At 42.7% G+C, this 72,089-nt stretch overlaps 1 protein-coding gene across 1 annotated transcript; it reads left to right on the plus strand.

Moving 5' to 3' along the window:
• The first annotated feature begins 8,599 nt into the window (after positions 1–8,599).
• LOC110087849 (uncharacterized) lies at positions 8,600–34,418 on the plus strand. The gene is made up of 6 exons (XM_078393391.1): positions 8,600–9,367; positions 18,324–18,518; positions 19,430–19,489; positions 22,142–22,480; positions 25,008–25,083; positions 32,146–34,418. The coding sequence occupies exons 2-6, from the start codon at positions 18,344–18,346 to the stop codon at positions 32,594–32,596; spliced, it is 1,101 nt and encodes a 366-aa protein (XP_078249517.1). The 5' UTR covers positions 8,600–9,367; positions 18,324–18,343; the 3' UTR covers positions 32,597–34,418.
• Positions 34,419–72,089: the final 37,671 nt, after the last annotated feature.

Here is a 72,089-nt window from a genome sequence, read left to right on the forward strand (position 1 = left end):
CTTGTCCCAGCTCCTGCCAACCTAGCAGTTTGAAAGCATGTAAAATGCAAGCAGATAAATAGGTACCACCTCGGTGGGAAGGTAACAGCATTCCGTGTCTAGTCACACTGGCCACGTGACCACGGAAATGATCTTTGGACAAATGATGGGTTTATGGCTTGGAAATGGGAATGAACACTACGCCCTAGAGTCGGACACGACTGGACTAAATGTCAAGTGGAACCTTTACCTTAGGTCTCACTTGGCCTCCTTACCAAGAGTTGGACTCGATGATCCATAGAGTCTCTTCCAGCTCTGCAATTATATTTCTACTACTACAACTGTTGTTGTTGTTGGTGATGGTGGTGGTGGGGTGGCGCTTAACGGCTCTATGAGGCTCTGCATTCATTTTTTATGTCTGCAATGGGGCAGGGCACTAGAGCTCAGTGCTATATCATCTCTTCAGCATGTACAAGGCCCCAGATTCGATTCCTGCCACCTCCACATCTGAGTGGGAGAGAACCCAACTTGCAGCCCTGCAGGTCCATTGCCAGTAAGAGTTGACAATATTGAAATAAATGCAAGGCCCCTGTCCTCCTTTAAAACCTAGACATATTTTTGCTCTTAAGGGCCATCAAGTCACTTCCAAACCGTGATGAACCTATGAAATAGTGGCTTCCTAAAGGTCCTCTCATTAACAGCCCTGCTGTTATGATGTCCCTGTGACAGTTATGAGCAGCCTGGATAGCTCTGTGTTTTAGGCCTCTGGCTGCAGAGCCAGCAGCTGGGAGGATCTTAGGAGAGAAGAAACTGGATAGAAATTACAGTGGTAGGCGGTGGCCCAAACCCAAGCACAATACTCATCGTCTAGTCGTTTAGTCGTGTCCGACTCTTCGTGACCCCATGGACCAGAGCACACCAGACCCTCCTATCTTCCACTGCCTCCCGGAGTTGGGTCAATTTCATGTTGGTTGCTTCGCAGATACTGTCCAGCCATCTCATCCTCTGTCGTCCCCTTCTCCTCTTGCCGTCACACTTTCCAAACATCAAGGTATTTTCTAAGGAGTCTTCTCTTCTCATGAGATGGCCAAAGTACTGGAGCCTCAGCTTCAGGATCTGTCCTTCCAGAGAGCACTCAGGGTTGATTTCCTTTAGAATTGATAGGTTTGTTCTCCTTGCAGTCCAGGGGACTCTCAAGAGCCTCCACCAGCACCACAATTCAAAGGCATCAATTCTTTGGCAGTCTGCTTTCTTTATGGTCCAGCTCTCACATCCATACATCACGACAGGAAAAACCATAGCTTTGACTATTCGGACTTTTGTTGGCAAGGTGATGTCTCTGCTTTTTAAGGTGCTGTCAAGGTTTGTCATCGCTTTCCTCCCGAGAAGCCTTTGGTGGCTTCTGTCTCCATCTGCAGTGATCATGGAGCCCAGGAAAATAAAATCTGTCACTGCCTCCATATCTTCCCTTTCTATTTGCCAGGAGGTGATGAGACCAAAGGCCATGATCTTAGTTTTTTTGATGTTGAGTTTTAGACCATTTTTTGCACTCTCCTATTTCACCCTCATTACCAGGTTCTTTAATTCCTCCTCACTTTCTGCCATCAGAGTGGTATCATCTGCATATCGGAGGTTGTTGATATTTCTTCCAGCAATCTTAATTCCAGTTTGGGATTCCTCCAGTCCAGCCTTCCGCATGATATATTCTGCATATAAGTTAAATAAGCTGGGGGACAATATACAGCCTTGTCGTACTCCTTTCCCAATTTTGAACCAATCAGTTGTTCCATATCCAGTTCTAACTGTTGCTTCCTGTCCCACATATAGGTTTCTCAGTAGATAGACAAGGTGGTCAGGCACTCCCATTTCTTTAAGGACTTGCCATAGTTTGCTGTGGTCCACACAATCAAAGGCTTTTGCATAATTAATGAAGCAGAAGTAGATGTTTTTCTGGAACTCTCTGGCTTTCTCCACAATCCAGCGCATGTTAGCAATTTGGTCTCGAGTCCTGTCCATCTTGGGTGTCCCTGCACGGCGTAGCCCATAGCTTCTCTGAGTTACTCAAGCCCCTTCGCCATGACAAGGGAGCAATCCATGAAGGGGAGCACAATACTAGGCTGCATCAAAGATTAAGGGAAATAATAGCACCACTTTATTCTGCTTTTTGTCAGACCTGATCCGAAAATTACTGTATTTAGTTCTCGCCATCCCAGCTTTAAGAAGGTCAACAAGCTGGAACATCTCCAGGGGAGGGCGACAAAGATGGGAAAGGGTCTAATTCAACAAAGGGAACCCGAACACGTTGATTGAGGATCATTTCATTTTGTTTAGCCTGGATATTGAGACGACTGAGAGATGATGTGATAGCCACTTTCAGGGCTTTAGGCAGCTGGCTGCAGAGCCAGAGGTTGGGAGTTCAATTCCCCACTGGGCCTACTTGACAGGTAGACTTGATGACCTATAGGGACCCTTCTGCAAATTCTATTATTATTATTATTATTATTATTATTATTATTATTATTATTATTATTATTATTATTATTATTATTATTATTATTATTATTATTATTATTATTATTATTATTATTATTATTATTATTATTATTATTATTATTGTTGTTATTGTTGTTGTTGTTGTTGTTGTTGTTGTTGTTGTTGTTGTTGTTGTTGTTGTTGTTGTTGTTGTTGTTACTACTACTACTACTACTACTACTACTACTACTACTACTACAATATTGGAAGGGCTGTCACATAGATGATGAATCATTCTTGTTTTCTGCCACTCCAAAGGGAAGAATACAAATTAATGCGCTCAAGTCACAAGAAGAATCACATGGCTGCAAGCCGCCCAGAGACCTTTCAGTAGTGCAACTGGCATATAAATTAAATAAATAATAAATAAGAAGGAAGATTGCAGCTTAAAATAAACCTCCTGGTGCTAAGAGGCATTTAACAATGGAATGAGCCATCTCGGGAAATGGTGACAGTTTTAAAATAAAAGTAAGATGTCTGTCTGTTGGGGATGCTTTAGCTTTGCTCCGGACAGAGGAGATTGGGTTAATGATCCTGGCGGCCACTTCCAGTTCTACAGTTCTGTGATTCAACAGTTTTATGAGTTTCCTTTGGTCTTCTGCCCTTCCTTTCCCCCTTTCCCTGATTTTTAACAGTTAGTAGGCTGCGGACATCAACTTTTTTAAAAAAAAGCTGTTTGGTTCTAAAACCCTCTAACTGCTCTCTGGTACTAACACGTTAATGGAAGAGAAAATATTAAGTAACAGCTAGACATTATTTTTCTTAAAAGTAAAACTGAGACAGGTGCCATCCTGGAGGAAGCTGCCTTTAACATTTCAGAGTCAATCTTACATGTGAAGGATCACCTCAGGCAGAAAATTTTGGAAGTCATAAAAGGTCGGCAAATGGCCAATTATGTAGGCTTTTTTTGGGTATTGTATTTAATCCACCAGGAATTTGGATAGTTGCTTGCGGGATTTTTTCTCTAAAAGAACTTGACTAGCTTCGGGTGTTATGCATCCTCACAGTGAGAGCGGAGTAACATTTGCTCTTTTGCCTCAGCAGCAAAATATCTTGGGGGGCAGCGGGCTGTAGTTAGGAATGCACTCCTCACATCACAGAACCCTAACCATGCTGGCCTTCAATCAGTGGAATGTCAAGCTTGGTTTTACGCATTCCGATTCTGGTTGAAGGTGGCATATGCACAACCAGTGGGTATTTACACTATTTACAAAAAAAATGTCTTTGCCAGCTCATAGCATAAGGGATTTACTGAAAAATTACATATTTTAGGCTTCTCTACAGACTTCTTTCTGAGTCAGCCTTATGACAGTATCCAGTCAATGCTTGTACAACGCATTAAAGACGTAGATCTCCGGTATCCACTAGCTTGTGCAGACAGGATCTGCTCACCAACGTACTTTGGTCTAAATTTTTACTTCCCCAAGTCAGCAAATTATTTGTATCAAATCACAGTACCAAGATATCATTTTGTCTTCTCAAGGGCTAGGTTTAATGGCTTTCCCTCAGCCTTGTTAAAAGGGCATTTTAATAACATTCCTTATGGAGAAAGGATATGCCCCTGTGGGGAAGAAACAGCTGAGCCCTTGGCACACACCATTCTAGAATGTAGCTTATATAGTTTTCAACCTATCTGCTACCTCTACCAAATAATGTGTAAATGTACTAGTATACCTCCCACAGACTACCTGAAGTTTCTGCTGTCTGGAGAGAACCAATTAATAACACAGTCAGTGGCTAAGTTTTTATTATCAGTTTTAAGAATTTGTAAAATGTTATATTAAGACAACCACATGACTCAAGTTTTATACTGCTGCTATGTTGTAACAACTTATTTATTCTGTATATCTTATATAATGTTTTTATCTTTGAATATTCGGGTCTAGGACTGTATAATAATAAAACTCAAACTCAAACAATAGTGGTTCCCAACTTGGGTGGCACCCCCCCCATTTCCAAAGGAGTATGAAGAAATGCCAAGGAAGGAAATGCGGTTACATCCTTCACATTAAATTTGTTTTGTTTCTTCTATTTCTTAAATTAAATTTCATGTCTATCCGAATAAGGTTTTGTTTTTATTTTAACGTAATTTTGTTTGCTTGTTTGCTCTCTTCCTTTTTTTGGTCATCCGTTCATTCATTTACTAAAAAGGAGTTGGGTGATAGTAAGGAGATAAGGGGAAGCATGATTTCTTCTGAAAAGTCAAATAAAAGGTGAATAATGCCAAAAGGATGGCAACCATTGACACCGGAGGCCAGCCTGATACAAACCTTGAAATCAGTCAATCAGTCCATCGATTGATGATTGCTCTACACTTCAGCACAACACAACTTGTTGAGTAACTCCTGAACTCCATCTTAAAACTATTAATGTACTGCAGATTGTGGCCTCCTGCCTCCTGCCAAATTTTCTCCAGTCTCCTAAATCCCATTTGCTCTGTGTTTTGCTAAATATCAAGATCTAGAGGAAAGTTATTCAGAACACTAGAGTTTGCTCTGGACTTTGTGATATCCAGAACTTGCAGCTAGAGCTTCCCAAGTTCACAGAACTGTAGAATAATTTGAGTTGGAAGGGGCCTCTAAGGCCATCGAGTCCAACCCCCTTGCTCAGGGCAGGAATCAGACGAAAGCAGATCTGACATATGGCTGTCCAATTTTCTCTCGAATGCCTCCAGCTTAAGAGGACTCAGTGCCTCCTGTGGTTATTGGTTCCATTGTTTTCCTCATGCTGGATGGGTGATTATGGGAATGATTGACCAAAAAAAAAAAAAAAAAAAAAAAGTAGTTAACTATGGGGAGTGCCGTTGTTTGGAATTTACCTAATTACTTTCCAAAACTAATGAAGGGACCATGACACTACATGAAACACGCAAGAAGAACACACCTCTAATCAGATCACACAGAATACAGTTTGGAAAGATAAAACACCACCAGATTTATACATATATGTACATGGGTTTTTTTGTTCCCTCAAAGAGTTTCTGTAAAGGAATAAGGCTGGCCAGGTTTTCCTTCATCAGAGCAGGTTATCTCACCTTCCAATCTAGATTTGAGAAGCAAACAGACACCGCTGGGTTTTGTTACTCCTCCCCCAGGCAAATGCCAGGACCAATCTTATGTTAATTGAACTCAGGCACCTGGACAGTCATTGCACAATACCTTTTTCTATACAAATATTATTTCCTATCACCTTGGAAGTCCCCTTTATTCATCCAACCTTATAACCTCTTTGCAAGATAATAAATTGTTTCCCCGTCAATACAATACAGCAATGTAACCATATATTTCTATAATTGCTGTCTGTTGATGCACCCTGTTGTAAAATTCCATCCTTCCTGTTATTCCCACTCAGATAAAGTTTTGGATTCCTTTGTAACCCCATCCCTTCCTCCAATAGGTCATGAACCACCTATTTCTCTATTTCTCCTTCCACTTCTTTGGACCATGAACCACCCATTCCTCCCTCCCTTCCCTTGTGTAACCAATGTTATAAAAGTCCTAGTATTCCTGTACAATACACGGTTGTTTCTGCCTACACTTGGAGGCATGACTTCTGTCATGCTTTTTATCTAGCTAAATAAAACAGCAACTATTTGAAATCTCTCTCGAGTCAAGATTTATTGGCAATTAATTTTGACTTGGAAGGTCTAGGGGCTTGCCCGGACTCAACCCTAACTCCCATGCTCTTTTTTCTGATGTCTCCCAATAGTTTTCACAAAATGGTTGGATTGTTGTTGAGAGATTTGCAATGTCCAGGAGGATATAAACACTGAGATTACTTGCAGTGCCCTGTTGTGTTCCAGTTTTATGAAAAATTCATGATCTCAACAACGTTATCTGGAGCAGATGCCTCTGCTTGCTTGGGGAATCTGAAATGGCCGACCCACGATCCAAATTAATAGGAATACGGTTGCTCTCCCAGAAAAAAAAACCCTTTGTCTTCAATGTGGCCAGTCTGTCTCCCTAAACACATTTTCTATGTGCTAATGTCACAGAATGGTAGCTTTGGACAACTTCCAGAACAGTGTTTATGCTGTATTCTTGAAGGCTTTCATAGCCGGGATCCGATGGCTGTTGTGGGTTTTTCGGGCTCTTTGGCCATGTTCTGAATGTTGTTCTTCCTAACATTTCACCAGTCTCTGTGGCCGGCATCTTCAGAGGACAAGAGTCAAAAGTCTGTCTGTGCTGTGGTGCAGTTTGTTTGGACAGTTGAGTATTTATAGCTGTTTATGCTGTCGTCTAATATTTGTGTGACCTTTAACATTTCTGGATTTTTTTCCCTGAGCATTTCCAATAATTAACCAAGCTCTGGGTTTCACTTATAGGATTGTTTCATGCGTTTGTTGTATTTCTGTAAAGATAGTGGAAAAATTGTTTTAGAGACAAGGATTGCATAAAGAGATGGTTTCCAAAGTCCTCACAATTGCATTCTGCTGCCAGGTTGTAAATTTCAGTTGTCCTTCTAATGCATCCCTAGGACCTAGGCATGAAGTTGGCCTCAACTCAATAAATCAGACACCCTCCAGAGAAAGATTTGCATGTAACTATTAAGGATATTTAATTAAAGTAGAGATTGTCAATTATTACATCTTCACCATCACGGTAGAGGCCTCGGTCTCCAGCAGCAATTGCTTTTTGTTCCACTGATGCCCCGAATTCTCTTGCATTCTGGTTGGTTGGCTTCCTTACCTTCACCCCTAAAATTTGGTTTGGTGTTGGTTGATGGGAAGCTAACAAAGTGCATTGCATCACCTTTCTTTAGTCCCAGAAAGTAAATCATCCCTTTGTCCTACAGCACAAGATGTGACCATAGCATCTGGGCCTGGAGCCACCGAGAATATCCAACCTTTCAACCTGTCCACACTGTTCCATTGTCCACCCAATCACTGTTCTGTGATTATTGTGAAAACAAGGTCCTGGACTGAGCTGTCCACACTGTTCCATTGTGGAACAGTGTGGACAACTCTGAGAACAAAAGATGGCAAAGAAAATAATTTCTCAGGGAGTGCTAAGAGGGAGAGGAGATTGTGGGAGATTGTTGTTATTGTTACCACTGCCAAAAATCAGGGATGTTGGCAAGTCTTTGGGTCCAAGTCCCAAGTCTTTGGGTCCAAGTCCCAAGTCCCAAGTCTTCAGGTCCAAGTCCCAAGTCTTCAGGCCCAAGTCCCAAGTATTTGTGTCCAAGTCCCAAGTCTTCAGGCCCAAGTCCCAAGTATTTGTGTCCAAGTCCCAAGTCTTTGGGTTCAAGTCCCAAGTCCCCGGGCCCAAGTCCCAAGTCTTCAGGCCCAAGTCCCAAGTCTTCAGGCCCAAGTCCCAAGTCTTCAGGCCCAAGTCCCAAGTATTTGTGTCCAAGTCCCAAGTATTTGTGTCCAAGTCCCAAGTCTTTGGGTCCAAGTCCCAAGTCTTGAGTCTGAATCATTTGTCCTACCTCTGAGGCTTGGAACTTGGACCCAAAAACTTGCACGGTGCATGTGCCGTCCAGATGATAGGCTGGCACATGTGCAGAGACAGTGGGCCTGGCAGGGAAGCTGGGTGATCACATGCACATGTGCAGAGACATCCAGCCGACTTCTCTTCCTGGAGCTGGCCCCTGCCTCTGCACATGTGCTGGCCTATCAGCTGGAGACTTGGGCGGAGACAGGAGCCGGCTGCTGGAAGAGAAGTCACGCCTGTTGTGTCTGATCTGAGGATGAGGGTGGTGATGGTGGCAGGAGCAGGTAAGGAGGCCCATCCTGAATAGGGACTTGACAATGTGACTTGGACAAATGGGTCCAAGTCGTGATTCAAGTCCAAGTCTTTAAAACCAAGCTGATTCAACTTAGGTGAGACTCAACCGCGAGCCATGACTCGTAAGTCCCCACCCCTGCCCCAAAATGTTTCCAGATCTCTCTCCCTCACCCCCACAAAACTCACTCCACACATACATTTGCATGCAATATATATGGACTTCGCTTTGATTGGGGGGATATTCGAATCCCAAACTCTCACAGTCTCCCTGTTTTCCTAAAACCTCTCCATCCCCTCCCCTCTCCCTCCCTCCCTCTTTCTCCCTCCTCCTGCCTCATGCAGTGCAATTGTCTCTCTACCTTGGGATCCAGGAGGGTGAAAAGAACTGAGAAACGGTCCCCCTTTCCTAATCCCCCAACACACCTTCCCTTCCCTGCCTCTTTCCTGGGAATCAAGAGCCGGGCCTCTGGCCTCCCTTGCCACCCTTCCTCTTCCTCCCCCCCTCCCCGCAAACATGAATTAACCACGAATGTTCGAGAATTATCCCTGAATAATTCATGGCCCTGAATTAATCATGTATTTCCTCTTTCCCCCCCACTCCCCCCTCCACCATGAATTATTCATGAATTCTTCATGGAAATGCAAGGTTTATTCATGCTCCACAGAAAGAGGGGGTGGAGGATGGGAGAGGAAGGGACCCCTTTTCTCAGACAAGATCGCTCTCTTCCCCCCCCCTTCACACACACACATACACCTCGTTCTTTCTTCCCCACCTCCCTTTATTTATTTTTTGGCTTGCCTCTATTAATTTATTTATTTATTCCTGCTTACCCCCTCCTATAAGGAAGTAGTTTTTGACACGGGGCTGTTGTTCTTAATAACCTGGGTGTTTGTTTGATTTGGGGGACGGGAGGGCCATTTTCAAAGAAGAAGCACTAAGGGCATATGTGTTTGGGGATTTTTTTGGGGGGGGATGTTGGTTCCCACCAACAACAACAACAAAAGGAAATCCAGCAAGGTTCTGGATTGATGGAGGAAAACAGCCCAAGAAATACAGGGACATCTTCAGGCATCACAGGACCGCTGAGCAGACAGAAGACATTTTCCAAGGCGACTCCAAACTGAAGCAGGCAAGAATTATATATATATACACATATGCTCCCTACTTTTCTGCCAGACTTCTGTCTTTTGCCTTCCTCTCTTGCTTTCCCGCATCCCTTTTCCTGTTCTAAGTGCATGCCTTGGTTGATTCTTTGTTACTCTCAAACTCAGTGGGATGAGAAGCCAGAAGGGTTCCTCATCAGGAGGTGACTTTTTCATCAGTTGCCCCTGGCTAATGGGGAAACAGGAATGCTGTCCTGAAATGAGGGGTTCCCCAGCTGAAGAAACCCATAGGCTATTCATCCCCTTTTCTTTTCTCTCCCTATAGGTTTTCTACCCAATCCCAAAGGTTGGGAAATGTTCTGAAATTGTGGTGTGTGGGGGGATGAGTCCAGTGGTAGGTGGTTCCAAAGGCAAAAGCGGCAGGAGGGGGGGACAGGACAAACATATCAGCATCTTTTAACTCATATTGTCGGTGATTAAGAGAGTATTATTATTTCAGCCTTCCAGAATGGGGAAGGGAAAGCCAGACTTAGCCTCCAGGCCTAAGGCTGCCGACTTGGCCCTAAAGTCAACTTAAAAGGCACTGTTGGAGAATGTAGTGCAATAGCCACATGATGGGTGCTGTTGTTCTTAATAAACTGGGGGTTTAGCAGACTGCAGCTAAAGGGCAAGTTTTTTTCTCCAAAGGAGCTGGCTCAAAGCTTCTGGGAAGCCCCAAAGCTGTTCTGTGTCTTCCCCTTTAAAAAGGTGGTTTTTTTCTTGTATTCTGTCGAGTTGCTTATTACTTAGGGCAGCCTTATGAATTAATGAATATCTTTTCATTATCAGCCCTGTTCTTATCTTGCAGTGGGAGACCATTACTGAGTCAATCCATGTCTTCTTAAGTCTTCCTCTTTCCCTGCTTTTCATCCTGCTGCTCATTTTTTCTCCTAGCTTTGCTATCTTGTCCACTGAATCTTTGCTGTTCTTTTTGTCTCCAAAGTATAATCTCAGTATAATCATTTTAGTTTCTAACCAGAGTTCAGGCTTGATTTGATGTGGAACCCACTTATCTAGCCAAGGAATGTTATTATTTTCTCATCAATTTCTCAGTATCTTCCGCTTGTTGCTTCCCCAGACCAAGGATCCTTTCCTTTTTGAGCAAGAAAGGAGTCATGCCCCCATGTACAGCAAGCACAAAATGAATGGCTGGTTGTTAAAAGAGATACAACTTTCCCATCTGATACTTCTCATATATAAAACTCCCTGCAACAAATCAATCACGATTGTCATTTGGTGCAAGTTGTATCATTTGCCTTAATTTTGTGCAAATTTGCTCAACATGCACAGACCTCTTTCATGTTCTTCTTCTCATCTCTCATCAAGAGCAAAACAAAATGCTTTGTCTTCTCAAGGCACCAAAACAAAATATATTGCAGCTTATTAGTCTTCACCCTGTGAGCATGGCAAAAGCGAGCATTGAGGTGTCTGGTGTAGCCACACCCAGGAGCCTTTGGAAATAACTACTAAGATCCTGTTTCTGTGTGTGGCTTGAAAAAATGGCCCTGTTTGCTGGGGGACCTGGGAGTAGTTCAAAAAGCAACTTTTTCAAGCTCTGAGGCTCACCCACATCCGGTTAACAGGGGCAGGTAGCTCCAAACCTCTTGCCCTTCACCAGTTCAGTGAAAACTCTAGCTCATGTGATTTATGGGTTGGAATATTGACATGGAGTCTGCAGCACCCACTGATCTAAGAAGCACATCAGGTGACCCTGAGGCAGTCCCAATATTTCACCTTGGCCTACCTCACAGGGTGGTTGTAAGGATAAAGGGTTGGGGTGGGGAGGAAGGCCATGTATACTGCCTTGAGTCCATTGGAGAAAGGGTAGAAAATATACATTATAAAGAGACAAACAGAAGATCCAAAGGGGCAGCCTATACAGTAGTGGCTGGACAGCTCAGTGAGTTAGGCTGTGAAGCCAGAGGTGGGGAGATCGATGACCCACGGGACCTCCTTGGAGAAAAGTGAGTCTGGGTAGCCTTGGGCAAGCTGCACTGTCCCAGGGCACCCCCAGAAGGGTAACTAACTTCTAAGGGTTGTCTACCAGGAAAATCCTGCAAAGGGTCACCATAAGCCAGAACTGGTTTGATGACAGACAATTATTATTATATATGTTACAACGAGAATAAATATTTACTACTGAATAGGTCTGAATTTCAGTGATGCTCTGAAAGTTTCTCCAGGGTATTCCAGATAAATTACTCCAATAATTCTGAGATGCTTTGCTGATTGATCCCCAAGGATCAAAATCCTGTTTCCATCATAATGATGGAAGATACATTCATTAATATTAGTAAATATATGGCATAAGAACATCAGAAGGAGAGCCCTGCTGGATCAGGCCAAGGGCCCCTCTAGTCCAGCTTCCTGTATCTCACTGTGGCCCCAGCAGATGCCTCTGGGAACCCACGAGAGACCATGAGAGACCTGTCTCCTGATCCCCTTCTTCCCCTGCATCTGGCCTTTGGAGGTCCCTTCCTTTTAAGTCTGGAGATTATACATCCCCATCATGGCTTGTAACCCGCAATGGACTTTTCCTCATGTAGGTACTGAGCAGAAGGACTTACTGTATATCTCTTGGGTTTTGGAAAACAGAGTATGTACCTATGAGAAAACAAGACCCTGGAGGATGCTTTTAGTTTCAGATAAGAGTCTGCAGCCCTCTGGTGGATGCCACAACTTTCTTACCACCTCATCAGAAGCTTCCGTATTTCTGAAGCCAACGGAAGAAAAATGATAGGATACAGTTGCCTAGAAGGCATCAATATGGTCCTCCTTTCTCTTCTTCTGATCCAAGAATGAAGCATCGTAGTGAGGAAGAAATGATGCCCAGTGTAACACCCAATGTGGGTATCATTTGCTCTTTCTTGACGTGTTCTAGGATCTCTGGCTGACAGTGCCATGTAACAGTTTTGGAAAAAAAGCTAATGATTTTTTTCTCTGTGTGTGCAAACCAGCATTACATAAATAAGGGTTTAACACAGACAGTGGAAGCTGAAAAAAAATGGCCATCATTTTTTGCTTTGTTGCACACACTTCAGGGTATTATAAGCTTCAGACGGCTTGTTTTTATCCTTTTTGGCTGTTTCACACTCATCAACGTGTTCTATGTGCTTTGCTGATCAAAGGGCAAGGATGGTAGTTTTCTGCAGAGAGTCTGCACAGAGACCTTTATTAGTAAAAAATAGCCCTCCTGGTCTCACTCTCATTTGTCACTAAAGAATCATAGGAGGCTTCACATTTCCTTATCGGGGTATCCTGTCAAACTGAGACGGGCTCAATCAGGGGTGGGTGACATGTGGCTCATGAGCTGTATGTGGCCCTCCTGGGGACCAAAGGTGACCTTGAGTACCCCTCGTAGGTTTTGATCAGATAATCTCCCTAGTTGATGGTGGGAATGCTCTAGATATCATATATCCTGAACAGAGAAGCTTTTGATTAATGCCCCATTTAATTCCGATTGGCAAGCTAACTATGTGTGGGCTGAATAGAGCGACTGTCAAGTATACTGTATACACAATTGGTTACCGAATCATACTCAGAGATTGCTTATCAATGGCATGTTCTCAAACCGGGAGCAGGCAACAATTGGGGTACCTCTAGGCTCAGTCCCATGCCTGATGATCTTAAACATTTGTATTAATGACTTGGATGAGGGAGTGCACATAATACTTATCAAAACTGTAGATGACACAACATTGGGTGGAATAGATTGGAAGACAGAAACAAAATTCAATAATGTCTTGATATACTTGAGCACAGGGCTGAAAATAACAGAATGAACTTTAACCAGGACAGGTGCACAATTCTACACCTGGGGAGAAAATCCACAGATAAAATTACAAGATTAGGGAACACTTGATTCAGTATTACAACATGTGAGAAGGATCTTGGAAGTGTTGTAGGTCACAAGCTGAACTTAACCCAACAGTGTGATGCCACAGTAAAATGCTATTTTAAGAGGCATTAACAAATGTATAGTCTCTAAATTCTGTGAAGCACTAGTTCCCTTGTATGCGGCACCGGTTAAGTCTCATCATGCATATTATCTCCATTTTGGGACAGCACACTTTAAGAAGGATGCTGACAAAGTAGACAAGTTCAGAGGAAGGCAACAAGGGACTGGAAACTAAGCCCTAGGGGGAAAGACTGAAATAATTGTGCATGTTTAGCTTGAGAAAAGACTGAGGGGAAAATTATAGCAATTTTCAAATACTTCAAAAATAGTCATACAGAGGAAGAACAGAATCTGTTCTCAATGATCCCAGAGTGCAGGACATGTAATAATGGGCTCAAGCTACAGGAAGCCAGATTTAGGCTGAATATCCGGAAAAACTTCTTAACTGTTAGAGCAGTACGACAATGGAACCCATCACCTTGGGAGGTGTTGAATGTTCCAATGCTGGAGTCATTCAAGAGAAAATTAAACAACCACCAATGATATACTTTCATTTTTATTTTGGCATTGATGAGGATGTTGGACTTGATGGCCTAATGGGCCCCTTCCACCTCCAGTATTTTATGATTCCATGATTCTATAACTCTTAAACCCTAGGCCCTCCAATGGAGTGTGGGAGGCAATTTTGCCTGGTTTGCTCCCTTTTGCTCTCTATCCCAAAATGTATTTCTGTTATTTTTAAAAAAAACACATGCCGCTGGAGAGTATGAGGGGTTTTCCCCAGTTGGCTTTAATTATAATTAAATCAAAGTATTATTTAATTGAATCCTTTAACAGAAGGCTGGGGAATTTTACTCCTGCCCAAGGACTGAATGCAGTTTCAGTTCTGTTACTAGAGGTTGCATTCTGCTGAAATAAAAGAGTGGGTCCTTATATTTTAAGCAGGAACTAGTTCTTCAGGGAAGAATTTCAGCCTTTTAGTTTGGTAAAAGTGCTGTCCAAAGCTAGAAAAATCACAGGGATGGGGATTTATGAGTCACAGTTGAGTCTGACTTAAGTTGCACTTGTGACTTGACTTGGACTTAACTCAGGTATTTTCAGGGCAAACCTGGTCTTGAGTCATGACTTGGGCCCATTTTTCCAAGTCGTATTTCAAGTCCCTGTTAGAGATGGGCCTCTCTGCCTCCCGTCACCACTGCTGCCATCCACAGAGACCTGGCTACCCTTCTAGGAGCCGACAGCTGGCTCCATCCATGCACTGGTCACCCAGGTGCTAGGCTGGCGCGCATACACGGAGGCAGAGGCCAGCTTTGGGAAGGGACATTGGCCTCCTGTCTGTGCGCCTGTGCATGTGACCACTAAGGGAGGTTGTGACAAAGACTAGACACTTGGACTTGAGGTTTGGGACTTGGGGCTCAGCCTTGAAGACTCAGACTTGGGACTTGCCAATATCCCTTGAAAAAATCACTAAACAGTTGTATATCAGGGGAAAGGAATATGGTCTTCAGGAGAAGACCAGATTTAGACTCCGGGAGTGATGTTAACCACTTTTCCAAAGATTACCCTCTATTTCAACTGAAGTTTTAAAATAAAACAAAACAAAACAGCTTCTCCTTCCTGCTTCTATTCCACCTATTCTGACAGCAGCAGTATCCATGAAGATACAGTTGTTAAAATAAACACACTTGTGCGCAATGAATTTAATAAAATTGCTGCCAACACAGCGCATGCTATCTTATTATGGATCCCTTCCAACCCACTGTTTGACAGCATAGTTTGTTCACAGGAGAAAATTCTGCTGCGTATACAGGATTTCCTGAATAAATTCCAGCTCTCATTTGGTGGTTGAAAGACATTGGAATGATTTCTGTAATGGGAGCTTATACTGCAATCTTTCTTTCTTTTCTCCCCCAAGACAAGATATCAGTTCCCATTAAAAAAAACCCAATTTCAGGCCTATAGAAAGTATTTTCCAATGTCATTCTATATAATTCATCTTAAAAGAAAGAAAGAAATCTCCAAGTCTGGATGCATTTTGATCAAATGGCATAAATCTGCAAACACAACAAGGAAATGCTTACTTTGGTTTGACATCCAGAAAAGCAAGGGAAAATTGCATGAAGGTACAACGATACAGCAAGAAAAATGTGCAATGGCCCACTGTGAAGTCACATATGAGAAGTCAGGTTTCCCCCAGAAAATCCACATTAACTGGCTACACAGGGAGAGAAGAGGAAATTGTTTGCAGCTTGTTTAGTTGTAGCTCATTTCTTTCTTTCTTTCTTTCTTTCTTTCTTTCTTTCTTTCTTTCTTTCTTTCTTTCTTTCTTTCTTTCTTTCTTTCTTTCTTTCTTTCTTTCTTTCTTTCTTTCTTTCTTTCTTTCTTTCTTTCTTTCTTTCTTTCTTTCTTTCTTCATTTTCTCTAGATGTCCTAGCACAGCAGCAGTGGCGCAAAGCCTTTAAAAAAAGAGAGGGGGGCATTATTTACAGAGATCCACCCCTTCTGATGCTTAAATGCTGCCTCTCACCTCAGCCACTGCATCATCACTCCAAATACAGCACACAATTTTCTTCATTGGTTCAAGTGATCACACCAGCTGAACAGATGCAAATGGATCCCCTGTTTAAAAAATGTAGAAGCCCCAGTGGTGGAGGAAGAAACTACAGATCGGGGTGGGGAGTCTGAGATTTGCATTGGCTCTTACATTATCTGTTGTCGATCATCCCAGAGTGCAGAACATGTAATAATGAGCTCCAGATACACGAAGCCAGGCTGAATATCAGGAAAAATGTCTTAACTGTTAGAGCAGTACAACAATGGCAAAAAAAAATATACCTCGGGAAATAGCAAGTCCTCCAATTCTGGAGGCATTCAAGAGAAAATTGGACAACCATCTGTCAGATCTGCTTTGACTTAGCTTCCTGCATTGAGCAGGGGGTTGGGCTTGATGGCCCTATAGGCCCCTTCCAACTCAGTTATTCTATGATTCTTTGATATGTTCAAGACTGAAAAATGTGAATCAGACTGTCCCAATCAGGTAGTGTTTCAATGTAGTTACATCTTCTGTAAAACTCTCAGGATATCGTTTGAGTACATTGACAGGTATCCTGTTCACCATGGCTGAAGTAGAATGATGCACTTTTGGAGTTTCTGCAATCTCCAGTGTGCCATCGTAACAAGCCAGAGATCTTGATGGCCCAGTATACTCCAATGGGAGGAATATTGGCACCCTAGTGCTCCCTTGTCTCTTTTCATATGGTGTCCACCTCTTCACTGGTTCCATCCCTATTTGGCATGGCTGTCATCACTCGAGTGATTTCAAGGCAATATTTCCGGCAGCCTCTCTTGGCTACCGCTGAGACTTCCGTAGCCGAGCTGGCCAGAGACTAACCCAGGGACCAACTGCAGTAATGTTAACAAGGTCTCCCAAGTGGGAAGGCCCTTCTGCTCCCGAGGAGGCTTCCACACAGAGAGATTAACAGTCACCTTCAACGGGAGAGGAACTGGAAATGAATATCAGGGCCCTGGATTTTTCACGCTTTAGCACTTTCTTAAAGCAAACACTGTGGAACTGTTTCTCATGGTAGGAAAACTGTGCAGGACATCTTCTGTTGTCCTTGAAGGGCTCAGTTTTTAGAGCCAAATGGAAGACTATTGTGCAAAATACACATTTCCATGAACCCTGTCAGTAGTAAAAAAAGAAGTGCTGTTCTTTTCGGGTATAGGAAGGGAAAAATCTCCCAGTGGTTGCCCATTTTGTAAACAGGTTTCTCACGCTATTAGTTTCCATGAATGGTGAGATGATCTGCAAACATACATGTCATCCTTGCCATATTAGACCTTCCTGTCATGATTCAATTCAGAATGGAATGGAAATTAGCATTTCCAACCAACTATCCAAACAAACTGCACCAGAGCACAGACAGAGTTCCTACTCCTGTCCTCTGAAGATGCCGGCCACAGAGACTGGTGAAACGTTAAGAAGAACAACCTTCAGAACACGGCCAGAGAGCCCAAAAAACCCACAACAACCATCAGATCCCAGCCGTGAAAGCCTTCGAGAATACATTTCCGACATTGCTGTTAATGTGTAAGTAAAGCCAAAGTGGTCTAGAGCTCAGAAAAGGTAACTTTTCTTGGACAAGAGAAGATTCTGGGGATTTTGGTCCAGAAAGTAGCCTTTCCATATTCGTGATGAGCTATCTATTGATTGCTATCTCATTCATTATCTCTCAGTGGGTGGTTTGATATCCCAATAGAGATGGGCATGAATCGCTGGTTTGTCAGTTTGTGACTTTTTACAAGTGGCTGAACAGGTGTTCGCCCCTTCCCAGCCCCGCCTCCTCTAGTGAGTGCCCACTCAAGAAGCAGCACCCTGGTTTTCCTGCCTCTGGGTGCTGCCTCTAAGAGGGTGGCCACTGGAGGAGGTGGAGCTGGGAAGCACTGACCATCTTTTTGGCAAGTAAACCATCACAAATTGTCAAAGTGTCAGTTTTTGCCAATCTCTAAGAATCCCAAGAAGGCACACCACCAAAGAATTGATGCTTTTGAATTGTGGTGCTGGAGGAGACTCTTGAGGGTCTCCTGGACTGCAAGGAGAACAAACCTATCCATTCTGAAGGAAATCAACCCTGAGTGCTACCTGGAAGGACAGATCCTGAAGCTGAGGCTCCAGTACTTTTTGGCCATCTCATGAGAAGAGAAGACTCCCTGCAAAAGACCCTGATGTTGGGGAAGTGTGAGGGCAAGAGGAGAAGGGACGACAGAGGATGAGATGGCTGGACAGTGTCATCGAAGCGACCAACATGAATTTGACCCAACTCCAAGAGGCAGTGGAAGACAGGAGGGCCTGGCGTGCTCTGGTCCATGGGGTCACGAAGAGACGGACACAACTAAATGACTAAACAACAAAAATGATTCCCAAATTGTCACCCATGCTCTTGGAGATTTGAGAAGTATTTTACATCAGTCTTATTGTTCTCTGACTGCTCAGGTGAATCTAACAGAGGATTTCACATGATCTTTCCTGCCCCTTTTCTTCTCAGCTCAACTGGCCCACTTGCCGATGGCTACAAGATTATATGTTCTCATCTGGTGGCCAGATGGAAGCCGTGTTATCAACATTGAAAACATCAAGGAACCCCGGAAGCCCTTCCATATGTATGCAGTTGGAGAGCAGGTTTTGGCCAGATGTCCAGGTTTTACTGGTTTGTACTGGGGAATCCTGAAAGGAATCAGTGGTGAGTAGAACTGAGCCTCCACAATCTATTTACAATAACTGTATCACTAAAAAAGCAGTTGTGTTATTAGATTTTTTTTCAGAGAGAGTGGCCCTGAAAATGTTTCTTTTTTAAAAAAAATCATGCATTCTTCAGGTGTTGTATTTAGAGATGGGCATGTACCTCAGAGGTTTGTGCAATTCATTGGTGTGGCACCTGTGGTCCCCCCATTCTACTGGCCGGATCCCCTGCTCACACACTGCTTTTCCCATGCTCTTTGTGTGGCCATCCAGTCATAGCAGGAACAAAGACTTCCCTTCTCTACCTCCTCCAGCAGCTGCCCGCTCAGACGAGGAGGCAGGGAAAGGATCCCTGCAGTGCTGCCTTTGAGTGGACGGCTGCTGGAGGAGATAGAGAAAGAAAATCTGTGCTCCTCTGCAACTGGATGATCATACGAAGAGCAGGAGAAAAGCAGTGTGAAACAGCTGGGGGTGGGAGGGGGAAAGAAACATGCAGCACCTATGATGCCACATCAATGAACCAGCAGAAACCTCTGAACCAAGATTTGTGCCCATCTGTAGTTGCATTCAAAGAGCAAGGAATCTCAAAATTCCAGCTCTTGTTTTTAAAACTTTTTCCTAGAAATTTTTCCAATATCTAGCCCCAGTTTGTCTTTCCCCTCCTGGAAAAATGAGAAAAACCCAGGTTTGTTGTCAGGGTCAGTAAGGTAAAAATAAGTTAAGGTACAGTATTTGAACCATCTAACTTGTTATATGAATAGCATGTTACATGAATAATAACATAATTTGTTATTATCACTGACATTTTGTTTTGGGCAGAATAGGGTATCAGCTGTTCTGCTATGTACTCCTATGGATTTGCATATATCTTCCATGGAAAAATTTACATTTAAAATATGTTTCTTCCAACAGAGCATAAATATGTCCTGGAGGAAAAACTACAAGAAGATAAAGAATTTCAAGAGAAGCTGGGTAAGAAGCTGAGATCCTTGAAGTGATCTGGTGTGGCAGAGCTCAGAGCAAGCCAATTTTAAATGAAACAAAAAGTATGACAACAGGGTCAAAATTCGTTGTTTTGTTGTTGTCTTTTTGGCAAGAATTTTCCAAAATTCTGAAGTCTCTTCCCGTTCTGAATGGAAAGAATTTCAGAGCTTGAACCCAAGTTCAAATTTCTGTGTGTATTTACCCCTCTTATTATGGAGTCTGGATTCTGCCTCTCTTTTAAAAAACCATGTCTTTGATATCTGTATGGCAAACAGATTCAGTATCATCCTCTCTGTGGAATTGCTGTACTTGTTGAATTCGTAGAAGTGTGGTTTCAGTTTGTTTTGTAAAGAGTTCAGCAAAATTCACAGACAACATAGTAGGGGTGGAGGCTTTAAAAATGAAATGGAGGAGGAGAAGTGACTGGTTTTCCCTCCTCAGCCAGCTCTACTGAATAGATACAGTTTATGTAGTATATGACAGAATAGTGAAGATCTGGAAGCTCGGAGTAGGCCTCTGACCCAATCATTCAAAATTGTCTCTCTGTTTCTGTCTACGAGCATTGTTTCTCCATCCACAGCTCAGTTGACTCCCAAGTCGTGTAAAGAAAGATGCTCCATTTAGTTGATAGATCCCATATGTTCACCCCTTCCTTTCTTCTTTTTGTCTCCAGTAGAAGCATTTTATTCTTCCCAAACCGAGGGGTCCTAGCTCCCTCAATCTGCACACCAGCCAAGGTTATCTGTTGGTGACTGGTATCTCTCCAGATGTTGTATCTTAGCTCCCAGACAGCCTATGGGAAAGACTAATGAAAACTGGAATCCAACATCTGGAGGGCCACCGCCTTTGCAGAGTTCATGTATGTGGACTTCCAGATGTTCTTGGGCTTCAGCTAGTATCCTCCATTGTCAGTGTAGCTAATGGTGGGAAATTATCAGAGCTGAAACCCAACAACACCCCTCATATAGAGTTGGTCATTAGGGAAGAATATTAGGAAAGGACAAGCATTCACAGGAATGCTACCACCAAAAATGCATTATATTGCCTAGACAAATCTAACTGAGCCACATATGTTAAAAAATGGGAACACAATGTCCTCTGTGTCTTCAGTGATCAGATACTCTAAGGGTTGGATTGCATTTAGAAGGCAATAAGAATGATTCCTTCCAAAGACATGAACCTTCAAATCGACCATATCTGCACAACCAGCTTGCAAAGGAAACCTTGTGATGATTAACCAGCAGGCAGAAACAAGCTGATTTACAACTTGCAGAGCCATGGAACCTCATGCTAGGGTAAATAAATTAATGTAATCTCTCACGAGTGCTGTGTTTCTGCAGATAGGTTGATTGGAATGCTTGCTTCGACTCTGAAAGCTCTTTGTCTGAGACGGTGAGGAACTGCCATCAACCATTAACCCAAACCCTGTTGAGATTTTAGGCATACTCAAGAAGAAGTGGTTGCAGGTAATTGCAGCTAATTGGCAAAGCTGCCTGATATGTGCTGGACATATGATCAGCAGCATGACTGGGAGGTGCCCACCATGTTCTTGGTTAGCTAAAACAACTTCCTTCTTACACAAAGTAAAATCCTAGCAGGATTTTGACCGGTATTTACACATAGAGATGGGGGTATTCGTATACAAAGAAGAACATCCCTGTGCATCTGGGGTTAAAGAGGGTATGCCCCCTCCAGACTGCTGGACGGTCCACTCATGCATCCGGCAGCTGTCTCAATCATACTTCCAATCACTCCTGGAGCACTGCTCTCTTCCCACTCACCTAGCCACTCCAGGCACTCCAGGGAGGAAGGATGAGCCCAGGCTGACCTCGTTAAGTCCAGCTGCACAGGGATATTTGTATACGAATATGAACACCCCCATTTCTATTTACAAAGTTAGACGGCAGAGCTAGTCTTACTTGATATGAATCAGTAGTTTGCATATTGAGGAAGGGGACGTGGTGGGACTGCGGGTTAAACCGCAGAAGCCTCTGTGCTGCAAGGTCAGAAGACCAGCAGTCGTAAGATCGAATCCACATGACGGAGTGAGCTCCCGTCACTTGTCCCAGCTCCTGCCAACCTAGACATTTGAAAGCATGTAAATGCAAGTAGATAAATAGGTACCACCATGGTGGCAAGGTAACAGTGTTCTGTGTCTAGTCACGCTGGCCACATGACCATGGAAACTGTCTTCGGACAAACACTGGCTCTACGGCTTGGAGACGGGGATGAGCACCGCCCCCTAGAGTCGGACACGACTGGACTAAATGTCAAGGGGAACTTTTACCTTTATATTGAGGAAGATATTGCTTTGGAATTTCTTTTGAGGCTTCTGGTATAGATCCATTTTATCAAGGACCACTTTGCTGTAGACCCAAAGTAACACACCACTTTTGTTTGGTACCCAGGCTTCCTCTGAAGCAAAAACATCTCCTCTAACAAAAGTGAGTTTGCAGTGTTAACCTACAGCTGTGTGGTATCAATAATAAGTGTTTTGATTCTCAAAGCTCAGCAATATCAGGTTTACTTGGAAATCATTTCCCAAAATTCCCTGGCTAGGGCATATCGGGGAATTGTACGCAACGTTTCCAAGCTCTCCTTGTTCTCTAATACAACCTAATACATCTTTTATGATTTCAGAAGAACAGACAACCACGCAGCATTCAGGGGCACCACAGTCCAAGAGATCAAGGAAGTCCTTTCCCAAATGGAATCCAGGGAATGGCTTGAGGAAACCCCAGAATGACAAGACCTTCAGGTCCATTGTGGAAGAGGCAGAGGCAAGTCTTCAGCAAAGTCCTGCTACACCTTCTGGCCGAAGAGAAAGTCACCCTGTCAGCATCCTGGTCAAGTCCTGCCCTTCGGAGGCAACGTCTCCACAGTCTTCTTGTCTCTTCCAGGCAACCTCTGCTTTCCAAACAATCTATGCAGCTGGAATATCCCAGAGAGGTGCAACAAGGCCAAGCCAAGGGAGCAGAGGTAAAAAACAAAAACAAAACACCAAAAGGACCTCCCAAAGGAACAAAAACATGAAAGATTTATTTATTAGATTTATATACCGCCCATCTAGAATGGGTCTACTCTGGGCGGTTTACATATAATATAAAAAATAAACTAAGATAAAATCCAGATGAATCCAAGGTGGGAAAGGAAAAAAAGAAAGAGGGGGGAAAAAGAAGAAGGAGAAGGAGAAGGAGAGAAGAGGAAAAAAAGGGGGAAGATAGGCTAGGTAATGGGAGTAGGGAAGGCCTGCTTGTATAGCCATGTCTTCAAGCTAGTCTTGAAGGCCCTCGGCGAGGGAGCCAGGCGGATCTCAGTAGGTAAGTTGTTCCAGAGGCAAGGGGCCACTGCCCAGAAGGTCTGATTTCTGTTTTTTCCCCCACTGGTCCTCTTTTGGTGTTGGGCCCTCAGCCGCCCAGCCTGACTGGAGCTGGTGATACTGGTAGAACTGGGTGGAAGAAGGTGCTCTGCCAAGTATCAAGATCCTAAACCAGGGGTGTCCAACCTTTCACCTTCCCTGGGCCACATTAGAAGATGAAAATTTGGTTTGGGCCGCACATACATTTGGTTTGGGTCGCATGGGGGGGCAGCCCTAGCCGTCCTCCGCAGCCCCGCTCCAAGCACGCTTACTGGTAGCTGCAATCTCAGACAGCAGAGGCTGCCAGCTTCGACTCCGGTGGCTTTATGGGGCCAGGAGGGGGTCCACCTATTGACGGGGACAGCACAATGCAGTCACACAGGCCCCTGTCCCCTCCCCTCCCACTACTTCCTTCCCTCTCTCCCCCTCTACTGTTGTAACATGCCCCGGCCACATTCCGGCCACAAGCGCCGGCAGTGTATCTTGAAACTTTGGAATTTCTTTAAAAATAAAACATTGCACTGGGCCGCATTACGAGCTGACCTGGGCCGCATGCGGCCCTCGGGCCGTGGGTTGGACAAGCCTGTCCTAAACCATTAAGGGCTTTATATGTAACACCTTGAAATCAATGCGGAAGCAGATAGGTAGCCATTGTAAGGCTTCCACAACAGCTGCACTGGCTACCAGTTTGTTTCTGGGCCCAATTCGAAGTGCTAGTCATTACCTATAAAGCCCTATACGGCTTGGGTCCAAGTTACCTGAAGGACATATAAGTCTTCTCAGCATTTAAGAGGACACCTTACTCTTGGTCCCATTGCCCTTGCAGGCACGATGGATGGGAACACGAGACAGGGCCTTCTCTGTGGTGGCTCCCAGCAGATAATGTGGAATGCTTTCCCTCAGGAGATCAGGTTGGCCTCCTCCCTTTTATCCTTCCACGGACAGGATAAGACCCACCTTTTCAGACAGGTTTTTAACAATCATAGTTGAGTCTTTGAATGCCTTTTAAAGTTTGTTTTATTATTCAATTTTATTTTAATTAGCATACAGTTTAATTGTTTTATAATGTTTAACTTACAGTATTATCTTTTTATTTCTATTCTTTTTAATATTGTGAGCCACTTTGGGTCCCCTTATCGGGAGAAAGGCAACCTATTAAAGAATAGAACAAGCAAGCAAACAAGCAAACCCACAATAGGGGCCTACAGATCAATGCGCAATCCTTCTTCTGTAGACCCTTTGACATGATCGTTGTCTGGCTTCATTCCACTCTTTGTGTGTTTCCAGTACGCTGGGAAAATCACATTCCCATCAATGGAAAAATGCAAATAGCAAGGTCAGGACAGAAGCTTTTGGCCGGACTGCAGCTGTTTGCGAAGCTGGGTGTCCTATTTTAGCTTTACTTTTATTTTTAACCCCAGTAAAAGCCTCAACGGCATCTGAAATCCACTGGGAAGCAAGAGAGGTTAAAATTGAAAAGGGCAACATGTATCATCATCTTTGACTCCTTCTTAAAAAGCCAGTGCAGAGAGTCTGTGCTTCTCTGCAGTTGTTGTCCTTTCTCTCTCCCCCCACCTTTCCTTTTCCTTGGATATAAAAGGAGAGACACTGTAGCCACAGTAGAGCCTCTTAACAACACTATGCGGCAGATCATATGAAAGAAAAAGCAAGTAGCCAACAAATTTCTTGGCTCCGTGAAACCTCCTGGATTTCCCTTGTCACAGACCTATACTATAATCATTACACCATACCAGATCTCTCCTGTAATGCTGGGTGGGAAATTTGTAACTACAGTTACTTTTTGACTGTAGTGCTTATCTGGGAGCAGATTTTACAGCAGCATTAGATTGATTTTAATATGATAATAATATTAGAGCTGCAGAACCAGAAGGGACCCTATTGATCATAAAGTCCAGCCCCTATCAAGGAAGCACAATGGAGAATTAAACTCTCAACTTCTTGCTCCATAGCCAGATACCTAAACCACTGAACTATCTAGTGGTTCACAGTCATGTTGAAGCTGTGAAGGTATGTCTGTGTGTAATGAGGCTGTGTGATGAAGCTGTAAATATATTCCTATGAAATGTTTGTTATATTTGGGTATGATAAAAGTGGCACGTAATTTCTCTCTATGCTCTCTTTAAAAAGATAGTGCTACCATAGCAACAAGAAGGAAATCAGATGATCTCGTAACACAATGCCAGAAACACATCTTTATCAACAGGTAAATAAATCCCTAAAGGACAAAATTATGTAATTGTAATGTATGCATCTAAATATCTAAATCAAACATTTATATTTTGCCTTACCTTTAGGAGTACAGTTTTTGAGACAAAATAATTCATCATGGAATCCATTCAGAGATACATAGATATAGACATGTGTTGGAATACTCCTTTATTCCTTCTGGGTTATAGAACTTCCTGCTGTTTTGTGAATGTTAAGTACATCTCTGAATGCTGGAAACCCATGCGAATTATTAGCCTGAATGGACAAAAATCTAACATGAAAGCTAGGGTTTGCTATATTTTTCTCTTCGCAAATGGCCAGAAGGAGATTCAGAAAAGGCCTTCATATATACCTGTTCTTTGATTTTTAACAGCTAAAATGTCTGCTTTGGATTGCCTGCTTCAGCAAAATTCTGCAGAATTTGCTATTGAAAATGAGAATTCTAAGCAATATCCTATAAAAAGGAAGAAAGCTGAAATCCTGCTGCTTTGCATAGTAAGTTGCAACTAAAGTCAATCCACTGAATCGGTGGGGATTTGGTGAGTCAAGTCTTTGTTACGTTACATTGACTCAGTGGGCCAATAGTAGTTGTGTTTTCCTCTGCTAGGCAACAGGATTTCAGTCCCCCAAAAAGTCCACCTTGAAATGTGCTATTGTTGTGCAACATTACGGCAGTAGAAATTTTAAGGCATACAGGCAAAATGTTGATACCATATCTCATCAGATTTCATTTAGAAATGAGGGGGGGGGGAAGTATCTTGGTCATATCTCAAATCGATCTAAGGCAAAATGTTGGAAATTTGTTTCAAAGATAAAGTGGCCTCGACTTAGCTTAGTATTGTAGACTCTGCTCATGGTGTCTGCCATGACTGGCTTTGGCATTCTAGGCATTCTAATTTTTCCAGGCTCTGCTTATTTAATATTGAGTAGACCAGAGGAGACTAATCCACTGTAGATGTCCTTTAATGTTCTCCAAATTCTTATTGCATTTATTTGGTGTAAGTCTTGCTGCACAACAGCAAATGCCAGCATTATTTTCCTAAGCTGCATCCATTTTCAGTAAGTCGTACACTTTTTGTGTTATGCCAACAGACATAACTCATAGGATTTAGACCATAAAGTAAGGAAAAAAGGTCTCCCTCCTGTATCTAACACCTGGCAACGGCTGCTTTGTTTCTTGATGTGGTGTTAACACACAACAGTCTTGGAGGCACCAGCAAATTGTTATTTAGCTTCTGTAACTGCTTTATCCAAGCCTCAGTAAAGAGGAAGGGAAGGGGAGAGCCAATGTAAACAGTAAATGTCCCCAAAAGTAACTTTATGGTCATCAGTTATTTTGCTTTTGAAATGTAACTTAAACCTTCATGATTAAAAAAGTAACATTTAAGAGCCTTGAAGTGGTGGGCCTGGTTAGGAGGGAGGCCAATATGTAACCAGCATCCTTAAATTTTAAGCCACCCAGAGATTTCTTTAAGTGCTCCGGAGTGGTATATAAGCAGCACACTTTATTACAATACCAACTCAGTATTTCCAGGTTCTGGGTTCGAAACTCAATGAAATGAGCTTCCATGCCAAAAATTGCCTATCCTTAACATAGATGCCACCTTCCATTTCACTTGTCTAGAATCACACGGGCTCCTGCCAGAGGTGAAGATGTCAAATGGCCATTCTACCCTACATCACTTTGGGTTTTCCATGCCTGGTAAAATTGGGCAAGACACTCAAATAGTATGTTCTCTCTTTTTGGAATAAACTTATATTTTCATGCTTGGAACAACCTACAAAGCATCTCGCGTCATCCTTGGTTTGTTTGTCTCTCTAGCTGGGATGAGTCAGAGACTGCCGATTCTCTGGAAACCGGTGGTTTGGAGGTTGTTCAGAAAGCCTTTGAAATGGAAAGGTAATTTGGCAGAAAAGAGGCCATCGGCCCCTAATTGCATTTCCATCGTCTTGCAAAAATATAAAGGAATTTAGAGGAGACGTGGCCAACAACCTAACAGCATTTTTTCAGAACAAAAAGCTGCTTTACCAATGAAAAGTTTTCTGCTGCAATCTTGCCCTGTTGGTTCTGGATGGTCATGCACTGGCGGTGGTATTGGAGAACCCTAATATTTCAGAACCATGTGCCAAATATTCCCATTCGTCCATATTCCCTGGTACAGTGGGGTCTCGACTTACGAACTTAATCCGTATTGGAAGGCAGTTCTCAGGTCGAAAAGTTCTTAAGTCGAATCTGCATTTCCCATAGGAATGCATTGAAAACCATTTAATCCGTATCTGCTCTTTTCGTCCATAGAAACTAATCGGAAGCTGCTATTCCGCCTTCTGCCACTAGAGGGGGATATTTTTTTTCCTTTTAACCTAAGATGACTTAGCTTTAAAAAAAAGGAAAAAAAAGAGTTCATAACTCGAATCTAAGTTCGTAAGTCGAATCCATATATTCCTATGCGAGCAGTTCGTAAGTCGAAACATTCGTATGTCGAGCCGTTCGTAAGTCGAGACCCCATTCCACCACCAGTTAGGTTTGACTCCATTGTCTAAGGCCTGGCCTGGCTTTCCACCTAAAAAGCTTAAGCCTGCATTGGGTTCCCATCATTAAGTGCTTAGGATTAACAACACTTCCCAATGCCAGGATGCCCTCTGTTTGCTTGTTTGTTTGCTTCATTTCCAATTCTTTATATGCCACTGTTTGTAAAACAGATCAAGGTGATGTATTCGTTATTTATTTGTTTTATTTCTAGTCCACCTTTCTCCCAAATCAGAGGAAACCAAGCTGGCCCACAATCTTAAAAAGAATAGGATTAAAAATATAAACTTTGAAAAATGGTTAAACTGTACACTAATTAAAATACAATTGAATCATTAAAAGCAGATAAACATTTTAAAAACTATCTTAAAAATGTCATGCAAGGAACTCAATTATGATTGTTGTTGTGGGTTTTTCGGGCTCTTTGGCCGTGTTCTGAAAAGAGCCCAAAAAAACCCACAAAAACCATCAGATCCCGGCCGTTAAAGCCTTCAAGAATACATTCAATCATGATTGTTAAATGTCGGCCTGAAAAGATGGGTCATCAGCTATTGGTAGAAGGATGAGAGAGGGAATCTGATCTCCCAAAGGAGAGCATTCCATAACCTGGGAGCTGCCACAGAGAAGGCCCTCTTTCGTGTTCCCATTAGCCACACCTGCGCTGATTTAGAAAAGTGAAATATAACCAATAGAAGTCAGTATTGCCTCAAAATCAGACCAAGAAAGGATGAGAAGGCAAAACAAAAAGGAGCAAATAAATATCAGTTGTAAATAGCAGTGGTGACCTGCAAGGTGTACTAAAATAAATTTATTTTTATCTGCTTGCTAAAAATTAGGAGTCAGTATTATGAACTCTGCATGAAAGGAAAATTTGAAAGTCCATGTAGAAGTGAGGAGATTCATGTTTTTAGGCAGCAACTCCCCCAAATCCACAGAATTCCACTTCATCACCCTTTGCCACTGGCTTCTGGGAGGGTAAGAAACACAGAACATGATGACCCAAAAAGAAGGCCAATGGGGCTAAATGTCATGGAACAAGGAAACTGGACATTTTCCCCTTTTGTCATTGCTCTACGGATAAGATAAATTGGACTTCCAGACATCTAGGAGACCCCGGTGGTCTCTGCCACTGAATCACAACGAACACCATGTGGAGTTCAGTCAAAGGCAGAAGGGAGAGTAAGGTTCGGTAAATCCCTTAAACTGGCTAGCCTGTTTTCTCAGGTGCGTTAAATGGTGAAATCAGAAGCCAAAAGACGGAGGCAATTCATGGACTGAGCAGCAGGCACCTCACATCAGAATGGCAAGGTCTGTCCAATCTGGCCTGCTCATGTTCACCCCATTGGTGAGCACTTGGCAAGATGTAGATACTGGCCAAATTAGAACTGCTGAACCGTAGGCAGAGGGGGTGTACATACGTAGCTGGGGAAAGCTCATTTCTGAGACTAGCGCTTCCAAAATGTCTCAGCCAGTATGCGGTTGCCCCTCTGTATGAGTGGAGTCCAAGGCCATATTATGCATAAGGTGGATGAGGCTGAAGCCTAGGGGCCCCATGGGGACTAGGGGCCCATCAATTATTTTGCTGAGGCAAAAGATTGAAGTGCTGGAGGAGGTTCAAAATACCTGGAAGCCTAGGGGTCCGGCCATGGGTTAATACAGCCCTGGCAGGATCACTGGGATGAGCGACAGACACAGTGGACTAAGACCAGTGTAGGGCCCTGCTTGGCCTTCTGCATGGGATTACCTGTCACTGCTCCTGGACTCCGGAATGCCTTTGGTAAGGCAGCATGGCTGTGGGATTGCTTTGATCCCCGCAGGGCACAGCAAGAGGAGGGAAAGCAAAAATAATAATAATAATAATAATAATAATAATAATAATAATAATAATAATAATAATAATAATAATAATAATAATAATAATAATAATAATAATAATAATTAATTAATTGATTAATTAATTGATTGATTAATTAATTAATTAATTAATTAATTAATTAAAAATGACCTGATGAATGACGAATTGATTCATTGTTCATCAGGCCACTGGGGGGCAATTCGTGGGTTGTGGGTCATCAAGATTGATGATCCATGAACCAAGATGGAGTGCCATTTTGGTGCATTGTCCCTATCTCTAATGTAAACCATCTTGGTTCCTTTGGATTAAAATGGGGTCAAAATATTTTGCATGCATGCATGCAGAAATATATGGGCAAATAGTGTCTTTGGTTTCCACCCACCCACAACAAACTCTGCACTCTTTATTACCCAATTTCTTCCCAATCTGAACTTCCCCTCTCAAGCCACATAAAGCAAAAACCAAAGTGAGCTGCTTATATACCGCCCCATAGTGCTTCAAGCACTCTCTGGGCTGTTTACAAGCTAATTATGGAGGCTACACATTGCCCCCTCCAGCGAGCTGGGTCCTTATTTTACCGACCTCGAAAGGATAGAAGGCTGAGTCAACCTTGAGCCGGCGAGCTGGGATCAAACCCCAGATCATGAGCACAATTTTGGCTGCAGTTGAACCACTGCGTCACAAGGCATTGCCTACCTAAGAACATTCAATCCTATACCCTGAGAAATGTAATTCTAAAGAAGATCTGTTCTGTACCCAGCTGTCTCGAGCAAGCAGGAGTGTTGCTTTCGTGAGAAGGGGAGCTCTAATGTAGCACCATCTGTAAATGTTCTGCACCACCGCAGGCTGAAATTGGGCCTCGCATGGCATGGATTTTTATTAAAGGCTCAAAGCAGCGACAAGCAAATGGTCCCAGGAGCACAGCACTTGATGAGCCATTTCTTGAAGCAGGAGGGCAGCATGTGGTCATGATGCTCCTGATGGCAAAGACATTCCCAATTATTGCGCTTATAAAAAAAATGGATGCTTTCCCAGTTCTCATAGTGGTTTGGATCACTTGATGGAACTGATTATATAAGGTTTTCCCTATGCACTTTGTATTGGGAACATGGTGGCACTGCTGGTTAAAATGCAGAAGCCTCTGTGCTGCCAGGTCAGAAGATGAGCCATCGTAAGATCGAATCCACGTGACGGAGGGAGCTCCCGTCGCTTGTCCCAGCTCCCGTCAACCTAGCCATTTGAAAGCATGCAAATGCAAGTAGATAAATAGGTACCACCTCGGTGGGGAGGTAACAGCGTTCCATGTCTAGTCGCGCTGGCCACATGACCACGGAGACTGTCTACATACAAACGCCAGCTCTATGGCTTGGAGATGAGCACTCCCTGTCGGACACAACTGGACTAAATGTCAAGGGGAACCTTTACCTATGCACTTTGTGCCTTGCCCTCATTTCTTTATATTCTTTTCTTAACATCCCCATTTTCTCATGCCCTTTCCAAGGGACTGAAGACAGTTTATCTTTTCTTTAAATGTATACATAGTTAGCCGTGCATGCATGATGCCGTGTTGATTGGTATTGATCAGCCAAGGTATAACTTTGCCTTGTTTTATTTTATTTCTTCACAATTCTAATAAAATATCTTTTTTCTTTTCTTTTTCTTGGTATGCGTGTACTGCAATTTACCTTAGAAATGAGTTCACTTGTGTACCAAAGGCAGCTTTTTCCTCAAGATAGTTGAGGAGGTTTTCAGTGAAATTATCCCTGGGGAGGGAACAGTTCAATTTACCCACTCAGAATGTTGTGGTCCTAATATTTGCTATATATATATATTTGTAACCTGGCTTAATTGTTGTCAACATACTGCATCCATGGCTAAACCTAAGACATTAAATACGTAGCATGCAATTTAGGTGTTCTTCCTTCCTTAGATCCAAGTAAAGGCATGAAGTATTTTTCTCTAAGGCAGTGGTTCCCGATCTTGGGTCTTCCAGATGTTCTTGAACTACAAAACCCAGAAATTTTGGCGGGCACAGCTAGTGGTGAAGGCTTCTGGGGATTCTAGTCCAAGAACATCTAGGGACCCAAAGTTGGGAACCACTGATTTAGCGGGACCATCATGGACTGGTAGAGATGGGAGAACCTTCCCCTCAGGCCATTTCCCCCCTGTGCACAAAAATCCTAAATATGTGTGCAAAAATCCTAAACATATTTGTACAGTAGGATGTCCATATCGGCAGGGGTTCGGTTCCAAGCCCCCCCCCCCAAGTGGATGCTGAAAAAAGATTAAAGCAAATGCTATTATAACAGTGAATGCTATATGTAGCATGGTCAGCAGCTCCGCTAGTGGCCAGTTCTGGTCACTTCTTTTTAAAAATTCTAACATTTTTATTATTTCCAAACCATAGATAAGTGAATAAGCGGATACTGATCCCGCGGATAAGAGATTCCAACTGTAGAGACCAAAAAAATAAAAGGATCTTGCTTGGTGTTTCCTTCTTGCACTGGAGATAGGATTTCTTAGAGGGCCTGAAAATCCCTTGACAGGGTGACTTTGTATATAAAGAAAGCCCATTTGTGACATAATGAAATGTTGGTAAAATATCTTCACATCAGAAAGATTTCTGTTATCCATACAACCAGTCTTAACACTGTGCTATTGCTGGACTCCTCTAGAGAAGAGAAGATGGAGCAACTAGAACGCATGGTCCTGGGTCTCCGTCAAGAAGTCCTCTCCTTGAAACAGAAAGTTCAGCGCCTAGAAGCTGCCTCTTTTAAGGAACCAGAACTTGGTTGCCAACCCTGTGAGGTGCCTGAACATTTCAACGGGTACACCAAGGAACAACTCAAAGAGGCCATTCGGTTTGACCAGAAAATCAGCACGGCATGCAAGACCCTTCTCTACAAGCTCTTCACCTCAGACTACATCCAAAGCCATTCCATCACCGGGAGGCGAGGGAATACCTTCCGGGAGGCAAAACCGATGATGGACGAGAGATGTATCAAGGTCATTAGGGTTTTGCTCAAGCAGAGGTTCGGGGACCATCTCAGCGACACGGTGATCACAGAGAAGATCCAAAACGTGCAGAAAGCTCTGAGGCAGAAATATAAGACGGAATGTCTGTAATTAGCACCTTTTTTTTAAATTGGGGCAACTCTATTATTCTCTTGTGTCAAAAAGGGCAAAATAATCTTTTACTCCTTGGAAATATATAGGTTTTAGGCGGTAGAAGATTTTCATGGAATGAAGCCTGTTGGAATTAGATGAAAGAGATGAAAAGGTTATGCTGAGGAAAACGTGAGGAAAAACTGCAAGAAGTGGGCCTGTTTAGCCTTGAGAAAAGAAGACTGAGGGGAGATAGGATAGCATTTTTCAAATACATACTAGAAAGGCTGTCATTCAGAGGAGGGGCAGGATCTGTTCTTGATCATCCCAGAGTGCAGGATATGCAACAATGGGCTGAAGTTACAGGAAGCCAGATTTTGATTGAATATCAGAAAAAAAAACCTCCTAACTGAGCAGTACAACAGTGGAACCAGTTACCTTGGGAGTTGGTGAGTGCTCCAACACTGGAGGCATTCAAGAAAAACTTCGATAATCACCTATGCTTTCATTGTATTCCTGCATTGAGCAGGAGTTTGGACTCAGTGGCCTTATAGGCCCCTTCCAACTTCATGATTCTATGATTCAGGCTGGCTTGAGTCTTTTTGTTGTTTCTAACAAGCCAAACGACAACCCCAACTGTCAATAATCAAATGTAATGTGCCTATGTTCTCATTGCCACCAGTAGAAGCTGTGACATGCCTGTTGTCATCAAACCTCTCAGCAACAACAATAACAACAAAGAATCTGTGTTGCTCAATATATTCGCGAAGGCTTTCACGGCTGGGTTCTAATGGTTGTTTTGGGTTTTTCGGGCTCTTTGGCCATGTTCTGAAGGTTGCTGTTCCTAACGTTTCGCCAGTGCTGTCCTCTGAAGATGCCGTCCACAGAGACTGGCGAAACGTTAGGAAGAATAACCTTCAGAACACGGCCAAAGAGCCCGAAAAACGCACAACAACCAATCTGTGTTGTCCTCCAGTCTTAAAAAATTATTCTGAATTTGAAGATTCTTTTAAGGCACAGTTTGTGCACTGTTGCCATATGGCTACTGAGAAAAACAGATCAAACACTGTTCTTCCAAGATCTAGAATCTGCTTCTTGAAACGAATTCCAACAAAGCTAATCTTCAGCTTCATGGTAACACCCCTCAACTGAATATCCACACATTCTAGGACTTTCTGTTTTGTTTGTCTGGTGGCTACATTTGTGATGAAATCTTGGTTTTTCAGTGAGATACAGAGAATTCAGTGAGTGAGATAGAGAGTGAGTGAGTGAGATACAGAGAATTCAGAGTTAGGTGAATTTTTTTTTTTAGTCAGTGAAGCTGTGGCATCAGAAGGAAGAAGGGATGAGCAAAGAGCAGGTCTGATAATTAAAATGAACCTCAAATGAAATGTTATATATTTACGAACACACTTCAGGTTACATAATGGTTTTCAACTACAGTACAGTATATGCTTCTCCAGAGCCAGGCAAAAACACTTCAATAAGTGTAATTCAACAAAACTGGTGTTCCATGACATTTAACACGAGAACATTCTTTGTACAAACACATCAGAACATTTACAAATGTCACCGCTGGCAGATACATAGAAATTAACAGATAGATAGATAGATAGATAGATAGATAGATAGATAGATAGATAGATAGATAGATAGATAGATAGATAGATAGATAGATAGATAGATAGATAGATAGATAGATAGATAGATAGATAGATAGATAGAGTGTACGCAAGTGCATTCGAACCCAGGGTCACGCAGTAAAGCAAAACGGAGGAAGAACAGATGGAATAAATTCTTTCTTCCCACTATGTATAGTTAGATTATAAATTCAAGAGCACAATACTGTATGTTGTGAATGAGATGTGATTTCTAGGGATGGAATTTTTGATTTTTGGGGTTTTTTTAACTACAGCATCCATAAGTCTGTTGCAATTGCTCCAGCTAGAATTCTGGGAGATTTACCCCCGCCCACTTCCAAAGCCTTATCAGGCAATTTTATATGGGCTGCATGATATATACACACCCAGATCTTGAATACTCATTGCCGGTGATGCTGGCCGGGAGATTCTGGGAACAATGGTTCCCCCTAATTTCTGAGGGCACCCCACAACATTTCCTTTGTGCTCCAGCTCTTTAAGGAGCTAAAGGGAAAATCTTTACACTCCCAAACACACACCCAAGAGTGGTGAAAACAGAACTAGTACCAGCCCATGAAATACAGTGTGCCTTGTTTTCTTCCATCTTTTGGGTCCTTATGTCCCAGTGTTACTGATGCATTATTCCTGACAGCTAAGCACTTAATCAATTTAATGCTGGTAGCAAACTGTTCCATCTTCAGATTATCCATTTGTGGCTGAAAGTAAAGTACCTTCTGTTTTTCTTTCTCACAGTGCTTGCATGTTTGATGGAAGATGCTACAATTAGTCACTGTCACGGGTATTTTTGCTGGTGCAAGAAGACATTTTGGCTTCAACATGAATTTTTATTGGGAGAAAAATAAACAGCTGAAGGGCTGCATAACAGCCTGCTACACTGAGTTCTTCATAATCCATTCAGCAGCTTAACAAAGGCCATTGTACCCCAAGGCACAGCTTCCGAACCTGTTGATAATGCAAAGAATTCAACCCTTGCGGCGTATATGCACACACACATGCCAGTTTCTTACACCCTATCACACTCTGGTGTAATCAACACACAGTATGGGGCTATCCATGTGCCTAGTGCTGCAACTTTACAAACAGGAGCAAGTTAGAGAATAAAATCTGCCTGATTGGTAAGAGAAAGAGGTGGTCTCTATTACACTGAAGGATTGGTATATACTAGGACGCTTTGAATACCATCTGCTTTGATTCGGTCCAAATTGTCCTGAAAATCACAACCAACTCTCTTTGAGCTGATTTGTAACCTGTCTTATGTGATTTGTACCCAACAATTTTAAAGGGTGCGTGCATGTTTGTATTTGAATAACGAAGAAACAAGAAAAGGGGTGTGTGAATGTCTGACCTGGGATGAGAGGGGACACCCAGTTCCATCAACTACTGCTTGACCTCCAATGCACAGACAAAGGTCCCACCAGTTTTCTTCCTTCTCTTCTGTCCCCTCCACCTGGAACTGGGTGAGTTAGGTAGTTCAGGTTCAAGCCTTAATGCTACTTTGCCCTAACCCCCTCAAATCCTCCATGATGGCACAGATTTCACACATAAAGGAAGTAAAATCATTTGGAATGAGAGCTACAGCTGCTTCAAAGCAAAGAAGAAATAAACTTCCAATGCACACCCAATCTTCTTCCTGAAAATTAAAGCAATGTGAATATCATCTTCACGAAAATTCCCCACTCACAAAATGGCTCCCAATCATGGACACAGGAGAATTCCCTCCAAGGATCTCTGTGGTTGGGATTTCCAAGAAAGCTTGAATTTTTCATTGACATTTGAGCTATCTCATTCTGATACAGACTCCCTGGTTCCTCTGTTGCTGTGTTATTTTCATTTTCTGACAAAGGTAGATGCAAAACAGGTTATTTACAACAAATATAGAGATTTGTTATACGCATTGTTATATGCATCACCTGGTAGGACAAAGTTCCAAATAGAGTAGTCCTAGAATGAGCTGGAATTTTTAGCAAGTATTCTTTACTGAAACAGCGACGTCTACGTTGGCTTGGGCATGTTGTGAGAATGGCTGATGGTCGGATTCCAAAAGGTCCCCTTTTGGAATCCAACAGGGAAACTGCCCCACAGGGAGACCACAGCTGCGATGCAAGGAGATCTGCAAGTGGGATCTCAAGGCCTTAGGAATGGACCTCAACAGATGGGAAACCTTGACGTCTGAGCGTTCAGCCTGGAGGCAGGCGGTGCATCATGGCTTCTCCCAATTTGAAGAGACCCTTGTCCAGCAGGCTTATGAGCAATATCTGGCTTGCAGGTCACAGAGTTTCTACTTACAGTCTGCACGTATTACTCAGTGAAGTCCACAAATTAACAATGAATACTGGCTTTATATTATTGTGAAGAAGACCGCAATCAGTAGAAAACAGGCAGGCCAAGGAACACAGTGTGGGTGGAGGCCCTTCAGGTCACTGGCTGGGGGGAGTGGGCACAAAACAGAACACCGAGTACATCTTAATAATATAAAAATAAGTTTTATTACTTTTAATAGCACGAGAGTCACTAACACACATATAGTATATGTGCACAGTCAGTTTTGATTATTAATACAACAGGGTACTCTTTTGTAGTTCCAAATAGAAAGTCCAAAAGTAACAACTGAGCATGTACAGGAATGCATAAATAGCACATCTGCTGAAAGGTAACTCTGTTGGCTGTTAGACAATGTGTTTAGGAAATATTTTATCTATTAGAACACTTCTGTTTGACCTGCCCCAGGGTAGAGAATATTCCTGGTCTACTCAATTATGGACACATCCTCATTCCACACATTCTAATTAAATGAATATATATATTTAATTATATTTAAAGGAAGATTATATATATAATCTTTCATGGATTGCTGCCTTGTCGTGGCGAAGGGGCTTGAGTAACTCAGAGAAGCTATGGGCTATGCCGTGCAGGGACACCCAAGACGGACAGGACATAGTGGAGAGTTCCGACTAAACGCAATCCACCTGGAGTAGGAAATGGCAAGCCACTCCAGTATCTTTGCCAAGAACGCCCCATGATCAGAAACAAAAGGCTAAAAGATATGACGCTGGAAGATGGGCCCCTCAGGTCGGAAGGCGTCCAACATGCTACTGAGGAAGAGCGGAGGATAAGTACAAGTAGCTCCAGAGCTAATGAAGTGGTTGGGCCAAAGCCGAAAGGACGCTCAGCTGTGGACGTGCCTGGAAGTGAAAGGAAAGTCCAATGCTGTAAAGAAAAATACTGCATAGGAACCTGGAATGTAAGATCTATGAACGTTGGGAAGCTGGAGGTGGTCAAACAGGAGATGGCAAGAATAAACATCGACATCCTGGGCATCAGTGAACTAAAATGGACAGGAATGGGCGAATTCAGCTCAGATGATTATCATATCTACTACTGTGGACAAGAATCCCGTAGAAGGAATGGAGTAGCCGTCATAGTCAACAAAAGAGTGGGAAAAGCTGTAATGGGATACAATCTCAAAAATGATAGAATGATGTCAATACGAATCCAAGGCAGACCATTCAACATCACAATAATCCAAGTTTATGCACCAACCAGCATTGCTGAGGAGACTGAAATTGAACAATTCTATGAAGATTTACAACACCTTCTAGAACTGACACCAAAGAAAGATGTTCTTCTCATTCTAGGGGACTGGAATGCTAAAGTAGGGAGCCAAGAGATAAAAGGAACAACAGGGAAGTTTGGCCTTGGAGTTCAGAACGAAGCAGGACAAAGGCTAATAGAGTTTTGTCAAGAGAATAAGCTGGTCATCACAAACACTCTTTTCCAACAACACAAGAGGCGACTCTACACATGGAAATCACCAGATGGGCAATATCGAAATCAGATTGATTATATTCTCTGCAGCCAAAGATGGAGAAGCTCTATACAGTCAGCAAAAACAAGACCTGGAGCTGACTGTGGTTCTGATCATCAGCTTCTCATAGCAAAACTCAAGCTTAGACTGAAGAGAGTAGGAAAAACCACTGGGCCACTCAGGTATAATCTAAACCAAATCCCTTATGAATACACAGTGGAAGTAAAGAACAGATTTAAGGAACTAGATTTGGTGGACAGAGTGCCTGAAGAACTTTGGATAGAGGCTCGTAACATTGTCCAGGAGGCAGCAATGAAAACCATCCCAAAGAAAAGGAAATGCAAGAAAGCAAAGTGGCTGTCCAACGAGGCCTTAGAAATAGCAGAGAGGAGAAGGGAAGCAAAATGCAAGGAAGATAGGGAAAGTTACAGAAAATTGAATGCAGACTTCCAGAGAATAGCAAGGAGAGACAAGAGGGCCTTCTTAAATGAACAATGCAAAGAAATAGAGGAAGATAACAGAAAAGGAAAGACCAGAGATCTGTTCAGGAAAATTGGAGATATTAGAGGAACATTTTGCGCAAAGATGAACATGATAAAAGACAAAAATGGGAGGGACCTAACAGAAGCAGAAGATGTCAAGAAGAGGTGGCAAGAATACACAGAGGAATTATATCAGAAAGATTTGGATATCCCGGACAACCCAGACAATGTAGTTGCTGACCTTGAGCCAGACATCCTGGAGAGCGAAGTCAAGTGGGCCTTAGAAAGCCTGGCTAACAACAAGGCCAGTGGAGGTGATGGCATTCCAGTTGAACTATTTAAAATCTTGAAAGATGATGCTGTGAAGGTGCTGCATTCAATATGCCAGCAAGTTTGGAAAACTCAACAGTGGCCAGAGGATTGGAAAAGATCAGTCTACATCCCAATCCCAAAGAAAGGCAGTGCCAAAGAATGCTCCAACTACCGTACAATTGCACTCATTTCGCACGCTAGCAAGGTTATGCTCAAAATCCTCCAAGGTAGGCTTCAGCAGTATGTGGACCGAGAACTCCCAGAAGTACAAGCTGGATTCCGAAGAGGCAGAGGAACTCGAGACCAAATTGCTAACTTGCGCTGGATTATGGAGAAAGCCAGAGAGTTCCAGAAAAATATCTACTTCTGCTTCATTGACTATGCAAAAGCCTTTGACTGTGTGGACCACAGCAAACTATGGCAAGTTCTTAAAGAAATGGGAGTGCCTGATCACTTTATCTGTCTCCTGAGAAACCTATATGTGGGACAGGAAGCAACAGTTAGAACTGGTCATGGAACAACTGAGTGGTTCAAAATTGGGAAAGGAGTACGGCAAGGCTGTATATTGTCCCCCAGCTTATTTAACTTATATGCAGAATACATCATCCGGAAGGCTGGACTGGAAGAAACCCAAGCCGGAATTAAGATTGCCGGAAGAAATATCAACAACCTCCGATATGCAGATGATACCACTCTGATGGCAGAAAGTGAGGAGGAATTAAAGAACCTTGTAATGAGAGTGAAAGAGGAGAGTGCAAAAAACGGTCTGAAACTCAACATCAAAAAAACTAAGATCATGGCCACTGGTCCCATCACCTCCTGGGAAATAGAAGGGGAAGATATGGAGGCAGTGTCAAATTTTATCTTCCTGGGCTCCATGATCACTGCAGATGGAGACAGCAGCCCTGAAATTAAAAGACGCCTTCTTCTTGGGAGGAAAGCGATGACAAATCTTGACAGCATCTTGAAAAGCAGAGACATCACCTTGCCGACAAAAGTCCGAATAGTCAAAGCTATGGTTTTTCCTGTCGTGATGTATGGAAGTGAGAGCTGGACCATAAAGAAAGCAGACCGCCGAAGAATTGATGCCTTTGAATTGTGGTGCTGGAGGAGGCTCTTGAGAATCCCCTGGACTGCAAGGAGAACAAACCTATCAGTTCTAAAGGAAATCAACCCTGAGTGCTCACTGGAAGGACAGATCCTGAAGCTGAGGCTCCAGTACTTTGGCCATCTCATGAGAAGAAAAGAGTCCTTGGAAAAAACCTTGATGTTAGGAAGGTGTGATGGCAAGAGGAGAAGGGGACGACCGAGGATGAGATGGCTGGACAGTGTCTGCGAAGCAACCAACATGAACCTGACACAACTCCGGGAGGCAGTAGAAGACAGGAGGGCCTGGCGTGCTCTGGTCCATGGGGTCACGAAGAGTCGGACACGACTAAACGACTAAACACATATATATATATATATATTAATCTTCCATGGAATTCAGGAAGTCTATGAGTATTTTGGTCTTCACTCCCTCTGGAACATCACAGTTCAATACTGAATACAAATTATGGTACCTGATTCAGGGCAGACATCTGCTATGCAAAATCCTCAGTTGCAATTTGATTATTCACAGTGGATGGGATGGCACAGCAACCACAGTTTATGTCTGGGAAGAAATCATAAATCAGGTCTTCTGGGGGGGGGGACCTGGTAAATTCCATTTCTTTGAGCAAATAAGGTCAAAAGGAACAGGGAAACCTGGGGGTGTCTGTTGTACTCTGGGAATTCCCTGGCTTCACTATACCCCTTTAATTACAGAGATGGTTGCTTAATTGAATCAGATTGTCCCTGTTTTCCCCGCCTTGAATGGTTCTGGACTGGTCTTTCTTGCAGAGGGTGGAGATTAGCAGCACAGCCCTTCCTATGAGTCGATCATTTCCAGGCTCCAAGTTCGGAAGATTTCAATGAACTTCAATTCACTTCTCAAATGGGGAGAGGGGGTGGGGAGGCATCAGACACAAAGCTGCAGCGAGGAAGGAATTTATAAGGATTTCCTCTTCTGGGAAGCTTAGAGAAATGAGTTTCACAGATTGCGGTGCACTGTGGATGCCAGTATCGGCAAGGCGGGCTGTGCAGGCACAAACCTCGTCAAAATATATCTTGTTACTCTTGCCTGTCTGGGCAAGCCTGGAGCATAACTGCAAGTGACCAGTTAGGTATTGTAAGAGGGTAACCACAGCTTGATCTTGAGATGTAAAATTTGGCATCAAGAATCAAATACAGTACGTAGAGAATACTTGTAGAGGAATTGTTCTTAGTGGGTGTCTGTGTGTGCTATGAGTTATATCCATGAAATTTTAGGTCAATCCTGTGAATTACTGACCTCCCGGAGTGCTTGTTACAGTATTCATTCATTCATTCATTCATTCATTCACTCATTCAGTCATTCAGTCATTCAGTCATTCAGTCATTCAGTCATTCATTCGATTTATATCCCGCCCATCCGGTATGTTCTACCACTCTGGGCGGCTTCACATCCTGTATTAACATCCTGGCTCAGGTCTTGCATTTTAAAGTTTAAAGGCTATTTCTTCATGGTTGTTGTGGGTTTTTCGGGCTTCTTGGCCGTGTTCTGAAGGTGGTTCTTCCTAACGTTTCGCCAGTCTCTGTGGCCGGCATCTTCAGAGGACAGCACAGAGACTGGTGAAACATTAGGAAGAACCACCTTCAGAACACGGCCAAGAAGCCCGAAAAACCCACAACAACCATTAGATCCCGGCCGTGAAAGCCTTCGCGGATACGCTATTTCTTCATTTAACTAAGTCATTCATCTCTTTGGTCTTCCTCTTTTTCCTGCTACCTTCCACCTTTGCTACCCTTATTATCTCTTCCAGCAAGTCACGTCTTCTCATGCTATGTCTTAAATTCAATAGCCTCACTTTAGTCGTTTTAGCTTGTAACAAGAGTTCAAGCTTAATTAGATTTCTTTGTCTCTTTTGGCCATCTACAATTTCCCTCCACCCTCATCAAAGCAAAGCAAAAGAAAAGTGTGCTGCTTATATAACTCCCCATAGAAGCATTCTCTGAGCAGTTTACAATTTAATTATTCCAATTACATATTGATCCCCCACCCACCCACCCCCACAACAATCTGGGGGTCTCAATTTGCTGACCTTGGAAAGATGGAAGGCTGAGTCAACTTCAAGTCTGCTACCTGGGATTGAACTCAGATTGTGAGCATAGTTTTGGCTGAAGTTTAACCACGACACCACAAGGCTCATATACCACATTGAACTGACACACTGAACTGAAGATATTTACCATTAAAATCAAATGTAGAGAGTTGTGATGCTAATTTTCCAAAGTGGTTCTTCTCCTTAGTTCTACTTGGAAACAAGTCTTGAACTTCTGCCCTTTTATGAAGCACAGCTTCCAGAAGTGACCAGCCAGCCTGGCCCCTGCCCGCACTAACTAATGAGTTGTGGGCATTGTAGTCTAAAAAAGTTACTCCCGCCAAGCTTGGGTCTTGAAACTAAGTAAACAGATGACCCATTTGTGCTTGGTCTTATCTGACATCACTTTTTCCATTAGGTTAATAGCAGTATGAAATCCTGGCAACTTAGTGTCCTTGCAAGGAACTTCTGAATCATTTAAGAAGATGTAACAACAATTTGTCAGATCATGGAGGAGAACATAGTTTATCTTTCCCTGGAGGTTTTCCTAAAAGGTACGTTGTTCATACACTACAGAAAGAACACCAACTTGTTCCAGGGCAATTAGGGGAAACAGAGAAGGGAGGGGAGCCACATTAAATTCCTTTTTATAACCATGCATGAACTCCATTTTTCTCTGCTCATTTCTGGGAAAAAATCAACAAGAAACTCTTAACTTTAATTTGAGGTTTCATTATGGATCTAAGTCATGGATCCAGTCTCGGGGCACATGGCTCAGGAACTTAAGCATCCTTTCTGCGCTTTCTGGGGACTGCGCCCATCGGAGTCCACAGATCTCTGCGCCCTTAAGGGATGCATGTGGGACTCAATCTAAAGTGAATCAAAAGTATGGGGGGGGGCAATTAAGGAGGCCCATCTTAACTACATTGTGAGCTTTCATCCATGACTACCCATTCAGCCTGAAAGTGGATCTGTGAAGCTTTTAGATGCCTCTCTGTTTCTGATTTCTTTCTGTTTTTTTGGTTTTTTTTTTGGATGACAATTGCTGTAATCACCCCAGTCAGCAAGTCCCAAGAAGTACTCTTTCTGAGCTTTGAGTAAATAGCAGCACTGAGTGCCATGGTCTAAAGATGGAAAGCTCTCACGCCTTTCCTTAAATGCGTCCCTGTTCACCATAGTCTCTCAAACAGCTAGTGTGTGTGCTGGCACCATCCTAGAGACGTTGTTTCACCTATATGGGATGTGCAAGGCAATTAATCAACAGCCACTTGGATGAACAATAATGATTAATGACCGAAACTGTATTTGTAGAGTCAAGCAAATCATAACACCACACTTTAGGAAGGATGTCAACAAACCAGAAGAGGTTCAGAAGAAGGCAACATGGCGGATTAGGGGGCTGGAAACCACGCTCAACGAGGAATGACTGAAAGAGCTGGCCATGTTTATTCTTGAGAAAAGAAGACTGAAGGGAGCTAAGACAGCACCCTTCAAATACTTGGAAGGTTTACAGAGGAGGGGCAGGATCTGTTCTATGCTTCTAGGGTAACTTTCGGTCTGTTTCTCCCTGGCAAACAAAGTATCCCTGCCATTTTTTTGTGTGTGGGGGGTATGCACACACACACAATGGCTTGGTGCAGGCTCTGGGCTGCCAAAAATTACAGAGGGAGAACTTTATTGAACAAGAAGGAACAGCCTGAAACATAAAAACATGGCTTGCCATTTAAACAGGATTTCATCCATTGCATACCATCAAGTTGAACACAGCGGAAGTGGCTGACCAGTCTCTTTTTTCTGGTGGCACCTTGAGACCGTTCTGTAGCTTACTTTGCGCGGCACAGGTGTTGTATGTTGTATGTAACAACATCACACACACACACACACACACACACACACACACACACACACACACACACACACACACACACACACACACACACACACGCAGAGTGAGCTCAATTGGCCATGAGACACAGAGGGGGTTTGAACTCGTAGCCCTGGGGACACCGACCCACTGAACTATGCTATGCTCTGAGGTCTCAAACTGGGAATCTGTTAGATGGATGAGCCCCACAGTTCACTCGTTCTTGGCAGTGTTCAAGCGAGGAAGACGCTCTGTGGGAAGTGAATGTATGTGGCATACTGCTGGGCCTCCTGCATAAAAAAAAAGTTTCGAAAAATATTGTTGACATTCTTCATTCGGTGCCAAAGAAACTCATGATCTGTTCAGGGAATAAATTATGCAAATCTATGCTATGTATGAATTAGTCATGGAGAAGCAGTGGCGGAATTAGCAAACTTTGTTCTAAATGGAACGTTTGCACTCCTGTGGAAATTGATGTCTGTGGTAAGAAGTCAACAAATTCCTTTCTCCTGGTTTCCTGGAGGGAAAGGATCTCAATTGTTGCATATATTTGGTGTCACATTAGATGCAATGGTAGGATTCGCAAACACATCTTGAAACAGGAATTTGCCTCAGGTGTAGGTTAAAACTGTGTAGGGACCCATTTAAAGTCTTAAAAGAGAGCATGGGCAATTGGAGACAAAATGACTTTCTGCCCAACTAATTTTCCTTCACACATTCCATCAGGCCTCCATTTTCAGCCATTCCTCGCTGACAGTATCTTATTTATTTAAGGAAAATATTTATCAGTAAGCCATTTCTGAGAATTCTCCGCTTAGGAAACCCTGGGGGAGAAAAAGGCTGCCAGGATTTGAGGGCACACAAAATCCAACCTCCTAAAATCACAAATATAGATCGGCTCAGGTGTACACATAAGGTGTGCGTGGGTGTTCACTCAATGTGTGAGTGAAGCACCACTCCTTCAGAATCTGACATTTATATATTCTTTTAATGTATGCAGAGAGTTCCAGAAAAATATCTACTTCTGCTTCATTGACTATGCGAAAGCCTTTGACTGTGTGGACCACAGCAAACTATGGCAAGTTCTTAAAGAAATGGGAGTGCCTGACCACTTTATCTGTCTCCTGAGAAACCTATATGTGGGACAGGAAGCAACAGTTAGAACTGGTCATGGAACAACTGAGTGGTTCAAAATTGGGAAAGGAGTACGGCAAGGCTGTATATTGTCCCCCAGCTTATTTAACTTATATGCAGAATACATCATGCGGAAGGCTGGACTGGAAGAAACCCAAGCCGGAATTAAGATTGCCGGAAGAAATATCAACAACCTCCGATATGCAGATGATACCACTCTGATGGCAGAAAGTGAGGAGGAATTAAAGAACCTTGTAATGAGAGTGAAAGAGGAGAGTGCAAAAAACGGTCTGAAACTCAACATCAAAAAAACTAAGATCATGGCCACTGGTCCCATCACCTCCTGGGAAATAGAAGGGGAAGATATGGAGGCAGTGTCAAATTTTATCTTCCTGGGCTCCATGATCACTGCAGATGGAGACAGCAGCCCTGAAATTAAAAGGCGCCTTCTTCTTGGGAGGAAAGCGATGACAAATCTGGACAGCATCTTGAAAAGCAGAGACATCACCTTGCCAACAAAAGTCCGAATAGTCAAAGCTATGGTTTTTCCTGTCGTGATGTATGGAAGTGAGAGCTGGACCATAAAGAAAGCAGACCGCCGAAGAATTGATGCCTTTGAATTGTGGTGCTGGAGGAGGCTCTTGAGAATCCCCTGGACTGCAAGGAGAACAGACCTATCAGTTCTAAAGGAAATCAACCCTGAGTGCTCACTGGAAGGACAGATCCTGAAGCTGAGGCTCCAGTACTTTGGCCATCTAATGAGAAGAAAAGACTCCCTGGAAAAGACCCTGATGTTGGGAAAGTGTGACGGCAAGAGGAGAAGGGGACGACCGAGGATGAGATGGCTGGACAGTGTCTGCGAAGCAACCAACATGAACCTGACACAACTCCGGGAGGCAGTAGAAGACAGGAGGGCCTGGCGTGCTCTGGTCCATGGGGTCACGAAGAGTCGGACACGACTAAACGACTAAACACAATGTATGCAGATATTTGCATTGGCTAAAATCCTACTGCTATGAGTTACCCTGGATGAGCTGCTGGAGGCTCATGGCAGCGGCTTAGGCATCTGGCTGTGGAGCCAAAGGTTGGGAGTTCGATTCCCCGCTTGTGCCTCCTTGACAAGGGCTGGACTTGATGATCCACAGGGTCCCTTCCAGTTCTGCAGTCCTAAGATTATTATTATATGGCGATGATGGCATCAGCAGCAGCACTCTTGGTCCCGCCCCCATCAGAATTTCAACAGTTTTGATTTCTCCCCAGAAGGTTTCGAGGCTCCTGTGTATTCATTTTCATTTCCTCCAGATAACACCTTCAATAGGACCTTTGAGTTCAGACTAAAAGCAATGGTTTCCCACAAGCCAAGAGCCACCCTCTCTCTAAAGACCTAACGCTTCTCCATGGTTGAAGGGTTATTTGGGGAAACATCCTCCTTGTTTCAATTCAGTCATCAATTAACCTGTTTCTTTTTTTTCTTTCAAGAGCCTGGAGCAATTTGTCACACGAGACATCACAACCCAGTTCAAAAGTCCCTGTAGTTTCTATTCTAGCCTTTCCAAATATCAGCTTGGACTGGAAGAGAGAATCAAAATATAGGATGAAAGTACAGGACAGGACGGAAATAGCATGTAGGCCTGAGATCACAGATTCATAGAATCATTAAAAAAGTTAAGTTGGAAGGGGCCTTCAAGGCCATCAAGTCCAACTCTCAATGTAGGAATATGATTGAAGCATATCTGTCAGGTGATAAACTTTTTTTCTTGAACGCTTCCAGTGTTAGAGCACTCACTAACTCCCGAGGTCAATGGTTCCACTGTCGAACTGCTTTAACAGTTAGACAGTTTTTTCCTGATATTCAACAGAAATCTGATGTTCAACCAAAACCAATATCATGCAAACTTTGGTTTGTGACAATAGGTCTCTTTCTGGTCAAGGAGGTCAGCTGGGGAGGGGTACCATGCAATGAGAAAGGTACTAAAACTGAGGGATAGCAGCATGATAATGGGCAAAAGTTAACTACAACACCATACTCTATAGGCTAAGAAAACTGCAAAGGGCATGAACAATTATAGTATCAAGGCTATAAAATGCTTAACATCATATCACTGAATTGCCTTATGCCACAGGAAACGATGCCATGCCCTTTTGTATAATATGCCCTAATTGCAATTAGTACTTTTTACTTTAAATAAAGCTATCTGTGTTGAGTTAGTCTATTTCTTTCAGAGTCTTAAATTTCCTAACTCTAGGTATACTGCACAGATCCCATTGCTGTAGAAAACAGGTTTTCTGAAAAAAATCAGCATCAATAGAATAAAACTGGCCACAAGGACCAACATGATCAAATATAAAATAGAATAAGGTCAATAATTCTTTATCAATCAATGATGGTACAAGCAAGTTGTGAGTACAGGACTATTTGGAAACCTCAACCATCATGAAATCTTTCATGCCCTACGAAGGGCAGAGGGAGGTGGAATGTATGAGAAGACAAAGCGTCTAGAGAAAAACTTATTTCTTCATAAAGGGACACCTCAGGAAGGCTGGCAGAATCAATCTGAACAAAAAAATTGAGAGAGCTGAAGCGCTGGAATTTTAGTGATACGCAGCAGGATGAGGGAAATAGATTTTGGGGGCATCAACTGAGGGAACGAAACTGCAAGTTGAAGAGAAACAGATTAACTTTGAAATGTGCCAGGAGGAAATGAACAAGAACAGCCAACTTTCATAGGAATCATGGAATCACAGACTAATGAAGATGGAAGGGGCTTTTAAGGCCATCGAATCCAACTCCCTTCTTGATACAGGAATCCAAATCAAGGCAGATCGGACAGAGGGTGGTCCAATTTTCTCTTGAACGTCTTCAGTGCTGGAGTGCTCAACATTTCCTGAAATAATAGGTCCCATGGTCGTACTGCATTTCATGAAATTAAGCAGACACATGTATAAGAAACATGGTGTGGTTAATTTTAACTTGCAAATCATGACTCCAATGCCCTTTAACCATTCTCCATTATGTACCACTTAATTCTCTGCTGTTTTGATCATCCTGACTGTCCTTTTTTACACTTTCCCCAGTCCTTTCTGAGATGCATGTGGCTGAATAATCAACATTGCTCTGTTGACCATTATAATTTCAGCTCTTTCACACTAATTAGGCAAAACACAATCTGCTTAGGCTTTAAACATCATGAGTAATTTAACAACAGCCATAAAAGCTGGCTACTTCAGTTCTCAGTCCAGCTCCAGCTCATCAATATCACATAAATATGCTGCATGGGTAATTAGTGCTGGGTGAGAGTGCAGTAATGATCTTGTACTATCAGAACATTCTACAAGGTAGTTCTAAAAATGGGGGCAGCCCAAACAAAAAAATTAAAATTTGAAACTAGGCTTCAGATCACTACCAATTTTGGTACATTTGTAGCTGACAGTCTGCTCTTGTTCTGTGCCAAATTTGGGGACGTTTCAGAAAGGGTTTTTGAGTTATGATTTTTTAAAAAGTAAAAGTGTTTATCCCAAACACAAATAGGAAACCCTAAACATTTCCACATTGAAAACAGATCACATAAACTGAAAAGACCGATATTGCTTATTTTGAAAGAGGATGGTTGGTCCCACATGATTTTCTTTGTTTAGAAAGAATTCAGGCTGCAGGGGCTGAAATACTGATTCTCAAATAAAGCTTTTCAAAAGAAAAAAACATCCACTTTGTTATAAGACTGCATAGTACAGATAGCCAGCAGCAGCTTCAAGAAATGAAACATTGTATATATTCATAGGTCAAGGAGGGAGATATTTAGAGAGTAAGATCATAGAAACAGGCTGCAAAGACAGATTTTCTTTAAAGAGAAAAAAGGTTTGCTGTAAAGGAAGTAATTAAGTAACAATCCTCCAGAAAGGGAGATATCCTCCAGAAAGGGAGTTAAAGAAATAAATAAATATTTTGCCATGTATCTTCAATAAGATACATGGCAAGATACAAAGTGGGGCTTTCCCTCCTTAAATGAGGGTGTGCCAGGACCTGGGCCCTTTTCCCTAGGAGGCTGAGCTGAGGCTGAAGACCAGGTGTGCCTGCATGGACATTGTGCTGAGGAGTTTGTTTTTGCTGGGATTTCTTTTGTCCCCCCCCACCGCATTGCCTAGGAGGTGGGGCTTTCCCTCCTGAAATCAAATTCTCTGATTCTATCTATGACCCTAATTCGATAAATAGGAAAGCCAATTAGCATTGCATACACCTGGAAGGCATGAAAGTTTTAAGGGTCAGATCATACTTCCGCACTATTAGAGAGCAGGCCGGGTAGGTGGAGCTTGTCAGCCCTGGAAGGCAGCCCATCTAGGAGAAGGTAAACTCCAATTTCAAACTTCCACTGCCTTGTGGCTATATCCACTCTTGGAAAAAGCTTCAGGAATTAACCTAGAGGCAAAATCCGGAGCTAGAGTTCCCAAAGGCAGTTTGTGTCGTTCTGCCAACTCCTGCGACGTTGCTGGAACGAGTTGTATTGGCTCTTGCCTTTCCATTGGACCACTTCAGCAACGTGGAGAGGGGGGTAACAGCCTTTCCTCCATAATACTTTACCCAGGCTTCATGCTCTGGAGAGGACACTTCTCGATACAGAGCATGTTACCATAGTCTCTCGAGACTGAAGGATGCCTATGATGATCTTCAATAAACATTCTCTCAAGATTTCTGAGATCAAACTGCCTCCTCTCCTATGTTTTCAGTTATGGATTCCTTGGTTGTGTCTATTGTGTCTACCATCTCATGTCAGGTCTTCCTCTTTTCCTACTGCCTCTCCCCACTTTTGCAAAACCAATATTGTTAGTTCAATGTTCTCATTGTATCGGCAAGGAAAGATAGCCTCAATTTACTCATTTTTGCTCTACCATTTCTTCTAGGCGTTTTGATACCTAAAAAACTTGTTGGAAAAACAACCCTGACAATTTCTTTGTCTTTTGGTGAGAAGTGGTTAACTGATGAAAAGAGCAGTCAGATTCTGGGATTATCCCCTGTTTGGTATCTCTTTGCGAATGCAAGTGAACACAAGAGGGCATCCTGTGTATACCATCTTGACTACTGTCGTTGGTGTCATAAACATTTGCCATCCTTTTTCATGATGGCAATGTGAGCACAATATTGTCCAACAATATCATGCCATTTCCTGGTGTTCTTGCATCGTGGATAAAGAAGCACAATATCGCACATTCATAAGCTGGAGGATTTTTGAGAAATTGAATAGTATTGAAATGGTACTGAAATTATTGGCTTGTATTATGTGAAACATTGTAATGTGTTAACCTGACCAGTAGGTGGTGTTTGCTCATGTGGCAAATTGCTGTATCTGCAACTTACTCCTCTGATTGCTTACACCCACTGCGTCCTGCTTATCCCACAGTTATGTATACTGTGCCCAGTTAAATCAAAATAAGGCTTTTTCTGCTATAATGGCAAGTGCAAACATCTTATTTTATAACGCCAATATTTTGCCATCCTAGTAAAATAGATACATGGCAATAGAGATCTATATTAAAAATATTTGACCATATATATATAGGGGCCTGTAAATTACCAACCTAGCAAAATGATATTGTTGACAGTTGGGGAGGGAGAGAAACACTGGTGAAAGATATAAATAATCGGAGCAAAAGATGAGAAGGAAGCCTCTATAGAGGGGAGGAAACTCTGCCGGGTGATTATGCCACTGTGATTACATAATTTGCTTACGCTTTAGTTTGTTAAAATTTAATTGAGAGTTTTTAATTTAGTTACTATATCTTTGTACTACTTTTGTTGCGGACGTGGAACACTTTAGTAAAGTTCCTGTTAATTTTCAAAGTTCCATGTGGCAAACTACCAGATAAAGATAATATTTATCACTGATTTTGGATTCTGCATATGGACCACATAACTAAGTTCCTTCCGTCCTTCCGTCCTTCCGTCCTTCCGTCCTTCCGTCCTTCCGTCCGTCCGTCCGTCCTTCCTTCCTTCCTTCCTTCCTTCCTTCCTTCCTTCCTTCCTTCCTTCCTTCCTTCCTTCCTTCCTTCCTAGCATAGCAAGACCCTGCGGCTATTGCTTTCAACAAATGTCATCATCTCTTTTCTCAGTAATTTCTTGGAATGTCTTTTATGAGAGTTTCATACTTTAAAAACAACACAGTTTCTCCATTCTTTTGTATCACCCATCAGGTTGTTTTGGCTGAACGCTGGGTTTTGCTAGGCGGTTCCCCCCCCCCATCACTTATTTTCCACTGTGCATGGCATGCGGCTTGGGAATGCTACATATTAACAGGATGAATCACCTAAGTGCACTACATTATTATCACATTTTCAATTTGCAACTTGTCCTTTACTGGAGGGATCTTGAAAGAAAGAAAAAACAGCAATTCCAAGCTTCTGATCTATTTTTCCTGATCTTGAACATGACACTGAGAGGTACATTTCTTCTACTATGGAAGCTAATGCCACCTTTCATTATACCTGACATTTGAGACCAATGGATTCTACTTTAAAGGCAAGCACCCACTCTTGCATGAATCAAATCAGGCAGGTATCTGCATTCACAGTATGTTTGAATATATGTAAGTACCACCCCCAACCAAACCCATTATTGCAAATAATGAAGCTCAGGCTAGAATGTGTGCAGAATTACACATTCAAGAGCTGTGAAGAGTAATGATTATAATGATTACTACAGGCTTCTTATGAATCTATCAGTGACACTGGTTTTTGTTTCCAAAATGGCTTCCTTGGATGGTGATTTCAGGACTGGACTGGGCTGAAAATAACAGGATGAAATTTAACAGCGATAAGTGCAATGTTCTACATCTTGTTGTTGTTTAGTCGTTAAGTCATGTCTGACTCTTCGTGACCAGAGGAAAACCAACATGGCTGGACAAACCATGGTTCCTTGATCTTCTCTGGCCTCAGTTGTAACTTAATTGAGAGCAAGAAAGAAGAATTAAGAATGGTTGTTCGCTCAGTGCTTTAGGTATCTGGCTGTGGAGTCAGAAGTTGGGAGTTCGAATCCCCCCACCCCATGCCTTCTGGGAGAAGAGACAGCCCGGGTGGCCTTGGGCCAGCTGCATATTCCCAAGGCATCTCCTATAGAAGGGAATGGTAAACCACTTGTGAATATTCTCTACCTAGAAAATCCTGAAAAACATGATGGCAGGAGTACACCTTATACAATCACACATATATAATGAGTTGAAGCAGCGGCTACGGGAATCAAATTTAATTTCCATCCAGTTTTGAAGCACCCTGAGAAAGAGAGAGAGAAAAAAGACAGGGGTGTGCTGTGTTTTTTGCCTTTTGCGATTTCCCAGAACAGGACAGTTCTAACGTAGAAGGAGCCTGTTAGATAATATGCTTCTTTTGACAAGATCACAGGTTGTGAGCCACACTGGGAACTCTTAGGGAGGTTGCTTAAAAGGATGCACAAGTGTATAACTTCAGGTTTTGCTTTGTTGTTGTCCCTACAGAGTTTTCAAGTGTTGTTTTTCAAGAGCAGAGAGCAGGATACTTTGAACCTTATTGCTGCCTTGGTGAAATATGCCTCTATCTTTTACTGTGTGATCTGCAGGCTTTGATGCATGCTTTCAGAACAGGTGAGGTCCATTACTGTCCTTGTTTGCCCCCTTCTGTCCCAAAGCTAATCCCTTTGAAAAATGGTTGATTCCAGAAAGCACATCTCTCAAGTTTCTTTGGATTATAACTGTTTGTGCCCAGCAGGAGCAAGCAAAGTGAAGAGGTCTAAAAACAAAGTTTTGACTCTTTGGATCTGCCATGGGTCAAACCAAACTGAAAGGTGGTGGTGGTGGTGATGGGAGACAACTCCAGAAATCGTCAGAATTCCACATATTGGTTGAAATTCTGTTGCTTGGTGTAAAAAAAAGTATGCTGCTTATATACTGCCCCATAGTGCTTAAAACACTCTCTGGGTGATTTACAATTTAATTATACAGGCTACACATTGTCCTCCCCCAGCAAGCTGGGTACTCAATATACTGACCCCAGAAGAATGGAAGGCTGAATGAATCCTGAGCTGGCTACATGAGATCGAACCCAGAATGTGAACAGACTTCTGGCTGCATTACTGCAGTTTAACCACTATGCCTTAAGGCTCTCTAGTGTAGTAACTCACATTAGAGTAGGCCCATTGACTCGCTGAGGATTCAATGAGTCACCTCCTCCACAAGTTCCATTGATTCAAATAGGCCTCCTTTAGTGGTGATGTATCATGCTAAACTAAGTCACAACTAGATCCACTTGAATCAACGGAACTTAGGGAGGCTTGATTTGATTTAGGACTCCCTTGTTTGTCTTTCTGGCAGTCCGGGCGATCTGCAAATTTCTCCTCCAGCACCACATGTCAAAAGTATCTCTTCCACCTCCCCCCATTGGCTTTCTCTGCTGTCAAGGTTTCACACTCATACATAGTAATTGGGAGTACAATCGTGTGGACGATACAACGCAATGCTAACAAAGTAGAAAACGGCCACGTACCAGGCCAGCCTCTGTATCCATCTGGCTTAATACTGTTTGCTCTGGCTGGCAGCAGCTCTTCAGCGCTTTGGGCAGAAGCCTTCACCATCTCCTGCCACCTGAGATCTGCTACTTCTTCGTGCCTGAGATGGATGGCTCTGTTTCTCACCATCTCTGTGCAACTTCAAGGAAAGAATGTTCAGGGTTCTCCTTGAGGAAAGACAGCCCACCCTTTGGAAAAGCTGCAGAGATGCCCTCATTGTGAATAACTCCCCCACAACACATCTTGGGATTCTTTGGTAGCCTATCTGTAGTGAGCCACATCTAAATAAAACCAGTCAGGAGGCAGGTGCACGGATCACCATGCCTTGCGTCTCTGTTCAATTTTTTTTAAAGAAAATTAAAAAAATTAAATGAAACCTGATTTTTGTACACATTCGTTAGCAGACACAACATTATGGAAATCAGTGTTCTCATTTGTCTTTGTGATACGTAGTGAGCCATTTTAAGTACATAATGTCATTTTGAAAAAAAGCAAAGTGTGCTGCTTATGTACCATCCCATAAGGCTTCAAGCACTCTCTGGGTGGTTTAGAATTTAATTATGCAGGCTACAGATTGCCCCCTCCAGGAAGCGGAGTTCTCAGTTTATCGACCTCTGAAGGATGGAAAGCTCAGTGAACCTCGAGTGGGATTGAACCCAGGTTGTGAGCAGGGTTTTGGCTGCAGGACAGCAGTTCAATCACGGCACCATGAGGCTCCTTTTATTTGGCATGTGATGGCACCAGGATGCAGCGGTAAGCCAGCTCCATTTTACTTTCTGATCCAGGCACCGGGTCTAGGAATCTCAGAATCTAGTTCGTTTCTGGGTGTTATGGGCTCCATGATTCTTGTCTCTGCTTTAACGCTCTAAATTGCCTGAGGATTATGCATCTTATGACATAAACAGGCAAGAACTTGGGGTCGTACAAATATCCCTGAACCACGGTGGGCTTCATCAACTCACCTTCCCTTGGAGTGGTATGAACGTTTCTGCACTAAAATGTATTTTTTCCCCTGCCTCTTTAGATTCTGCTCCAGATAATTCAGGTCTTTGACAAATCCTCAGTAAACGAAGGGTATCGCTTCTTATCACACTCAAGATCCTTCGCTTCTTTCTGAAACTTCATGAGCCCATTCCTCTTAAATTGAGACGGAGATCCACATTCAGAGCAGGACCACATACATTTCACCCGGTCTGTGCTGCTGAATGCCTTAAGTCACTCATGCTTATCAGGAAGAGGAAAAAACACAGCAGGTGCTCCGCGTGCACAGCCCCGAGAGCAGATGAACTGGGCAGTTACACCAGCAGTTCATAAACGTCTATTAGCAGAAGTCAGGCAGCCTAAGGGAGAAGGCAGGAAGCCAACCGGGCAATAGCTGCATAATTGACTGATGGAGACACCGAGTTTGTCTGCTCTCTCATTCCAAGATGAAAGGCAAGGACCATCAGTTACAGCAAATGTGTTTTCCTCTTCATTCTGTGGGGGAAAGAGAGAGAAACTGCACTGCTATGAAGGCCGAGGAAAGACCGGAGGGGAAAAGTCAGACTCCCAGGATTTCTGCCATACTGGACTAGTCCTGAGCATCCTGCCAAAAATATATAGGGTTTGCTTTTCCAGAACTAAAATACTTCCACCACCCACCACCCTTTTAACAAGCAAACAAGCTCAAAATAACTTTTTTGGGGGACAGGGGGGGACTAGAAGTGATTTCACAGGCACTTCACATAGCAGAAATAAAAAAGAGTTGATGCAGCTGCCAAAGGTTCAAGAGGAGAATGGAAAATGGGGGGCAGTAGAAGCTGGTAGTGGATGGTGTGAGAACTATGACTCCCTTCCAAAGTTTGGTCCAAACTTTACAGGAGCTATTCGAGATTCTAGGCATATTTCTGCAGAGAGGGCTCAGCATCTTCAGTGTTCTGCGCCATCAATGAGTTGACGTCAGCCTTTGCGTCTCTTGGCTTTCCATCGGCAGACCCAAGCTTCTGCTTTGTCCTGATAACCAACACAAAGTGTTCATCAACTATCATGTGTGCGCTCAAGCTTTGTTGCTTTCTTAGCTTCTGCCACCCACCCACCGAGGAGTCACCAGATCTTCCATGTTCTCTATCTCATTTCTTCAAGCTAGGTGGTTGCTTATGATTGGAGTCATTATCAACACTCCAGCGAATAGAGTGATAATAATTATAGGAACCAAGATACTGTAAGGCTGCGATGTGCTTGGCTGATCCACCCTCATTCTAGGGACATTAGAGTCAATTATAAATTATACTTCCTCAGCGAGTTCTGTATTCCTAATTAGTGAAAGGGGAATTAGATGGCTTTGGTGAAGCTCAAACAAGGGAGATGTAGCCATCCTATACCAGTCAATGGGACTCTTCTGACAAAGCACTTATAATTCTCCCCAAACCCCACTTATTCTAGGGATTCTTGTGGTCCTCTTGGATATCTGACTGCTCTGTCTGTTCCCCTCATAGCTCCTCAGAGCTCTTGGCCAGGGGCCTCCAGATGTGTTGAGCTTCTACTCCCATCATCTCCAAATGAACAGCCATGACTGGCTGTGGATGATGGGAAAACTGACTCAGCAGATCTCAAGGCAGTCCTGCATTCGCTACAATATGGTGGCAATAAACGGGATGGGGGGGAGTCCATGGGATCTTTGTACACAGTTAAAATGCAAGGGCAAATGGTTTTTAGTGGTTTAAGAGAGGTGTCACCCAACTTTAAATATGGTGACATGTTAACTTTCTGGATTTTCCTTTTTGTAGGGATGTACAGGTAGGTGGGAAGATAAACGGTGTTCCTTGTCTAGTTATGCTGGCCACGTGACCACAGAGGATTGAATGTGGACAAACCCTAGCTCTATGGGTTGGAAATGGAGATGAGCACCGCCACCTGGAGTTGTCAATGGAAACCTTTACCTTTACCTTTTTGCAGGTAAAGGGATGTGGTGGTGCTGCAGGTTAAACCTCAGAAGCCTCTGTGCTGCATGGTCAGAAAGCCAGCCATCGTAAGATAGAATCCACATGACAGAATGAGCTCTCATCACTTCTCCCAGCTCCTGCCAACCTAGCTGTTCGAAAGCATGTAAAAACATGTAAATAAGTACATGTAAAAAAAACATGTAAATAAGGTAATAGCTTTCCATGTCTAGTTGTGCTGGCCACGTGACCGCGGAAACTGTCTTCAGACAAAAAGCTGGCTCTACGGCTTGGAGATTGGGATGAGCACTGCAACCTAGAGTGGGATACGACTGGACTAAATGTCAAGGACAACCTTTACCTTACAGGTAAACACCCCTAGCAAGCTGCCTGGCCTGAACCAACTGACATACACACACGTTTCAGGCAGCCAGGAGCAAGGTAAATTATCTCAGGATCAGGCCATTGAGAGGGTAAGTTTTCTCAGGATCCGGCTGCCAGGGCTGAAGGAGAGACAGGTCCCTGGTGAGAAACAGCTGGAAGAGGCAGGGTCAAGGGGAATAAAAGCGCAGGACTCTGAAGCCAGAGGATAGCTGCCTATTTTTAAAGTACAAAAGATTAAGGAATGTAATTTTGAAACAGGAGGGGCAGCCACAACCAATAACAAATGCGGCTTGCAAAGTCAATTTGAAGGAAATGTCTAAATCCCACTGGCTCTGTTTTCTTATTAAGAACTAATGGTTTAATGAACAAGTCAAGATACTAATTTAAGAAAGTAAATCATTTTAATTTCCAGTGTCAAAGAGTGAACACAAGCAATTTAATTTCCAAACATTCTAAACTCTAGGTGAGACCGTGATCCTCATAGGGTGAGAAAAACCATATTTGTTACACCTTTATTGAGGAAAATAACTCCCTAAAACCTCCACTTACCAGCAGTGCCTCACTGAAATGTTCTTTAGCTGCCTCTGAATCAAGTAAGTTGTTTTCCTCTAATAGAGGGGGTGGAAAAGTTTCCATATCCCACTTGAGGTGGAAAGGACACTTCTGCAGACAGGATTGAATTTATTTTGAACAAGGTCTAGTGTAGTTCTTCAACAAATAATGCTTTCTCACTAGAAAGGTCTTTCTGTCATTTTAAGTCAAAAGAAATTCAGAACAGGCTTTTTCATAAAATTGAGGCAAACACTGGTGAAAATGAGATACTTTACACTCTGAGCTCACCCACCCCGTGGGCATTTACAAGGGCTCTTTTTTTTAAAAAAAATGCACAATAGCAGTGTCCTTCAAACTTTTCTTTTTTTAAAAAAAAAATGGTAATACTTTTAGAGTATGACCAGAAATTTACAAACAAGGCAAACTTGAAGACAGGTATAACTATCATAAAAATTAGGGGATTAAAGTAGAAGCAAACAGTCCCCAGTGCCCAAAACCTCTGGCCAGATGTTATGCCATTGTTCTTGACACTGACACATAAACTAGCAATGGAAGATCTGTGTATGGATTCTACCTTCCCATACATTAAAAAAAAAAAACAGTATGCCTTTACCCTTTGTGAAGTGCTATTAAGATTCTAAATTAGAGATGGGCAGACCCGTGACAACAGAAGAGCTACACAGCTTTAACATTGACAATGAAGAAATTGACTTACTGTGTACATTCCTACACCATGGTGCTTCTGGAGGTGCAATCCACCTTTTTTAAAAAAAGGTCCCTAGACATAATTTCCATATATGGAGCTAGAACATTTTAAAGTTGTATTTTGTGTCCATTTGGAATGTGTTTGCATTTCTATGTGTAATTTTCAAAAGTTTTTCACATTGAGGCATGCATCCGTATTGGTCCATCTCACATGAGGACTGCTGGATTGTGGAATCATAGAAGAACTGAATTGGAAGAGGCCTGAACCCGCTGCTAAAGGCCGGAATCCAAATCAAAGCAGATCTGACGGAGGGTTGTCCAATTTTCTCTTGAATGCCCAAGCAGGAGTGTTTGTTGTTTAGTCGCTCTTCATAGCCCCATGGACCAGAGCACGCCAGGCCCTCCTGTCTTCCACTGCCTCCCAGAGATCTGACAGAGGGTCGTCCAATTTTCTCTTAATGCCTCAAAGGGTGTCCACTCTGCAGACAATCTGAGAAGTGAGTGAAAATAGGCACCTCACATACCCATGACAAAGTAGACTCGTTGACGTAAGCTCACATTTAGACTTTGTGTTTTATTTTTCTTTTGTTTTTACCTCACATTACCCCTGTGACTCCTGTCCTGAGCAGGCATATTGACCTGAACACAATCGGAATTGAGATTGGCATTTACTGTGGTTTGGCAATTTTGTCAGAGTATAAAATTTACAGGCCTGAGCAGAACAAATGTACTAATGAACAGCTAAGATGTTCAGCTGTGCTGATTGGACACAGCCAGATGCATAAGTGTATATATGTGGACTGTGCAGAGATGATGTATTCCTGCTGTTCTGATGAATTCATGGTGTCATGCTGTCACTCTGTATATTTGTAAATATCCTGTAAATACACGTCTGGTGGTGGAAGAAGTTGATCGTGTCTGTGTGAGTCATTTTGCCACAAGGACCTTGAAGTTACTCTGCTAAACTTTTCCGCATGTTCATGCACTAACAAACTTGGTGGGGTTTGTTGGACTGGGCCCACAGGTGTTGTGCTGGTGCTCCAGATTCTGCTCCCTGTCAGGAGTAGTGCCATGGTCTCCCCTACTTTGCCTGCTCCTCTAAGTGGGTGCCCACAAGAGGAGGTGGGGCATTGAATCCAGGGCACCTGAGCAGCATTTGTGTACCAGATTTGATGAACCACACCAAGTGCTTATGAGCCTACCACTGCTGTGGCTGGCCAGGGTAGTGGGCAGACCAACCTTGTCCAGTGCGGCGGGTAAGCTTTCTTTGTGTGCTACTCCTGAGGCTATGGAAAACACCGATGCCATCCATGCAGGCACAGCCATAGAAATGGCTGAACTATGGGAGTGAAAGCCATCTAATGGGGTGGCGGGGGGGGGATGATTCATTTGAAATGTGGTGCTGGAGGAGAAGCTTTGTGGATACCCTGCACTGCCAGAAAGATGAACAAGTGGGTCCTGGAGCAAATCAAGCCTGAACTGAAGGCAAAAAAAGTTGAAACTGAGGCTACTTTGGGCACCTTATAAGAAGGCAGGATTTTCTGGAAAAGACAATCATGCCGGGAAAGGTGGAAAGCAGCAGGAAAAGAGGAAGACCACATATGAGATGGGCTGGCTTCCTAAGGGAGGGCCGAGTAGGATGTTGAGGACAGGACCTTTTCAAGATTGCTCATTCATAGGCTTGCCATGAGTTGGAAGTGACTTAATGGCCAACAACAGCAACAACAACATTGTGGATGACATGACAAAAGTCAGAGATGAGTGCTCTCTTTTCAGTGTTTTTACGGTGCTAGTTAGAATTACACCTGAATAGGGTTTAATTCAAATCTGGTCACTCCAATTTAGCCTGCTTAGTTGGTAGCCTCTATGCTATCTTCTTAACCTCAGTTAACTCGCAAAGTGGCTGAGAGTCGTTGCCAGGTGCATGACATTGAATACCTCGGATGAGAGGCAGAGTAAACATGAAGCGAATCAGGAGTCAACCCGCAGAGAGAGGTGGAACCATGGCAACCCACATGGCCTTAAGTGCATGAGTAATGCTCACAGACGCACTTCCATGAATTCTGAGGGGCTCCAGAAGTAGGGTTCTAAGTAAATCAGGGAGGTCCATGCTGGCACTCCCACACATCTTTGTTTAGACTCTGGGTGATGAAAGTGGAGGTTAATTAGGGTCCTCTGCCAGAAATGAGATCAGCATAGCAGTAACATATTAGAGACTCTGGGTCCTTACAGATATTCCCTGGGTCTGACTGGAAATTCTTTGGCTTCCTTCCGCCGAGGCAGGCAACAGCCACCTCCGGATAACTGCATTGCAAGACATCTAATAAATCTTATGACCCTCTCTTATTCATATTTCATTTGTGTTAAAAACGGCTGGACAGCATTCCTTTTCCTCTGCCGGCTTGGGAGAAACAAAATGGCAAGAGGATATTTGGAAACATCATTATTTTTAAAAGTCCCCGTGTAAACGGTCTCCAAAGGAAACAGAGCAGGCAGAGCTGGTACTGCAGATTTCTTTCCAAGAAAGAACATTTACAGTACAATCCTGTATGCGTCTATTCAGAGGTAAATGAGTCTAGGATTGAATCCTAAATCATTTTTCTAATGATTAGATGTTTCCCCTGCCAATTTTTGACCACACTGTTGGAGAGCTAGTAATCGACAAAGAGGAAAATAGCCAAGTCAAGTAAGAAATATATACAGGAAGGAATTTCCTTATCTGGAGTCAAGTTCCTGGTTCATTTGGACAGTTTTGTCAGCTCTGAGGAAAAGCCATGGATTTCCACCCTTTCAGGCTAGAGATGTGCCTAGCTCTGTCTGGAGATCCCACTCCTCTTCAGAGGTCTCCTATCCAATCACCGACCAGGCCCACCATTTGATGAGACTGTGTCAAGGAAAATTACAGGCTTGAGCAGAATGGAGTGTATTAATGAGAATCCATAATGATCAGGTGTGTTAAAACTGATTCATGATGACTCAGCAGTGCTGATGCAACTCATGGATGATGCAACTCAGGGATGATGCAATGTGTGACCTGATTGGTTATGTATATGTATATAAGTGTGAATTCTACAGTCAATTGTATCTTCCTGCTTGAAGATCACTTCTACATGTTATGCTGCCAGACTGCTGTAAATACTGCTGCAAATACACGTTGCTGAAGGAAATGCTGCTGGACTGTGTGTGAGTTATTTCTGGACTGCCTGGACTGTGAATCACTCTGCTAAAACTGCGATTTGCGCTAACAAACGCTGACAGACTGGGTATGTTCAGGCAGTATGGTTGTAACTAGCAGCTTTTGGACTGCTGTGGTTGACAGAGTGGAATATACACTAGCCAGAGGTGGACAGAAACAAGGTGCCAGGCAGAGCAAGAAACAAAAAGTGTTTATGATCCACATAGACATAGCGATTACGCACACAATGACCTACAGGAAGATAAACATTACCCTCCCCTACACATTCATTTGTTCCACAACTTTGAGATAAAATCTTCTCTTCTCTACTCCACCACTCACACAAAGAGGAGAGTCGGCCTCAACGGACTCTTGCAGTTTTCTTGTTGTTGTTTAGTCGTATCCAACTCTTTGTCTTCCACTGCCTCCCGGAGTTGGGTCAAATCCATGTTGGTCGCTTCGATGACACCGTCCAACCACCTTGTCCTCTGTCGTCCCCTTCTCCTCTTGCCCTCACACTTTCCCAACATCAGGGTCTTTTCCAAGGAGATTTCTCTTCTTCTTTTTTTTTAAAATAAATTTTATTGAGTTTTTTAACATACAAAAAACCACAAGATACCAAAAAAAGAAAAAGAAAACCAAAATGAAGAAACGAAAAGAAAAGAGAGAGAAAAAAGAAAACCTAAATTAACCCCTCTATCTGAAGTGCCCCCCCCCTTGGAATCAAAGATTCCAGCCTCATTAGTCCTCTATTCTCCCTATATCTGTTTACAGCATATACTAATAAATTTCTACATGTATCCTAAATTTCACCCTAAACTTCAGTCTTCTTCTGGGCCCAGAGATATATTAGTCCCCAGCTTTGTTTTACATAGTCTCTTGGCTGTTCCCGCAATGCTTCTGATAGAGTGTCCAACTCTGCCATGTCCCATAGTTTCTTTAACAGCTCTTCCATCATCGGAACCTCTTCTGTTTTCCATTTCTGGGCCCAGAGTAATCTAGCTGCTGTGAGTATATACATAAGACAATGCTTCAATTTATTGTCATTTACACCTGAAATGACATTCAATAATGCCATTTCAGGTTTCAGCTCTAATCTCTGCTGTATAATTTCTTTTACTAAGTCCCATACCTGTGTCCAATAGATTTTGACCTTTTCACATGTCCGCCACATATGGTAGTAAGTTCCAACCTTTTTCCTACATTTCCAACATATGTTACTGTTACCCTCTGACATTTTTGCCAATCTTATGGGTGTATAGTGCCATCGGTAGAACATTTTGAGTACATTTTCTCTTAAATTTGCTGGTTTCAAAATGTTATTGCTTTCTTTCCACATCATTGTCCAGTTATCAAGATCTACATTGTACCCAAAATTTTTTGCCCATTTTATCATTGTTTCTTTCACCCTTTCATCTTCTAGTTCATATTCTAATAAATAGGTATACATTTTCTTAATTATTGCTTCATCCGTATATAACCACAGTCTGTCTACCTGAACTTTGCCCTTAAAAAAACCCACAGCCCTGTCTTTTTTATATCTTGATTCTAATTTTGCCATTGACCACCAGTCCACCGCTATACCCATTTTTTCGAGCTCTTGTTTGTCCCTTATCTCCAACTCATTTGTTAGCAGATTTTCATATGTGGTTAACCTTCCTTTCTGGTTCAAGGTTTTAAATGAAAATGCTTCTATTGGTGCAAGGAGATTTCTCTTCTCATGAGATGGCCAAAGTATTGGAGCCTCAGCTTAAGGATCTGTCCTTCCAGTGAGCACTCAGGGTTGATTTCCTTCAGAATGGATAGGTTTGTCCTCTTTGCAGTCCAGGGGACTCTCAAGATTTCTTAAGTAGATGGCATTAATTCAATACCAAGATGGAGAATGTAGTGAGCTACTTGTCAGTATGATTCAAATGACATCTAGTAACGATGAAGACTAAATGGACAACTGAGGAATTGAAAACTGAGGAATACAAGACCTGTAGCAGTTGCAGCTCAAATATCTGGATAGATTATATTATTAGTCGCACAACGAACCCATGTATTAAATGATCACCACAGCTAGAATACTCTCAGCAAAGAATCTCAGGTAAGAACATTTTCTTTCTCGAATCCCCTTCTCTGAGGGACTCCAAGAATCAGCTCTACAAAAACAAGACAGCTTATTTTGTCCTGTATCTGTTTCGGTTGGGAAGTAGCACTGGATTTCAGTCTCTGTGTATAATTAACTCTATACAGCTGCTGGATAGCTCAGTGATTTAGGCCTCTGGCTGTGGAGCCAGAGGTTGGGAGTTCGATTCCCCCCATGGGACCTCCTTGGTGGACTGAACTAGATGATCCTTAGGGTTTCTTTCAGCTCTGCAGTTCCAAGACGATGATGATGATTTGCAGAATTTAATAGCCATCTGACAAAGGACTGAGCATCTCTGAATGGGAAAGGGCCTGACAGCACTCACAGGCAAACATAATTACCATTAGAGACTCACTTTTTCCAAGCCCATTAATAATCTGTCTACAGTGCCTTGAGTTAATGACCTATAATATTCTCATGTAGACAGGATGTTTCTAAATAGCCCCACAAAATACAGACAGCAATCTCTGAGTGAAGAGACCAATTCTAGCTTGACAAGGTACTTTAAATTCTTTCTAATGCCTTTTGTTTGTTCATATCATTTGATAAGGTCCATATCAGCATCATGTCATAGTTCATCAAATTGTATCATATTATATTATATTATATTATATTATATTATATTATATTATATTATATTATATTATATTATATTATATTATATTATATGATTCCATTATTATATCAAATGGTCATATCTATATTATTTTAGCATTGCATAGCTGGGAGACATCTGAGGTGCAAGACCAATTTGTATTTTTGGTTCTAGTGGTCAGGAACTAAAAGTAGTTAGTTAGTGAGTGAGTGAGTGAGTGAGTGAGTGAGTGAGTGAGTGAGTGAGTGAGTGAGTGAGTGAGTGAGTGATCAGGGATTAAAAGTAGTTAGTTAGTTAGTTAGTTAGTTAGTTAGTTAGTTAGTTAGTTAGTTAGTTAGTTAGTTAGTTAGTTAGTTAGTTAGTTAGTTAGTATCAGGGATTAAAAGTAGTTAGTTAGTTAGTTAGTTAGTTAGTTAGTTAGTTAGTTAGTTCGTTCGTTCGTTCGTTCGTTCGTTCGTTCGTTCGTTCTTTTGTTCATTTGATCGATTTTTACCTTGTCCATCCTGTGGCCAGGCCATTACTCTGGGTGGCTTACAATTAGGAAATCAATAAAAACATACAATAAAATTCAGTAATGATATAAATAAGAACACTAAACAAAAAACCCTCTGAAGCCTAACAAAATAAAAAAAGTCTACACTAGAAACAAAGGATCATCAAAAAGTCGCAGAGACCAAAATTAAGCAGGGGCAAGACCATGAATAGCCAGGGTAAAAATCTAGGTGTTTGCTATAATCTAACCCTAATCTTATACTGTTTTTTTTTTTAAAAGGAGCCAGTAGGAAAAGAGGATCAAATGTGATATAAAGTGATACAATAAAGGAAGCCACTGTCTTCAGTTTGCAAGACCTAAGTGAGGGCTTCTGAAGGTCATTAACGCCTAGGCTTGTTGTAAGTCAGCACGTAAGGACAAGCACTGGGGTGCAAAATTCATTTAGCCTAGAACGCCGGCCTGGATGATCTTCACACACACACACACACACACACACACACACACACACACACACACACACACACACACACAAACATCCTCCATTATGCCCAGAGTGCAGGTCATGTTGGTCTTTCCCCAGTTATTTCAATTTGTCCACAAGTGGCATTTCACCTCAGAAAAGTTCAGGGTTTTTAAAAACTCATGGAAACCACCTTCGTTGCCTGAGATGCCTTTGACTGCTATCCATTTATTCTGAACTGGGCTTTTTAGTGCGTCTCCTTTAATGAGTCTAAACAATTGTGCCGTGTAGCCACCAGCCTTGCTCTTTCCCCCTGCTCTTCAGCTATTAGTTCTTTACAAATCTTCTGAGCAAAGAGAGAAACACACGACACAATCCCGAGAGATAATAAGTCCGGCATAAAAGCCGCGAAGAAAATATTTTAAATCAAGTAATAAAGGTTTTGCTTCGGCAGTCTTTCTTTTTCTTTCTTGAATGATGCCTGCAACTGCATTTCGAAAAACCTTCAAGAAAATTAAAAGTCGAAACTTCACAGTGGCATTTATTGCTGAAAAATGGTGGGCAAGACCACCGTATTCCCCAGGATTTATGGTCAAATAATTCTGAGGGGAAAACTACAGAGAGATAATAAAGATACTTAGAATTTTTGACAGAATGGTCCAAAGAGACCATGAACAGATAACACTCCAAAGAGAAATTAAATGATCCAAAACACAGCTGAAGTAAAAGATAGGAACGGGGAAGACACTAAAATGCCACATTAAGGTTTCCATACCTATTACTCAGTTCTGTGTTTGCAGAGTAATTTCTCTTGCTGTGCAGCAGAAGTGCATGGATTCACAGATCAGAATAGCTTTCGGTCCACCTCTTTCTTTCTTATCATCTGGCACTTACAGTCTCAATAACTCACTCTGAGACATTAGTGGTAGAAATAATTTTTTAAAGTTCCATTACTTATAATAGAACAGATAAAACAGCAGAGTAACAAACATGGCTGAATGACTTTCAGCAGCAGACTTTAGCAGCCTCCCTGAACCCAACACACTATAAAGAGGGAGAAAAAGCACAGCAGAGAGGCAGGGCTCTCTTTGAATCAGAGACAGGGAAAGAAATATTAGTGCTTTTAGTGATTGATTGTCATCCCAGCCCAGAAAGGTTCTTCCTAGCCACGCCCACTAGAGGCAGCATGCGAGGCTGCAAGGAACTCCAACATTCTGAGCATGTGATGGAGCAACTGGATGGCTTTAGATTCAATGGATCAAAAAAAAAAATCTGGACCATCCTCCTTTTTTGCTGAACCCCCATCACAGTTCCAGGGACAAAGCAGCAAGAGTGGCTGATGTTTGGACGCAAAATTGGAATTTTGTCTGGGTGCATCTTCTTCTCCACCCGTGCAGAAGTTCATAGCCTTGGAATGTTTTTATTTGCATTACAGAGTTTGGCAGCAGTTTGATACCACCTTAGCTGCCACAGCACCATTCATTTAAAAATCTTTTTAAAACTACGAATACCATAAAGCTCCATTCTGGGAGTTCCACCTGACATTCAAACAGCTACAGTCACCTCAATCTGGCTCACCTGGGACAAGGCTTAAACCAAGCTTCCAGCTCAGAAAGGAAGCTTCCAGCTAGCAGTGGGCAACATTGTAAAGATAGCCAATTTTGCATGAAGGTAACACCACACTGCATAAGCATTTCAACAGATGTGCATTTGAAATGAGTTTGGTGGTGTACAGTGAGGTCAGCTTGCATTTTCGCAATGGATGGATGGATGGATGGATGGATGGATGGATGGATGGATGGATGGATGGATGGATGGATGGATGGATGGATGGATGGATGGATGGATGGAAGCAAGCAAGCAAGCAAGCAAGCAAGCAAGCAAGCAAGGAAACGATAGAAAGCCAATCAACATGGTCCTGTACATAGTGTGAGCTTTCATACAACCATGTCTACATCTTCATAAGCAATGTTGTATCCACACCTCCATATCCAGGTTAACCTGTTACGAAAATATATATATATCTGCTATTGACTCCCAGTCAGGAGAGGTCAGTGGATACAGTGTCAGTGGGATAATGGGTATGATCTTGTTTTAAGTCCAAACTTCAAAGTAGCTATACAAGGTGTCGAACTTATTGGGGGCTCGGGTACAGCACCGTGGAGAGGTAAAGTTTGGGCCGGACATGTTACCCTTCTGACATCAGTGCCATCCAACTTTACCACTTTCGGCATCAGTGTATTTACTTCCCATCTTACCAAAGATGACTTGAGTTGATTTGTAAATGAAGGAAGCAGCCACTCCAACCTTTGAAATACTCAGGGAGAAGAGCGACTGTCCCATTCAACTAGATATAGGATATTAATATTTATATCCCAAGGGATAAGAATACTAATATTGGCACCACAAGTACCAGCGGAAACTGAACCCGCCAGTCCACTTACAGCTCTCTGTGTGGCACACGCGTCCGTTGTCAACCGCATAGTGCCAATCATGGAAGTAGCCCGGCTGGCACTTCCCCATCTCTCCGCACAACCGGCCATTCTGGCTAGAAGGCAGAATGAAGATGATCTGCAGAATTTAATAGCCATCTGACAAAGGTCTGAGCATCTCTGCATGATTGAAATACTTGACTTATTTCTGAAAGATAATAGTCATCTTAGAACTGCAGAGTTGAAAGAGATCCTATAGATCAATAAGTCTAGTGCTTATCAAGAAGGTGTCGTGGGGAATCAGACTCCCAACCTCTGGCTCTGCAGCCAGAGACCGCTTGACATTTAGTCTAGTTGTGTCCGACTCTAGAGCGCGGTGCTCATCCCTGTTTCCAAGCCATAGAGCCAGTTGAAGACATTTTCTGTGGTCATGTGACCCACGTGACATGACACAGAATGCTGTGACCTTCCCACCGAGGTGTCCTCTATTTATCGACTTGCCTTTTTACATGCTTTCGAATGGCAAGGTTGGCAGGAGCTCGAACAACCAACGGGAGCTCACTCCGTCGCGTGGATTCGATCTTATGACAGCTGGTCTTTTGACCTTGCAGGCCAGAGGCTTCTGCGGCTTCACCTGCAACACCACCATGTCCCCCTCCAGAGACCCAAACCACCGAGCTAACCAAGCCCACACTTGCGTTTCCATGTACATTCTTAAAGACTGAGTCACTGTGTATTTTGCAAGGATGTGTAGGTAATAATGAACAGGAAATGCATTATTTCCTTGATTAATTTCTAGCTTGACGTTGGTAAATCGAAGAAGTCTACCATCTTATCTGCAATTGATTAGCCAGTCTTGGAAGAAGCTCAAGAAGAGAGTTGAAGATGTTGCAAAAGAAGTGGGATGACGCCAGGGAGGATTTTCAATTTAACAATATCTTTATTTGAAACACCATATTTTGTTTATCTGTTTGAGAAGTCACAAGCCTTCCCTTGAATAATCATCTAATTAACATTTATCATGTTAGTACTTATTAAGATTCATAGACTGATCCGCCTCAGTGGATAAAATCCACTGTTCATGAAAAGCGAGGATGTAATGAATACTCACAGATATTTTTTTAAAAAAACAAATCCTTGATGAAAAAGAGTGTTTTGACACTTTAAGACATGCCACGGAAGATACAGAGCTGGGTTTTTCACTCCTACAGCAGAGGAAGAAGACTACCGCCTTTTTCATTATTACATACCTTCATTAAAAAAACAGGGTTTGTGGGGAAATTGTGTTAAAAACTTGGTATTTTGTGCCTGGAAAACACACACACACACACACAAACACACACACACACACACACACACACACACACACACACACACACACACACACACACACACACACACACACACACACACACACACACACACAACTTAGGCAAAGTTATCCAGCAAGGGACAGAGTCATGAAATTTTATACTCTCACCTGAGAACAAAATGAGAGAAGTGGGAACGGCATCCAAATGAGTTTTCAGGTCGTCGGTTAGCAGCTTCCCTTCAGAGAATGGTTATGTCTCTAAGTAAGGAGATACGTCTTTGGACAGGCAGCCCAGGAGGAGGAGATACTGTACATAGATTGTCATTTGATAAGTGGCTTTAAAAGAAGGACATGTATTCTCAGCAGATGTCCTGGCTCACAGGCTCAGTGCAAATTTGTTTACCTGTGCTTTGATTGCATTTAACACACACACACACAAAGCAGGATCAAGGGGAAAGGGCTGAGGAAGAAGCGGGTGGCCCGGTATGCCCTTTGGAGCAAGACAAGGTGTGGAGCTTGGTTTCATGTGACTTGTGAGGTTTTTGTTTTGTTTTGGTTTGGTTTGGTTTGGTTTGGGTTTTTTTTGTCACCTAAGAACATTAATGTGTGTGTACATACATGAGTTAGTATTTTGCCAGTGTTACACAAGGGACCACCCCTTGTGGCATCAGGAAGGTGTCTTCACCTGGAAATCTCAGAAATTTGGAAGCAGCTGACCAGGAAAACCTAAGGTAAAGGCAAAAGTTCTTTTTGACATTTAGTCCAGTCGTATCCGACTCTAGGGTGCAGTGCTCATCCCCATTTCCAAGCTGTAGAGTCAGCGTTTGTCCGAAGACAGTTTCCGTGGTCACATGGCCAGCGCGACTAGACACGGAAACCTACACAAGGTCCCCTCAAATAGTATGCCCATCCTGTAGGAGATATCTTGCATTGCTGTTATCCAAGTTGTAAGTCTTTTTGTCTTGTCTTGGCCCTCTGGGCTTGCCGTACCTGGCAGTGCATGATGGTTGAACTCTACATGGATATGATTGCATGTCATTAAATAAATGCATTTGAGGTTATTGTTCTAGAGATTTGATTTTGGCAGCAAGTTGTGCCTCTATCACCTTACTTGCAAATAGACTCCATGTTTACCTCCCAAAGACGACGACTACTACTACTACTACTACTACTACTACTACTACTACTAATACTAATACTAATACTAATACTAATACTAATACTAATACTAATATTAATACTAATACTAATAATAATACTAATAATACTAATACTAATACTAATAATAATAATAATAATAATAATAATAATAATAATAATAATAATAATACTAATAATAATAATAATAATAATAATAATAATAATAATAATAATAATAATAATAATAATAATAATAATACAGTCGTGTCCCGCTGGACGATTACCCTGCTCTACGACGAATCCGCTTTACGTTGACGTTTTTGCGATCGCTTTTGCAACCATAAAACGATGTTTTAAATGGGGCTTTTTTGCTGTGCGATGATCGGTTACCTGCTTCGGGAACCGATTTTCGCTTTACGACGATCAGCAAATAGCTGATCGTCAGGTTTCAAAATGGTCGCCGGCTGAAGAAAATGCCCCCACTGTTTTCTAGGATGGATTCTTCGCTTTACAGGCAGCGAAAATGGCCACCGTATGGAGGATCTTCGCTGGACGAGCAGGTATTCAGCCCATTGGAACGCACTGAACGGTTTTCAATGCGTTTCAATGGAGTTTTTTATTTTGTTTGACGACATTTTCACTCTACAGCGATTTCACTGGAACGAATTAACGTCATCAAGTGAGGCACCACTATAACAACAACAACAACTACTACTACTACTACTACTACTACTACAACTACAACAACTACAACAACTACAACAACAACAAAAGCAGACCAATTTGTAAACTAATGGAAGTCTGAAAAGCTTCTGCTGGGACAATCAGATGTCTTTCAGTAGTTGAGGACTTATTTATTTATTTATTTAAAACATTTATAGCTCATAGGATCTTAGGGCAGCTTACGGAGTGCTACAAGGCAATTTTAACACATGAGATAATTTAAAGAATTCAAAGTCAAGTAATTTAAGGCACAACATTAAAATGGCTGCACTACAAACTGCACAGGTCACACAATCCTCAACTGCCAGCTTGTAGGCATCCTTCAGTCTCAAGAGACTATGGCAACATGCTCTGCATGGAGGACTTGGAACAGTGTCTAGTGTGGCTGAGGAGGCCAATTCGAGAGTGACCATCCCTTCCACACTGAAGACAAATAAAGTTTGCCTCCTGTCCAGCTCCCTGATTTTGTTGCTTTCAGGACTGTCTCTTTGCCTCGGCCTGCTGGACAAGGGTCTCTTCAAATTGGGAGAGGCTGTGATGCACCCCCTGCCTCCAGGCTGAACGCTCGGATGTCAAGCTTTCCCATCTGTTGAGGTCCATTCCTAAGGCCTTCAGATCCCGCTTGCCAAAGGCTCTAATAAATATGCCTTGACGATGCCAAAATGATGCCTATGTTGGCGCCAATTGAGTCTCCAACAGGCATTCCCTCTTGCAGCGGCAGTGTCTGGAGTGCACTTCTGGTCTGAGTCAACTCTTAAGCACTGCTCCTTCATCTCATCTTTGGCTTTACTGCTCGGTCGGTTCTCATTCCACTGTTGATTATTAAAATCACTGCTGTTTCTGCCACTTCTCTGTGGCTCCTTTTTTATGTGCGATTCCCTGCCTTTCGGGATGCAAACCAAAGTGGTTCATTAAAACGCCCTCCAAAATTGTAATGTGGAACCATCAAAACCCATGAAACTGTCAGCCATAATAACTAGCAAAGAGATGCATAAACCTGCTATAAAACCATACATTAGAAGCTCAGCGGAACTGTGTTTTCATAAACATTTCTTAAAATGGGTGAAGAGGGAGGCTGGGAGAATCCCCGCAGCAGCACAAACAGGGGTGCCCACCTGCCACCCGCTCAAAGAGAAAGGGAACGTGATAGTAGTAATGCCCACATGCACTGCCCTTTGGGAGAAATATGTGTTAGCAGCATGGCTGCACAGTACTTCAAAAGGAGGACTCTGCACGACCACTAGGGGACACCATTTCAATCCTGCAGATGGTGACAGCAGCCACAAAATTAAATGACGCCTGCTTTTTGGGAGGAAAGCAATGACAAACCTAGACAGCATCTTAAAAAGCAGAGACGTCACTTTGCCGACAAACATCTGCATAGTCAGAGCTATGGTTTTTCCAGTAGCGATGTATGGAAGGGAGGCAGTGGAAGACAGGAGGGCCTGGTGTGCTCTGGTCCATGGGGTCACGAAGAGTTGGACACGACTTAATAACAACAACATTTCTCTCCTGAGTGGAAACAAAAGAGTGGAAGAAGACTCCAAAGTT

The sequence above is a fragment of the Pogona vitticeps genome, chromosome 4 (genome assembly GCF_051106095.1).
Source record: "Pogona vitticeps strain Pit_001003342236 chromosome 4, PviZW2.1, whole genome shotgun sequence".
NCBI lineage: Eukaryota > Metazoa > Chordata > Lepidosauria > Squamata > Agamidae > Pogona > Pogona vitticeps.

Excerpts from the sequence above, each read along its gene's own strand:
- LOC110087849 (XM_078393391.1), top strand. The coding sequence starts at position 18,344 with ATGGCTACAAGATTATATGTTCTCATCTGGTGGCCAGATGGAAGCCGT. Across the intron at positions 19,490-22,141 it reads AGAATTTCAAGAGAAGCTGG|AAGAACAGACAACCACGCAG; the intron begins GTAAGAAGCTGA and ends TTATGATTTCAG. Across the intron at positions 25,084-32,145 it reads AAACACATCTTTATCAACAG|AGAAGAGAAGATGGAGCAAC; the intron begins GTAAATAAATCC and ends GGACTCCTCTAG.